This window comes from Hibiscus syriacus, unplaced genomic scaffold (assembly GCF_006381635.1).
Source record: "Hibiscus syriacus cultivar Baekdansim isolate YM2019G1 unplaced genomic scaffold, ASM638163v2 tig00110532_pilon, whole genome shotgun sequence".
In the NCBI taxonomy this organism is placed as follows: Eukaryota; Viridiplantae; Streptophyta; class Magnoliopsida; order Malvales; family Malvaceae; genus Hibiscus; species Hibiscus syriacus.
Window position 1 is genome coordinate 115,370 of NW_024062771.1, and position 72,089 is coordinate 187,458.

Below are 72,089 nucleotides of genomic sequence, written 5' to 3' on the forward strand. Positions count from 1 at the left end.
CTATAGTTTAGGATGTTACAGAATTCCTCCAAAGGAGAGTAAGTGGTATTGAATCGGCGGTAAGAAATCCTATATGTTTTCCAGAAATGATTATGGATTCAAACCTGAAGTAATTGTGTGCACCCTATAAAACATCTTCCACCAGTCTTTCTACAATGACTCAGTGAACGGAAGGTCTCAGCTAAAATTGGTGGAACATGATTTACTCTTTTGGACAGTTGTTCAAATAGTTCCACCACGGTTGCCTCAATATATCCCAAAGTTTTAGGGAAAATAACCAGGCCATAGACACCTAGTGCAAAGAGATCGATTACCTTCCACTCATCAGAGTGATTCTTCATTAACTGCTTGATGTGAGTCCAAGCAATTCCTTCACCTTTTACTTTGTGTTGAATCCAGTCAGTGACCCACTTTTCATCAACCCTGCTACCTTTGCCAGCCCATTTTTGAAAGGATGACTCTTGATATATTTGATGAAGAATCGATCCAATCTAATTTCTTCACAATGTAACAGGGTGATGTGTTCCTCAATGGTGGGCACCATGTCTTATTGGTTGAAGGTAAAGTAGTTGTATCCTAGATTCCAAAACTGCACAAGGGCTCGAATTAAAGGTTCATCGACCATGATGTAGAGCAGGTGTGCGATATCACCGTATCGCTGTCAAAACTTCTATTTCCTGTCACTCTCCCAACTATCCCAAATGTTCTGCAACTCATGGGTATCATTCTGTTTAAGGCTAACAGAAGCATAACCAGCCAGGTCTGACATATAGTTGTCATGCAGACTGTCCCCCTTTTCCTTCCGAGTCTTTTCTAACCATAGCCGAACTTATGCGTTTTTAACCTCTTGAATTATAACCCCTTTATCCATTAATACCAACTTATTTAGGTTTTAACAAACATTTTATGGATCAACACTTCTTTAAATGATGCAAATGGTAAAAATGAAAATAAAAACAAAAAGGAATTAAGTTAGTAAAGTAGAAACATGAATCAAAATAATAATAAAAATAAAATAAATATTCATACCCCACATGATATTTACCCCACATGCTTTTATTCCTACCCGGACATGATTTCTATCCCGCATGTTTTTTTCTTGAACAAATCCCAACCGCGTATATTTCTAATTCGCATGCTTTGAACAAAAAATAAAGCAAGAAATAACTCAAGCAACCTAGATTTTGAAATGAAGTTTCGGGGTGGGCTCTAATTCCTTACAGCATCCCGATTTAGGTTCTAAAAAGGTACCTAAGTTCTCCTTGTTGGTACCCTATTGGGCTTGCCAAACCTCAGCCCTAAGCCCATTACAAGCTCATGTGGACCAAGTTAAACTCGAGAGAATACATTCTCTTATGTTTGTACAGAGAATAAATTCACACGAAGACATAAAATATATGAATCTCGAAGGTTACTTGCTAGGCCTATATGGAGAATAAATTTCCATGAAGACATCGCTTTCACCTCCACTTAAAAATGGTTTGGAGCTCGGGAATAGAGCCTGAGATGAATGATGTTTTTGAAAAAGTTGAAATCATTAAAAAAATATCAATACAACTATTTATTTGAAAAACAATAATAAAAGGTAAATAACAAGGATTGAAAGAATAAATTAATAATTTAAACTTGTAATTTTCACTTAAGAAGACAACCAGAAACTAATTTTGGCCTGACTCACTTACTGTCCCCAGTGGAGTCGCCAAGCTATCATAACCATCCTTTGGGTGGGCCTAGAATCAGGTTTCGACTTGATTTTGATGTTTTAGAGTCCCCATCGATCATTTAAAATTAGGTTGATCGGATACCTTAATTTACCATTTTACCTTATCTATGTTTTACTAGAAAAATATTGGATTTGGTAGTCAATTACTGTCAAGGAATGATTAGCACCATTGTACTACCCTTTCGGTACCAATTAGATTTATGGTTGTCTTAATTGTGAAAATAAAAAGCCAAATTAAAATTTAAAAGTTCTATCTGAATTACTTACCTTTGACAAATTTAAAATTGTCCGAAAAATAAATAAAATAAATATTAGATTGTAAAATAAGATAAATGAATATTAAATAAATAAAAGAAAATTAAAAATATTAAATTAGAAACTATTAAAATTAGGGGTTTAATTGAAATTAGTTGAAAGCTGGAGGGAGAAAAATATAAAAGATATAAATAAGGATTAAATTGAAATAATTCAAAATTCAAGGGTAAATTTACAACAGGTAACCAAAATGAATTACACATCAAAACTCTAGGGTCTGCATAAATAATTAAATTATTTTATAATTATAAGACGGTGTCCCTTATAAATACCCCTAAATCCTTAAAAAATTCATTTTATATCAATTTACCAAAAAAAACTCTCCAAAACACTCTCAACCAAAACCCAACCGGCCTAGCGTCAGTCACTCTCCGATGACCCACTCCACCGCTCGGCCACCACCACCGATGGCCGAAAAACCCAAATTTGACACAAACGATCCTCCCAAAATCGAAGCCCGATTGCCCAAAAGAAGACTAAATTGGCGTAGATCTAAGTCATAAGGTTCAGATTTTTACCTTTTCCGGCGAGCCCTTTTGACTTTCTACAGTTGTTTCCTTCCCGAGCCAAGACCAACGATGCGTTTGTCTTTCTTCTTGCGTGAATGTTTGGCTTTGTTTCGATTTTCGCTTGGTTGTTTTCGATTTTGGCCGATTATTGTTTATTTTCGGTGGGTTTTTGTTGTTCCGATGATAATGCTTTGATTTTCTTTATTGTCATTGTTGTTTTCTTCAGTTTTTTTCTTCTCTATTTTTCTAGGATTTCTTGGCTTCCTCTCTGTTGTCGTTGCTGTGTCCGGCATGGTATTTATATAGCCCCCGATAGGGTTGTTTCTGACTTCAACGGGGTTATTTCCCTCGTCTCTGATTTACTCAGGCTTACCGTCATTCGTGTGGCCGAAATCTCGATCGGTTACTGGCGCGTGTCCTCCACGCGTGATGCTTGTTTCCTATTGTGCGGCGCCCTTTTGCTTATGTGTGAAAATCCTAATTCGATTTTGGTTGGGTCAGGCCCCCTATCTGGGCATGCTTTGTTGGGTCAGGCTAGCATGGCTCGGCTGGACTCCCTTGCTGGACTATTTGAACTTAATTTAGACTTGGACCTGGAAAACTGGAAAAAAAATTAATAATAATACAAATATAATATATATATATATAGAAATGACCATCCAGCTCAGTTGGTAGAGCACAAGGTTCTTAACCTTGAGGTCGTGGGATCGAGTCCCACGGAGGGCATTTCATAATTCGGAGGTCTCTTACGGAAGCTGCTCTCAACCTAGTGTTGGGGGTAGCCTACTATCTTACCTCCCCCTTACCCCATACATATGGGAAAAAAGGACAGCCATTTTATATATATATATATATAATATCATATAATATAATATATAATATACTATACTATACTATATATACATAAAAAAGCAAAAAGGTTTGACGAAAAGGAGTGTCTACACACACAAAAAAGAATTTAGATTTCTCTCCAGATCAGATGCAACAGTCTCTTAAGAAAATTGAAGGAATGAATCCCAAAAATTACATATTGTTATTTTTATATTAAATGTTTCTACTTACTCTCTATTGTTATTTTTTAACATAAATGTTTGAATTATTTTTTATATAACAAAAATGGGATAAGTAAGTGAAAATTAAATTTCTCAAAGAAAAGGAGGAAGCTTAAATATTTTTTTAATAAATTTTCTTTTTCAAAATATATTTTTCTAAAGGGGAGCTTTTGTCAAAAATAAATTTTCAAAGAAATTTTGTTATATCAATAAAGGGAGATTGTTGAACATATATTTTGATATAACAAATATTTGTAAAATTGATTTTGGACTTAATCAAATATTTCAAAACAATTTAAAGTCCAAAATATCTTGAAAAATATGTTTTTTAATTTTTTTTTTATATGTGAAATGCTTTTGAGTTAATTAAAACATGTTTGAAGTCTTTAAAGCTTTTAAAATATGAAAAACACTATTCAGTCACTATTTGACAATATTCATGACAATCTTCATACATGGTACTGTTTAAAGTTTGGAAACTTTTGTAAGAGTTTGGAAATTTTGTCCCCTAAAATTATTTTAACAGCCCAATTTTCTTCAATGGTCATATTTTTAAGTAAGACGAAAAATTAAAGTTTCGAAACTTTCTCCAAAGTTTCGAAGTTGCATGTGTAGGTGGCCTTTATTGCATATTTTTAAAGCTTCCAACGGCTATAACTCATCCCAGCGATCATAAACAGCTAGCAACTCATTACACACAATAAAAGTACTCCAAGGACACTTGAAAAAAGTTACAACACCTATCTAAGCAATAAAGATCAAGAGAAAAACCCTTTTACTCTTTATTTTCCTTTTTCACTTGTACACAAGTGTTTGAGCTTAATTGTTTATCTTTTGCATTCATTCTTGTGAGCTCAATTCTTGTAAACACATACATTTGTGAGGTTTTCTTGTTTACAGTTCTTATCCTTTGTAAAAGGGGAGTGGTTCTAGCTTAGCCTTTGAAAAGCTAGAGAATTGTAAAAGTTACTCTTTAACCTAGAAAAAGAAAGAATAAATTAGTGAATTTGTTAGAAATCCTTAGTATGGAACTAAGATTTTTAAAGGCCAATTCACCTTATCTTGACGGTTTTCGGTTGATCATTTCGAGTCTAATAAAAATCTACTGGCAAATCATTAACCAAGACCCAAAATGCCACCTTGTAAAGATCTGCCACTCCTGGAATTTCCTCTTAGAGAATACGATGAAGGATCAATAGATGGAAATTAAAAGTACCATAGACCTCATTCCAAATCCTTTCCACATCCACCTAGTGATAAAGTCTGAATAGATATAGTTCCTTCCTTCAATTCAGTTATTGAAATACATTCAATGGGATGCCAACATTTTCCATCATTGTCCTCGTTACGTGGAAATTAATATTGCCCAATGTAAGGAATCTTCCCACCAACAACTTTCAAATGATACCAATGGAATAGTATTTGATTGGTCAGAACTTTTATCTCTTTGCCTAATTCCAATCCCACAATTCATTCTAGAGGTCTCTCATTTCTCCAAATCACTACTGCAATCAAAGAACGAAAACCAAAACACAAGTGCAAAATTCAAAATCGAAGTACACAACTAAAAACCCTAATGTCGGGTAAAAAGAAAAACCCTAATGCTGGCAATTCTTTAATATCCAAAAATTCAGATATCTAATTTTTTCAAATCGAATATGGATCATAATTTTAGTGATTCAAATTTTCAAATAACTCGACGACATAATATTTTAAACACTAACTCGACAATATAATGCAAACAAAATCAGCCCATAAAATAAACTTAAACAATTTAAATCAAATTTATCATATCTTAAGGTTAAGAAAAACAATCACAAATATTTTAACAAAAAAGAAATTCACCAACTTTTCAACAAAAAGGGAGATTTTAAAACAATTGAATAGTCAATAATTATTGTGATTTTAATAATAAAACTTAACAAAAACAACATATAATCAAGAGACTATTTTATAATTTTTAATGATCAAAACCTCACAGAGCAATAACTTTTAATAATCAAAGTCTCAACAAAAACAGTTTATAGTTGGGCACCGGGTATTTTACCCTGGTATTAACAATATGACAATCTTATATATTCACATCATGAAAAATAAAATAAAATCATTAAAAGTCATTAAAATAATAAACAAAATTCAATTTCAAATACCAATTTGAGATCAAAATATTTTAAATACCAACATGGAAAATGTGTTCAAGTTCTAATATCAAATCTATATTTAAACTAATTCAATGACAAAAATACATAATGAACGAAATATGGGCGCATCCGCTAACCGGAGGCACAAGGAAGAATCTCAATTTTCATAGAGCATCATCCTCCATTAAGGTGGTTGTGATATGTGGATTCAGTCGGCTCAAAGCTCTAACTATTATTTCCTCTTTCAATAACACAAAATCTGAATAACATGATATTACAATGCCTTTATTTGTTCATCCACCGTAGTGGTAGAGAAACTATTTCTCTCCTCAAATGTCCGAAGGACTGTCAATCTCCTGAACAACACGAAAGGCAAAACAAACGAAACAGGTCTGAGTGTCCAGCCACAATCCTCAAGCAGTTGTTCATTATATGTAAGAATTACCTTATCCTCGAGCACAGCTCCATCGGGAATTCGCAAAGGTTGCCCAGGGTCCACATCAATTATAACTTTCCCCTTAAGAATACAAGCCATCAAAATGAGTTAAACGACAAAGTTCCGGACTCGCAGGTAGTACAAAAACAGTAGACTTAAAAACCACAAAGCAAACCCATTCATTTTTACCCAATCCCATCATTCCGTATATAGGTACGAGGGGGACATGATCTTCCATGGACAATCATAAATACATGAAAATCTAAAAAAATATCGAACATACTCATGCCGTATACAGAAGTCCAAAACTCACAATTGAGTCCGAGTAACAAGAGTATTTCAATACACATAGAAGGTTATCAATACTGGCTGTACTCTTGATTTGTTTCAAATAATCTAGTCAACAATCTATACCAGACATTGCAGATATAAAATATTAATTTCAACCAAAAAGGAAAGAAATTTCGATAGGAATCAAATAGCATAGTTGAAGTTCTTAAAGAAAGTATAGCACTGATGGCATTTTTTTTCATTTTGTGGGAAAAGGAAATTTTGATAACAACATACAGAAACTTCCATTGGACACATTCCCTATTGCACAATTTAGCCATCAACCAATAATTAACAAATTACAGCGATTTGAAAATACTGACAAGCAACACTTGAATGAAACTTCAGTACCGAAAATATGATAGTATCAAGTTTAAATGTAAGCAAGATATGATGCAGGGGTAATAATATGGATACCTTGAGTGTTACATCAGCTCCAAACCAAACATCACCCTCCACCTCCAAGCTATCCAGCTTGACAATGCTAGGAATGGTTTTAAAGCGAGTTTTGAAATCGCTTATCTGATGAGGAAAATAGAGTCTAATAACATATTCAAGAAAATATATGAAGCTACAATAAAGATAATACCTTTGTGAGTCCATAACCCTCACCTTTTTGAATTTAGGTCCTAAAGTAATGTGAGGGTCACTAGGACTGACTCTCTTATCATTTCGAACTAAAATGCCTTCCTTAAATGTGTAAAGGTCTGACTGTAGAACACAAAATTGATGGTTAGAATTATAAGTCAGATGAAATAATAATTTCTTTGGGATGTAGCATAAAATTATAGTTTATAAACAGAAACACCTGGAGAAGAAGTAAGTCTGATGTAGAATTCAATGGAAGGAAATGAGACTGTGGAATGGAAACGCCAACTGATTTTTGAAATAACTGCCTCAATGACAGAAACAACAACAAAAATTCCATTAGTTTCTTTCTTGATGTAAAACCTGTTAAAAAAATATTTCAAGTAAAAAGCACCTTTGAATTAGAAAGGCTATCCAAACCCAGTACACTCGTACCTACAAGTCTTTTAATGGCTTTCAAATTTAGCCACCTGAGAAAAATGAAACCACAATTTAGCCTTTCTGCGTTTATTAGAACAACTTCACGAGGAATAGCAGTTCACTTACAGGTTTCTTGTATCAATGAATTTGAACCCTTTTACAAACTTGTTATGACCATGACAAAACATTATCCGAAAGAAATTACGCAATTGCACTATTGTTCTGTACAATTTGACATAGAAATTTTGGACAAAAAGTGCATATATACATATTTTCATGCCTTTTTCTTCGGTGAATAAGTATTATAAGCAACTTACCTTTTGAGTATTATCTGAAGTAAAATCTTCAAGCTATATCATGATGAAAGCAACAAAGTTAATTAACGATGTTTTGAAATATACATTGATATCAAATGAGTTTATCAGACACCAGCATATTTCATAAGATCACTTGCCTTGAACTTTCCATGGAGTGAACTAGCCATAACATTGATTAAACCAGTTGAGTTGGTAGGCATCACCTGCAAATAGTACACACTTGCAAATAAATTTTAGCCAAAGTAATACAATAAATGGAAACCTTCCTTGCATACCTCTGAACAATATTCAATACTGTTTTGGGCCAAATGGTTCAAGATATCTAAATACCCAATCAGGGGGAACAGCTACAGAATGAAGGTCATTAAACACCAGAAAATTAAGTAACAAAACCAATGCAAGGATACTGGGGTCCACAACACTGCCCACGTTGTCTGGGTTAACCACAAAGGCATACTCCTTACCCTGGAAGCAATGAGATTTACAGTTTGCATCAGGATTCCTCCTGGCATTCGTTTGCATTTTCTTTCTCATGCATATTTTCTCTTATAGATGTGAAACAAAAAGATAAAATTTCCAGATCACAAATACCTGGGAAAGTAATACATCAAGAGTTCCACCATTCACGAGGGAAAGGAATTGAGCGCCATGATTAGAAGATTGCCTTCGCAAAAAAAGAAAATTGAAGCACTGAGAAGAGCTTTCAGCAAATGGATACTTAGATCACAATGTAATCCCGTATACCAAATAATAATAAGCAAAAAGAAAAGGAAACAATTTGGAATTAAGAGAAAGATCAGATCACCACATAAAATTTGGACACATTGCTATTTCACAAGAGACAAAAATCCCTAAGATACTACAAGCTCTATGGTGTTCAACTGAACATCAAACTATGGTTTTTCAGAGAGAAAGAGGATACTGACACTAGATTAGGAATTTTCCTGTTCATCAAAATTAAAGGTACTTAAAATGCTAAATCAGGAAAATACACATCTAAAATAGAACAATCTAAAGGACCAGTATTTCATAAGAACAATGAGGAAAGAAAAAGAAAATATAAAGAATAAATTTTCAGTGTGATAGCTGTGGAGCTACCCTTATTTGCATTCAAATTTATGGCTGAGTTCTAGAGCCTACTATGAACTTTACCAAAACTTGCAGAAGTTTTATCATAGTTTATTCATACCATAAAATCTTATAAACCAAAAAAAAATGAAAAGAAATAATGAAGCTGTGCAAAATTGGGCATACCATTCATCCTCACCACCCTCGCTGAAAATTGATTCATCTTTAGTTTGTTCGCCCTACATAAATCCAATTATTTTATCAAGTGGAAATCACAAATTTATGGACTGTAGAAAAGAATTCAAGAACCAGTTATGCAACAAGAAAATACTAGTTAGGTTCTCAAAACTGTTCAAAAGGATGTATATTTAGAAAGATTCGAAAACAAGTTAAAGGACTGCAAAAGAAGTCCAGAAGCAATAAAACAAGAAAAGTTAAATTCTCAAACCAGTTCAAAAGGATGTATATCGATGTCTGAGCTGGAATACTTCTCCAAAACCTACACATGACGACTTGGCTCAGTACCTTTGCTGAAATACAAGGATATGAATAGAATGTGAGGGAGAAAAAAAATCACCTTTAAGATATCATTGTGCGTTCTCTTTGAGTTCATCAAAAACAGAGGGATGTTGCATCCATACTTGGAATTCAGTGACTACAATTGAAAGTATTAAAGTTGTGAGCTCCAATGATATAGAACAACAATACATACAACAAAAGCCCGTAACCAACCTGAATTTGGTTAACAATTAAGTCAAGATGTGTTGACCCATTTTTAACTTCCATCAAAGACCTGCACAAAGGAAAAAGAAATTGCACAAATTCAACTAAATGCCCAAATATTTCTATGATAAGAATGGCTCATACATAAAAGACTAAAGTTGATTTGAAATAAAAACTGGAAAGGTCTTAAATTGTTCTCAAATATTAAGATCACTAAGGAGATTAGTAGTAAAGAATCATTTATTCATACAGAATAAGCCTGTCTTGTGTGCGAATGCCAAATATAATAACAAAAACGATTTCTCCACAAGGCTGGAAGTACAATATTTTGAAGTAAGCATGCCATCACAATATTACAAGAAGATTTAACCATTTATCTCAACAAGATACACAGTCACATACCACAGAAACTATATTTAATAAGTAGGAGCATGTGTTTAATATATAAATACGGCCTCCTCAAGAAATGCTCTCTTTTCTTGGAAACGAAAATAGCATCAACTTCATAGAGATTAGAATATTGCTTACTTGGGACCATTGAAACCCATATTCTTTCCAGAAGCTTCATCAAACTTCACCACAACAAGCTTATCCAAAAGGTTATCTGCATCAGGACATAAAGAATTCAAACAAATTACACAAGTTATACAAGCTGAACTCCAATGTACAGCTAAAATTTGGTTGTTGTTGTTGCTATATCTGGGATAAAATAAATTCACAATATATAAAGAGAAAACATTACCGTCAGAAAGAGGAGCTAAGTTATCATAAGGAACAACAAGCACTTCATCACTTGCAGTGCCCTCGCTCTCACCAGCGCTCTCTACTTTGTCCCTTTTATCAAATATTATATTTCATGTTAACCAGAAAATTGGAAATAATACCAATATAGAACCAAAGAACAGATGAAACGGTGCAAAAGCAAACCATGAACACTCAAATCATATCAAATAGACAAATTTCAGTAAAAATTCAAAACTGACAGTAGAAAATAAGAAATGAACAAGTCATTCGGCTGACTATTGAGAAGGAACCAATCAGAATAAAAAATGGATATTCTCTCTGTACTAAAATCCTCAACCAAGCTACTTAAGGAACTACATAGTAGTAAGTCAAATTATGTCTCCAACATATTAAGAAACTCATATTCACAACTCCAAATATCTTAAATCATCCATCATGCACATCCTAACTTGAAACAATTACCACCAACAAACTTAGTTGGTCTCTTACTTCCTCTCTAGTTAAATTGATAATATCAGTATCCAAACACACCTTATACCTATGCTTTATATACAAAATTTTGGTTACAGAGTACACAGATCAGAGACAAAACTCGCGCAAGCCCCAAAATACCTCCATATCCATCTCTCAAAAAACAAAGCATTCAAACCTCAACATCCGTCATTCTCATTTCTTTAGAATCCACATTTCAGTAGCAAAACTCTAAAGCACAAAGCATTTCCATCTACTCAGAAAGCCCGGAAAGACAAAATCCAACCAACCACATTCTATCCCAAATAAAGAGTTCCACCTTGTCACAGCATTCAAATTGCTATCTAAGCTCAAAGCTTCCAAATTTCAAACCAAGAAAAACTGAATTAAAAAGAAAGAAGTAAAAACATACTCGCTGGTAGCCTTCGTCCCAATCCCCTTTTCCCTATCTTTCTTCTTCTCCAACATAAGACACTGATCTATTACACACTAAATAAACGAACTGGACAGAATCATTAGCCGGTATCGGATAAGTAACCTTCTTATAATACTCCCAAGGCATACTGGAATCAACCAAGGCAACTATCGGAATCCCCAACCTTTCCGCTTCCAAAAAGACCGAACTTTTCCTCTCGGTATCGAAAATCACAACACAATCAGGCATCTTGGTCGGCGCAAAAACCAGTTTCTTGTTCCTAGACCGAAACTTCTTTGGACTAAAACTGTTGGTCAAAAATCCACGCAGTCTCCAGAGGCTGCTAGCCCTCTCGGGGCTAAAGCTCGAGACTCGGGTCGTCATCTCGTCGATAATGGGTTGGAAAAGTAGGTTGGTGTTGAAGAAGAGGAACGAGGAAGAAGGGTCACGCGAGAGGTAGGAGAGGAAGTTGAGAGCATTGCGGAGACAGATTAGGGTCTTGTCGGAATCGATAATGGCTTGTCTGTTTCGGAAGCCGTAGGTAAATTGTTTGAAATGGTGGGTAGCAACTTGATGGCCGATGTGAGCATTCGTTGTTAAGAGTTTTTGGATCACAGCTGAATGGATTGTCATTTTTATTCAGAATAAAAGTTCGGAGGTGGGAAAAAGCATAAAAGTTCGGAGGTGGGAAGAAGCAAAGGTTTAATGTGTTGATTGAATCAACCCCAAAAGCTTTAACTTTAGCGAAGCATTTCGGGATTTAGGGTTTAAAAAAGGGGGGAGTTTGCAGATTTGAGAAACGCTTATATACGAACAAGATGGTGTTAAACGGAGATACTTGGATCGGTTCGGTTCCAGTTGAACAGACTAGGGTGTTAATGGAATAAGTCAATCGTGAGTTATGACGTGTTTAATTCCTACTTATTAAAAAAATTAATATACTCAATTTGACTCGTTATTTGTTAAGTTCTTTAAAAAAAAATTATTATTCGATTCGTTGCTCACTTGTTGCTCGATAAATTCACTAAAAATTTTACTTTATTTTCATAACTATAAATAAAATCTACATATTCTATATAAAACTTAATATAAACATAAATTAATAAATTCAATCAAAATTATCAAAAGAGTATGAAAGAATTTCAAAATCTGAATTCCAAAATAATAATATACAAATACATTAAAATAATAAATAAAATTTTATTTTTGTGTGAGTAAAATATTAATTAATAATTTAATATTGTTTTTTTGTTTATTAAAAATTAATAGATTAATAATTTATCATCTTTTTTATTATCTATTAGTAAATAAGTAATTTTTAAATGAAATAATTTTTTAAGATAACTACTAAAAATTATATAAAAACTAAAGAGCTGCTCATGGACTTATTGAATCGAGTTGAACTTTGTTTGACTCAATTCATTAAAGTCTCGAGTTGAACTCGAGTTCGAATCGAGTCAATTAGAGTCAAATTTTTAATGAGCTTTGATCGAGTTAAATTCGAGTTGTTCACAAACTGCTCAACTTATTAAGCACCCTTAGAACTAGTCCATTTCATTTTAGGCATAATATCAAAAAGGTCTCTAACTGTACGATTAAATAATCACTTTAGTAATAGTTCTTATGTTTTTATAAGTATTTTAGCAATCAATATTTTACTTTAGAGAAAAAGGTCTTTATGTGGATGGAAGGTATTAGCTAACAAATGATTAATGCTCTAAAATATGAATTTTTTTAACCTAAAATAAAATGTTAATGATAAAAAAATACTTTAAAAAAAGAATAAAGGTCAAAATAGTTATTCAGTCAAATGTTAGAGGATTTTTTATCCTAAAATAAGACGTTAAGAGTCACAATATTCCACAAATCAAAATCAAAATAATCATTTTGATAAACATTAGAAGTTAAATTTAGTATTACGCCATTTTGCTCATCTAATTATAAAAATTTTCAATCTAAGCCTCAAAACTTTCAAAATTTGTTTTTTAAGTCACTGTGTTGTTAATTTGTTGAGGGAGTTAATGACACAATGTTCCTTTTGAGATAAACTTCAGTCCAGCTTCCATGCATCTTGTGCAAATGAAGCCATTATAGATCGATGTTTCACCACTAAATCAAGTTATATAATTTTTAATATTTCTAATCAAACTTATATTTAATTTAAACTATGATTAAAATTGAAAAAATAATTATGATTAATTACCTTTTTTATTTAGTTTAACTAAAATATAAGTTTTGGTAGAAAATTAACATGTTTTTCACTTAGCTTACTGGTTAAGAATGAGGACCTTTGTAATGTATTTTTGGGTTTGATTCTTCTTGGTAATAATTTTTGTATTTTTAAGCTGACGCAGGGTTAAACCAATATTAAGGGTTTAAATTCTGGCGGTTGTGAATGGAATAAATTGGGTTGGGAGGATCGCCCTTGCCTCTACAGTACCCAATCCGAATTAGTCGAGGTTTTAAGTTAAATATTAATTTTGGTGAGATTTTAATGTATATCTTGTCTTAGTAGTTAAGGTTTGGAGTTTTTTGCAAGGGGTCTTTTGTTCCTTTTGTTTAATATGTCATACGAACTATTGATAAGTATAAAAAATGGCATTAAAAAATAACACTCGTATTATCGTTAATTTTTAATTAACTACGATGACTGATGACTAAAATTAAAAAATATAATATTAATGATAATTTTATAAAAAAATATATAGTTCAATTGATAATTTTGTTTTGGTAGCTTGGTTTGTGGGGTTTCCTTCGAGAATGATGAACTCTTGAAAATGCTATTGAGAAGATAAATTTGATTATTAAAAAAAAGTTATTTACCTGATAAGAACTAATAGTAAATGAGTTTTCTTTTTCTTTTCTTTCATGAACCGAGACATTTGATTTAAATCATTCCTTGGTAAACACACAACCAATGTCATTTACATGATAAATGGTTCCCAAAAACCAACACCTTTTGCCGATAAAGCACGACTTTATTACCCCGTCGACAACACTTATTTTGCTTTGTTAGCATGATGAGTCAGCAATAATGTTGCTCACTGCTGCGTGTGCATGGCTAGTTTGCATGGTGTTGTTAGTAAAGTAATTAGCTGCTTCTTGAAGTTGTTAGTGGTAGTTAAGGTTGTTAGCAGCAGTTGTGAAATTTGTTAGGCTTGTATTCGATATTATAAGCTATATATAAACATCAGAAGTCTTGTATTTCATGTACAGCTTAACAATCAATATGCAAGTATTATTCTTTCTTTGTTACATTCTTAACATGGTATAATTCGCTATTGATCTTGGGATCGTGTGTTCTTGCTTCCGCTTGTGATCTGAATACTCTTAAAGTAATGTCTGATCATGGATCTTTCCTTTAGTGTTTCTCGTGGTTTCACCAACAAGAAGGTTAATGTGGTCCTTAATGAAACCAACTTCTTGTTGTGGAAACAATAGATTTAGCTCACGGTTCGGAGTCATTGACTGGAGTGGCTGTTGACTGGTGGTGTTTCTCCTCCACCTATGACGATTATTGATGCCATTGGTGAGACTCAAACGAATGAATCATATGAAGATTTCATTGCGCAAGATAGTGCTCTGGCATCTTGGCTATTGTCAACGGTGAACACATATCTTTTACCACAATTTGTTGGAGCTGAAACAGCTGCTGCGGTCTGGGAGACAATACTCAAGTTCTTTGCAAATAGCTCAACTATGTCAGTTATGAGCTTGCACTATAAACTATAGTCTATAAGGAAGGGGAATGACATTATGCGTGTGTATCTTACGTGCATTAAAGAAGTTTTTAATGCTCTTGCCTCGTGTGGGAGTGTTGTTCCTCCAGTTGAACAAATTGTAAGCATTTTGGTATTCCTCGTGAGTATTAGCCATTCATGGATGTTGTATCAACAATGAAATAAGCCCTCTCTATAGACAACATACATGCAATGTTGATGGATGCTGAGGTACAATGTTCGCGTGTTGTGAGTACTATAAAATATACGCAAATAATGTGCAAGTATACACAATCGCTCAAGTAATATAATGATGAGTGAGTATCGTCTCCACAGGGATTGGGTGAAATCACAAAAGTCTAACCAAAGCAATGCACTAAATTATCTAAGTATAGTTAGTCTTGATATATACAAATGTCACGGCAATGGATATGTGTATGCTGGTGGATGCGGATTGATGGTGTGATGGTGTAGCAAATGGAAATGCAGTGGCAATGATGGATGTTTAATGTTGAGTATGGTGAAATGTCAAGGCAATGAGAAATGGTAAAAACAGTAAATAAAAAGATAAATAAAATAAGAAGAAAATAATCCTCACGTGACAAGCTTCCAATGAAATGAATGGTAAAGGATTGGTCTAAGGTTGCTAAACTTATTTCTCAAGTATATCTAAGCTATCTTGTCTTTACTTACTCGACAGGGCTTTCCTAAGGTGTTCAAAAGAACCTAACAGAATAGGATGCCAAGGCATCTGCTCTCACTCAACGATGTTGGACAACCTACCCTATTGATGAAGACACCCTTTTTAGTCGTTGAAATCCTATCCTAGTCTCTTCCGAGATCTAAGGGATTAAGTTATAATATTCCTAGGCCGGTTCAAAGCCCCTTGAAAATACCATAACCCATTGCTTATGAGGATCTTATCTTGCGTTTCTTCCGAATACTTACAAGTATTTTTAGTTAGGATTCTTCCGAATACCTAACCTTCATCTAAGAGATGGAAATTTCCATGCCTCTTACAAGCCTAGATGGTGAAGCATTCATAAGCAAAGCAAATAAAGAACCAAAATAAACTTAAATATACCATTAAAAATAAAGTTTAAACAACCATTCAACCAACCACCACCAAATAAGTTAGTTCATGGTGGGGTTCGAAATATCCAAACACAAAGTCATGAAAATTCGTTCCAACAACCCACAAATAATATAAAGAAATAGCAGTAAAAAGGGAAGTGAGAAGAAGCCTTCGACGCGCCACCGGAGGTCTCCTCTCGACCACCACGAACCACCTAGCTCGCTAGCTCCTTTCGGCACCTAGCTTGCCACTCCTTGGAGCTTTATCAATGGAGGAATATTCCAAGGAAGAAGAAAGGAAAAAGAGAAAATAAAAATCTGATTTTTCTGCTCTATGCGTGTGCTCACCGTCCTCTCTTCTCTCTCCCATGAGGTGTCATATATAATAAATAAAATATCTAGGGGTAATGATGAGTTTGTTGGGTGCAAAATACCCCTCATACCCCTAGAATCACATTTTGTGCATGAATCTTATCCTCCAAGTGGCAGTGGCCCATTGGCAGCTCTGGTAGGCGGTTACAGCAGTCCTTCATGTGCAGAGACAACTGTCCAGTGCCAGCTGTCCTTATGCAGAAATATCTTTTTGTCTTTTTTCTGCGCCAGAAATGCCAAGGCATTTCATTCTGCTTTAGCAACGTGTGATGCCGCGGCATTACTTCCCAAAGAATCCTTTTTCTTGCTATTCCCTGCACACCATAGACAAACTGCACCTTTCCCTCAAACAACACCATTGAGAAATAAAATAGTACAACCACCACAAATGCAACTATATGCAACTACATGATCCTAAAATGACTAAAATGAGCTTTTAAACAAACAATAACTTAAGTGAAAAAGGCTTTAAAAGTAGCCTTTTTAGGAAGTTAACATACAACTTGACGGATTTGATGAACAGGACAACTTGCCCATGAGTGCAAATTATGCTTGGAGTGATGTTGATCGTGGTTCCTCTAATCGTCAGGATCACAGATCTGGTCATGCATTGTCTTGTGCAATAAATGGTGGCCGAGAGCGAGGTTGAACGCGTGTTCAATGTCAACTTTATGGGAAGATTGGTCACCTGGTTGATCGTTGCTGGCATCGGTTTGATGAAGACTTTACTTGTGTTTCAGTCAATAGTTATCATTCCTCCAAGGATAACTCCACCAGCAGTTACTCCTCGATTGGTTCAACCCCTACTAGTGGTAATCAGGGCTTGTGAGTGTTGCTCTCGTGGGAAAGTGGATTCTCAAGTAAATGTTGCTACTGTAACTTCTGAATGGTGGGTGGTGGACTCGGGTGCCACTCACCATGTCACTCCATATAGGACAAATCTTATAAACCCCTCTGAATTTCATGGTCCAAGTAAACTTACTGTTGGTAATGGCAATTCACTAGACATTCGAATAGTTGGTGATTCAAGTTCACGTACTGCATCTAGAGTGTTGATGTTGCATGATTTATTGCATGTTCCTCATATAACAAAGAACTTGCTTTCGGTCTCGAAGCTTGCTAGGGACAACAACATATTCTTTGAGTTTCATGCCAGTAGTTGTTGTGTACGTGATGAGGTTACTAGATAGGTGATTCTGACTGGTGAGGAATCTGGAGGGCTTTACTCGTTTGTGACAAGTAAGATTGGAAGAGAAGACATGTGTACTGCTGCTGATGTTAGTTTTGTTACTAAAACTGTACCTAATGAGATAGAGGAGTTGTGACATCAAAGACTTGGCCATCCCTTTAGTGAAATATTAAAACAAGTTACTAAAGAACTTGATGTAAAAGTTGCTACAGATGTAAATAAAACATGTATTGCTTGTCATATAGGCAAAAGCCACAAATTACCTTTTGTGCAATCGAATACATCATATGATACTCCATTTCAACTTATCTTTACTGATTTATGGGGACCTCCACATGTTTCCTCGAATGGATTTAGGTTCTATGCTTCTTTTATTGATGCATGTACTCGACATACATGGGTTTATCTCCTAAAAAATAAGTCTCAGGCCATTGAAGCCTTCTTGTTGTTTTAAAGAATGATGTTAACTCAATTTGGTGCTTCCATTAAAGCAATTCAGAGTGACTGGAGTGGTGAGTTTCACAGCCTCTCACCACTACTAATCAAAGCTAGCATTGTTCACAGACTATCATGCCCTCACACATCCGAGCAGAATGGGATTGTTAAAAGGAAGCACATACATCTGGTTGAAATGACACTTGTGTTACTGGCACAAGCATCTTTACCAATGTAGTACTGGTCATATGTTGTTATTGTTGTTGTTCAATTGATTAACAAACTGCCTACTAAGGTTCTGCAGGGGGTCTCTCCTAGTGAGAAGCTGCTGGGGAAGAAACCAAACTATAACGACTTGAAAGGTTTTGGTTGTTAGTGTTTCCCTCACCTACAACCTTTTCAAGCTCATAAGCTTGCATTTCGCTCTCAGCCATGCACATATCTTGGAGTCAGTCCCCAGCATAAAGGATTTCTGTAACATCCTCCATGCCGGGTTAGTGATCAATTTGTAAAGTTTCAGCATTTGGTGATTTAAGTAGAATGATGGAAGAGTTCAATGACTTATTTGAGTTATTTTGAGTAGGATTGAATTATAAAGAAGGAATATTAGAAGGACAAAATGGTCTTTTTATAGCAATATAATTTTAGGGTTAGTATTATATTAAGCACGTGAAAGAGTAGGAAATTAAAACAAACTTCCAGAGTCATCTTCTTCTTTTCTTCTTCTTCATATGTGAGACCCAAGCTAAGGTAAGATTTTCTTGTTAGTGAATTTCTTGATGAATTTATGGTTGATTCATGACCATTAGGCAATAGTTAAGCTTAAAGGAGGTTTAAATTATTTTAAAACCTCAAGAGGAGAAGTATATGAAGAATTAAAGAAAGGAAGTAGAAAAGTGAAATCTTAGATTAGAGTTCATAATAAGAATTGTAAGTGAGATTTGACTTGTCATCAAGTTAATTAAGGGATATGAAGTGTTAGAATTGGAATTAGAACACATTGGAAATTTAGTGTGATTCTTGAATGCCATGTAAATGATGGAATTTTGGGTTTAAAGAAGTGATTATGGAATAGAAATGAGTTTAAATATGTATATGGAAGTTAGGAATATTAAAAGAAGTAAAATATGAAGGTTTAAGCTGAAATGAAGTGATTTTCGAGCTCAAAATAGGATTTCTGGGCTAGGGGAATCGATACCCATTCAAGAGGAATCGATACCCCCTCAAACGACTATGAATTTCCAGAACGCTAGAGGGGAATCGATATCCCCAGGGGGGAATCGATTCCCCCATAATAAAAAAAAGAAAAGAAAGAAGAGAGACTAAAATATCAATTTCTTAAATTGGTAGGCTATTAGCGGTTAATTTCAAGACTTAGGCATCTGATAATCATCTTGAAAATTTTGTTTATGTAGATATTAAACCTAATCGAGTTCCGGAACCATCGACAAGTAGGATCAATCGAGGGAAAAACAAAGAAATCTAGGTGAGTGCATATGCATAGCATGAATATGTATTTTATTCAGTTCTAGACTTGTGATAAGCCTAGATTCAATATTTTGATACATGATCGTAGTTCATATGATGATATATGACATGAAGCCATACCATATGCATTATGGGACATGAATATGAAAGAAAAGTTATATGAGTTATATGATAAGGGTATGGAAATAATATGTCTACGTGATATGAATTAGATAAATTGTGAAAGCCCATGTTATGTAAATGAGAACTATAGGTATAGTTGGCATGCCAAGGGTAGAGGGTCTATGTGGTCCTTCGGGATATATATGTATTCTTTGGAACATGTGTGAGGTCTGGTGAGACACATACTTGATCATTGGCATATGTATATGATTCTTAAGGAATGATATGTGGTCCTTCGGGACATATATGTATTCTTTGGAACATGTGTAAGGTCTGGTGAGACACATACTTGATCCTTGGTATATGTATATGATTCTTAAGGAATGATATGTGGTCCTTCGAGACATATATATATTCTTTGGAACATGTGTGAAGTCTGGTGAGACACATACTTGATCCTTGGCATATGTATATGATTCTTAAGGAATGATATGTGGTCCTTATGGACATTATTATATGGCACTACGGTGCAATTCTACGCGGCACTCCGGTGCAATTCTACGTGGCACTTAGGTGCAATTATATGAGCTATGGTGACAGCATAGTGCACAACCTCACAATACTCACATACCTTAGGTTCTATGTATGGTACCATGGGCTAATGAACTTACTAAGGCGAACTTATGAATGTGAATTTGATAAGTATATGTGTAAGAAACATGGTTTTGGTTATTGCATTGTTTACATACATATTATTACTGCAACCCCTCTCATTTTGGCAATTACTTTATATTTATTGATATTATTATTATATTATTACTTCACTAAGTCAATGACTTAGTGTGTGAGTGTTTCACACGTAGGATCCGATAAGTAGACGATCGAGGTTAAGCAGCTGGACAACATTACTCCTGCAACTATCAGATCAGAAATAACTTAATCAGTAGGTCATTTTGTTATGAAAATGGATGTTGGCATGTAATTAAAGAGTTAAGTTGTGTATGCTCTGAATATTTTGGTAAACTTATATTACCATATGTATATTATTGTATTTTTCGTAATATAAGTTCAAGTATTTTACTATTATTTGTAATGAGTTGTATTTTAAAAGTCAATGTAATATCTCTGACTCGTATCCGGGTTGGGGTGTTACATTTAATGGTATCAGAGCTATGGTTTAGTCGGTTCTAGGCATAAACCAGAGTCTATAGAGTCTTTAAATGGAATACATGCCAACAAATAGTGAGAACTTCTGATCTGGTATAGTATGAGTATGTTGTTTTGCTAATAGAACAATATGTTTATTCTTATTAGATGTCCGGACATAATAGCTCCCGAAGTGAAGCGGGAGAAGATAGGCATGCTGAAAGCAGTAATTCACCTGCCATGGCTAGGCAAGGTAAAGAACATGCATCTCAAGGAGTGCCTGTGCAAGATCAAGATATGTTTTGCAGAACGTTAGACGCTATTCTAACGCGTCTTCAACCTCCTGCTCCACCAACTCAAAGGATGAATGTAGCAAAAGAGTTGAGAGGTTTAGGAGCTCCTGAATTTAAGGGAGAAACCGAAGAAGGTCCAGTTGCGGAAGATCTTTGGTTAAATGATTTAAAAATCATGTTGGATGGTCTCCACTGTTCTGAAGTGGAGAAGTTAGATGGAGCTGTCTCGTTGTTGAGGGGTCAGGCGAGAATATGGTGGACGAACGTCACCATGAGGATGCCAGTGACCAATTGACTTGGTCTTTATTCTTAGATGAATTTAAAAACAAGTACATTGGAGATCAATTTATTCGACAGATGAAACAGGAGTTTTTGAATTTGAAACAGATGAACCGCTTTGTATATGAGTATGAATGTGAGTTCAACAAGTTGAGTAGGTTTGCATCTGAGCTTGTGCCTACTGAAAAAAGAGGCTTGTGAATGGTTTGTGGAGGGTTTACGCCCTAGATTGAAAGAGATGCTGATAGTATTGAATTTGTCCTCGTTCCAAGAAGTGATCAATCGTGCCAAGGCTCTTGAAAGAGCTCAGAATGAGAGATTCAGGGATTTTAGAGTTCAGACATCAAAGAGACGGGTGCTTCTTCTAGCTATGTACCATCAAAAAGGGGAAGAGACTCGGTATTTCGATCACAAGCTAGATCAGAATTAGTTGCATCGTCTGCTAGGGGAGAAAGTCAGGCAAGACCTAGACAAATGCAGTCAGTGGGATCTGGTGTTGGGAGATCTACTCTGAGTCAAGCGAGACAGTGTCAGCACTGTGGGAAAAACCATTCTGGGGCTTGTCGGATGGCTGCTGGGACTTGTTTTTGATGCGGAGATGCCGGACATTTTATCCGGGATTATCCATTGATAGTTGGTGAGCCTACACCATCTGAAATAGTTGGTTCTTCCTCACAAAGAGGACGAGGAAGAGGCAGAGGAAGGAACCCGTCTGAATTCTCTGCTCAACCTGAAGTTTGATCAACTGATGATGACAGGTACTTTTCAGTTGTATGATGATTGGTACTGATTGATCCGGGTTCTAATTATTCTTATATTACAAGTAAGTTAGTAAAGGAATTGAGGATTCCCTTAGAAGCTACGAGTAATGAGATTATAGTAACAACTCCATTAGGCCATAGTGCTCGGGTGAATAAAGTCTGTAAGGGGTGTCCCATAAAGGTTCAGGGAATTGAATTCCCTGCTAATCTGATGGAATTACCCTTTGACGAGTTTGAAGTGATTCTGGGAATGGATTGGTTATTCCGTTACTATGGAGATATTAATTGCAGACTGAAAAAGGTAACCCTGAAAAGTCCAGGAGGAACAGAGATAAGTGTGAGCAGTGAAAAGTTTAATCCCTTAGCAAATGTAATGTCAGTAATGTCAGCTAAGAAGATATTGCTACAGGGATGTCAAGGATTTCTTGCAAATGTGATAGATTTAAGAGCTATAGAGAAATGGCTAGAGGAGATTCCAATAGTTCAAGAATTCCCTGAAGTTTTCCCGGCTGAGTTGCCAGGATTACCTCCAGATAGAGAGGTAGAATTTCAAATTGAAGTAATGTCAGGAACCGCTCCAATTGCAATGGCACCTTATCGGATGGCTCCGAAAGAATTGCAAGAGTTAAATAATCAATTGCAAGAGTTGTTTGGAAAAGGATTTATTCGACCAAGTGTGTCACCTTGGGGAGCTCTGGTGTTATTTGTTAAGAAGAATGATGGATCAATGTGTCTCTGTATTGATTATCGACAGCTTAATAAAGTGACCATCAAGAACAAGTATCCCCTTCCGCGCATTGATGACTTGTTTGATCAACTAAAAGAAGCTTCGGTATTTTCAAAGATCGATCTACGTTCGGGTTATCATCCATTGAAGATTCAGGAGAAAGATATTCCGAAGACGGCTTTCAGAACGAGATATGGTCATTATGAATTCATCGTAATGCCATTCGGAGTAACAAATGCACCAGCTGCTTTCATGGATCTCATGAACAGGATTTTTCAGCCCTATTTGGACCAGTTTGTTGTTGTCTTTATTGATGACATACTGGTTCACTCGAAGTCCATTGAAGAGCACAGCGCACATCTGAGGCTAGTTTTGCAAATTCTCAGGGATAAAAATCTCTATGCGAAATTGTCCAAATGTGAATTTTGGCTAAACGAAGTAATTTTCTTGGGGCATGTAATCTCGACAGTTGGGATTAGAGTAGGCCCTTAGAAGGTTAAAGCTATAATGGACTGGGAAGTTTCAAAGAATGTATCTGAAGTTCAGAGTTTCCTTGGACTTACCAGTTATTATCGAAGATTCGTTAAGAATTTTTCGATGATAGTGCTGCCTTTAACAAAGATGATGAGAAAGAATGTACCGTTTGTTTGGACTTCTGAATGTCAAGAAAGTTTTGAAGCTTTAAAGAGAATTCTGACGGAAACTCCGATATTAGTTCAATCAGAATCTGGCAAGAATTTTGTAGTATACAGTGACGCATCCCATAACGGGTTGGGGTGTGTATTAATGCAAGAAGGGAAGGTGGTAGCGTATGCATCGAGACAGTTGAAACCACATGAAAATAATTACCCCACTCATGATTTAGAAATGGCTGCTGTAGTATTCGCTCTCAGGATTTGGCGTCATTATCTTTATGGGGAGCGTTGTTACTTATATACGGATCATAAGAGCCTGAAGTACCTGATGACTCAAAAAGAGTTGAATTTGAGGCAACGTAGATGGGTAGAGTTCTTAAAAGATTATAATGTGATAATTGACTATCATCCCGGAAAAGCTAACGTGGTAGCAGATGCTTTGAGTAGAAAGACGTTTGCAGCTTTACGAGCTATGGATGCAAGATTATCTTTAACGGGAGACGGTGGTCTTTGTGTAGAGTTAACCCTTAAACCAGCATGGTTGGAACGAATAGGAGAATTGCAAAGTAAAGATGAAATGTGTTTGAAAAGAATTGAACAAGTAAAGAACAAAGAGATTAAAGACTTTGAGATTAAGTCAGATGGAAATCTATATTGTAAAGGAAGAATTGTAATACCCGACAATGACGACTTGAAGAAAGAAATATTAACAGAGGCTCATTGCAGTCCGTTAACGATGCACCCGGGTGGAACCAAGATGTATATGGATTTGAAGGATCAATTTTGGTGGTCAAGGATGAAACGAAGTATCACCGAATTTGTGTCTAAGTGTTTGATATGTCAACAAGTCAAAGCTGAGCATCAAGTTCCGTCAGGATTATTGCAACCGCTTTTCATTCCTCAATGGAAATGGGAAAATGTTACGATGGATTTTGTTTCGGGGTTACCCTTGACTCCGAACAAAAGAGAATCAATCTGGGTTATTGTTGATCGATTAACTAAGTCAGCGTATTTCCTTCCGGTTAGAACGAATTTCTCTATGGAAAAGTATGCAGAGTTGTATATTAGAGAAGTTATTAGATTGCATGGAGTGCCTATTTCCATAGTCTCTGATCGAGACCCTCTATTCACTTTTAGATTCTGGAAATCTTTGCATGGAGCGTTGGGGAATCGTTTAAACTTTAGTATGGCTTTTCATCCTCAGACTGATGGGAAATCAGAGAGAACTATTCAGATATTGGAAGATATGTTGAGAGCATGCGTAATGGAATTCAAAGGATCATGTGAAAAGTATTTACCGCTGGCAGAGTTCGCTTACAATAATAGTTATCAGTCTAGTATAAAGATGGCCCCATATGAAGCATTATATGGAAGAAAAGTCATACTCCATTAAATTGGTATGAACTCAAAGATCGAAGTGTTCTTGGTCCGGATTTAATTCAAGATGTAGAACAAAAAGTTCAAGAAATTCAGCATAACCTCAAAGTGGCCTCTGATCGACAAAAGTCCTATTCTGATCTTAAAAGAAAGGAGATTGAATTTGAAGTTGGGGATAAAGTGTTTTTAAAGGTATCTCCATGGAAGAACGTGTTGAGGTTCGGTCGGAAAGGAAAGTTAAGTCCCCGGTTTATTGGACCATATGAGATTGTAAAAAGAGTGGGACCCATAGCATACCAATTGACTTTACCACCAGAAATGGAAAAGATTCACAATGTATTCCATGTCTCAATGCTTCAGAGATATCGATCGGATCCCTCCCATATCGTAAACCCAGAAGAGATCGAGGTACAACTGGATTTGACTTATGAGGAAGAACCGATTCAAATTTTAGCTCATGAGGTTAAGCAATTGAGGAACAAGACTATTCCATTGGTTGAAGTTTTATGGAAGAATCACAAAGTAGAGGAAGCAATATGGAAGCGTGAGGAGGATATGAGGAATCAGTATCCCCATCTCTTTCCTTATTGAAAATTCGAGGACGAATTTTCTTAAGGGAGGGAGATTTGTAACATCCTCCATGCCGGGTTAGTGATCAATTTGTAAAGTTTCAGCATTTGGTGATTTAAGTAGAATGATGGAAGAGTTCAATGACTTATTTGAGTTATTTTGTGTAGGATTGAATTATAAAGAAGGAAGATTAGAAGGACAAAATGGTATTTTTATAGCAATATAATTTTGGGGTTAGTATTATATTAAGCATGTGGAAGAGTAGGAAATTAAAACAAGCTTCCAGAGTCATCTTCTTCTTTCTTCTTCTTCATACGTGAGACCCAAGCTAAGGTAAGATTTTCTTGTTAGTGAATTTCTTGATGAATTTATGGTTGATTCATGACCATTAGGCAATAGTTAAGCTTAAAGGAAGTTTAAATTGTTTTAAAACCTCAAGAGGAGAAGTATATGAAGAATTAAAGAAAGGAAGTAGAAAAGTGAAATCTTAGATTAGAGTTCATAATAAGAATTGGAAGTGAGATTTGACTTGTCATCAAGTTAATTAAGGGATATGAAGTTTTAGAATTGGAATTAGAACACCTTGAAAATTTAGTGTGATTCTTGAATGCCATGTAAATGATGGAATTTTGGGTTTAAAGAAGTGATTATGGAATAGAAATGAGTTTAAATATGTATATGGAAGTTAGGAATATTAAAAAGTAAAAAATGAAGGTTTAAGCTGAAATGAAGTGATTTTCGAGCTCAAAATAGGATTTCTGGGCTAGGGGAATCGATACCAATTCAAGGGGAATCAATACCCCCTCAAACGAATATGAATTTCCAGAACGCTAGAGGGGAATCGATACCCCCAGGGGAACCGATTCCCCCATAATAAAAAAAAGAGAAAAGAAAGAAGAGAGACTAAACTATCAATTTCTTAAATTAGTAGGCTATTAGAGGTTAATTTCAAGACTTAGGCATCTGATAATCATCTTGAAAATTTTGCTTATGTAGATATTGAGCCTAATCGAGTTCCGGAACCATCGACAAGTAGGATCAATCGAGGGAAAAACAAAGAAATCTAGGTGAGTGCATATGCATAACATGAATATGTATTTTGTTCAGTTCTAGACTTGTGATAAGTCTAGATTCAATTTTGATACATGATCGTAGTTCATATGATGATATATGACATGAATCCATACCATATGCATTATGGGACATGAATATGAAAGAAAAGTTATATGAGTTATATGATAAAGGTATGGAAATAATATGTCTACGTGATATGAATTAGATAAATTGTGAAAGCCCATGTTATGTAAATGAGAACTATAAGTATAGTTGGCATGCCAAGGGTAGAGGGTCTATGTGGTCCTTCGGGACATATATGTATTCTTTGGAACATGTGTGAGGTCTGGTGAGACGCATACTTGATCCTTGGCATATGTATATGATTCTTAAGGAATAATATGTGGTCATTCGGGACATATATGTATTCTTTGGAACATGTGTGAGGTCTGGTGAGACACATACTTGATCCTTGGTATATGTATATGATTCTTAAAAATGTTATGTGGTCCTTCGAGACATATATGTATTCTTTGGAACATGTGTGAAGTCTGGTGAGACATATACTTGATCCTTGGCATATGTATATGATTCTTAAGGAATGATATGTGGTCCTTATGGACATTATTATATGGCACTACGGTGCAATTCTACGCGACACTCCGTTAATTTTACGTGGCACTTAGGTGCAATTATATGAGCTGTGGTGACAGCATAGTGCACAACCTCACAATACTCACATACCTTAGGTTCTCCAAATGGTACCATGGGCTAATGAACTTACTAAGGTGAATTTATGAATGTGAATTTGATAAGTATATGTGTAAGAAACATGGTTTTTGTTATTGCATTGTTTACATACATCTTATTACTGTAACCCCTCTTATTTTGGCAATTACTTTATATTTATTGATATTATTATTATTATATTATTCCTCACTAAGTCGATGACTTAGCGTGTTAGCGTGTGACTGTTTCACACGTAGGATCCGATAAAGTAGACGATGGAGGTTAAGCAGCTGGACAACATTACTCCTGCAACTATCAGATCAGAAGCAACTTAATCAGTAGGTCATTTTGTTATGAAAATGGATGTTGGCATGTAATTAAAGAGTTAAGTTGTGTATGCTCTGAATATTTGGTAAACTTATATTACCATATGTATATTATTATATTTTTCGTAATATAAGTTCAAGTATTTTACTATTATTTGTAATGAGTTGTGTTTTAAAAGTCAATGTAACATCTCTGACTCGTATCTGGGTTGGGATACGGGTTGGGGGTGTTACACTTCTGCTCTGGTATCAATACTTAATGAATGAGTATCAATACGACCTATTTTATGCCAGAATGAAGAATATTATCAATATTGTTCTTACAGTATCGATGTTGTCGCTACTGGGTGCCCTATTTTGGCACGTAAAATCTTATCTTTCTACTCCAAATGCCCCCATTGAGGTCCCCAATTGATGTTCAAGTGTTTTATTTGATATTAGGGTCATAAAGAGTCTATAAGCATACTGAAAACACTCAAACAATACAATCTACCATGATCATACTTCAAGCTCATGCACTTATACAATCTCACCTAATGAACTACATATGGTATAGAATAGTTAAGAGTGAGTTACTTGATGATTGTAAGATGTTAGGGACTTCAAAGGCTCAACCCAAGGTGAGTTTCTCTTTACCCCTTGCTTGAGGACCTTCCCCCACCTCTTTCACTAAACAAGAGAATCAAAGCATTAGCTATTAATATGTTTCTGGGGTTAAGAAGGGTTTTTAAAACACTTCATAAAGCTATAAATCACTGAGATAAATTGAATCTTCCAATCCCACTAAACCCCTATAAAACCCATTTTCTAAAATCATGGCCAAACCTTGTGTTTGGGAACTTAAATTGAAGATTAGGATGGTTAGATTTTGAAACTTACCTTAAAATCCTTAATAAGGCTTGAAAACAATAAAGTCTTGATCTTTGATAAGGTTTTTGTGAATGAGGAAATGAGGGAAAGAAGAGAAGATGAGACAAGTTTGTGAAAAAGGAAAGGACAAACACAAGCGTGGTCTCACCATGTTTTACTTGGTTATCAGCTTTAACTTTGAACTATGGTATAATTTCCTTCTTGGTCCCTTTGATTCTTATTGTAGATTAAAACACCCAATTTTAATCTTTACTAGGCTTTACTCAAGCCCAAATGCCCTTCAATTTGGGTCAAAGCTTCCTACAATATAAAGAATAAACCCAAGGCCCATCTCGGGTTAGCCCAAAACTTCTAACCTAGAATCCGGGCCTTTATAACTATCACCTCCTAATTAAAATGTCATCCTCGAAATTTACCTAGGTAGAAGACTTATGAGTACTGAAGTTGCATATCCTCCTCGGTTTCCCATGTCGCTTCCTCGACGCCATGGTTCCTCCACAGAACCTTCACTAAGGGAATCCTCTTGTTCCTTAATTCCTTCGCCTCCCTTGCTAGGATTATGACTGGCTCCTCTATATATGTCATGTTTGAGCTATCCTCGATTTGTTCTAGTGGTATGACATATGAAGGATCGGAGCGGTACCTTTTGAGCATAGATACATGGAACACGTTATGAATGCACTTTAACTCTGGTGGTAAGGCTAACCTATAAGCCACTAGTCTAACTCTCTCAAGAATCTTATATGGTCTTATGAAGTGTGGAGTTAACTTCCCTTTACGCCTGAAATGGAGTACTTTTTTCTAAGTGAAAACCTTGAAGAACACATTGTCCTCAACTACGAACTCAATGTCTTTACGAAACCAACTACGAACACCTTCTAACACGGCTGATTTTATCCATTCATGGTGGGTTGTTAGCCAAGTTATAAGTCGAGCCAAAGTTGGTTGGTGAAGTCAAACGACTACAGAGTTCAAATGATCAAATGAGATCATGGGTAGAGTAGGTCTGATAAGGTGAGGCCCTAAGTTTTGAGTTACATGATAGAGATGTGTTACACTTCAAGGACCGATTGTGTGTGCCTGTAGATGCTCAGTTTCACGGTAAAATTTTCCATGAGGCGTTTTACATTCTACTCTCAGTACACCCAGGCAATAACAAGATGTATCATGAACTTTGCAGATTGTTCTTTTGGCGGGCCATGAAAAAGAAAGTTTCTAAGTTTGTACCAAGATGCCTAGTATGTCAGCAGGTTAAGGTGAAACACCAATTTCCTTTAGGTTTTCTATAGCTCATTCAAGTCTATTTGAAGCTTTCTTAAGCCGACTCTAAACATCCTGACCTTCTGTTTTGTTTCTCTTATCAAGTCTGGGCCTATGATCTTACCCTTACTGAGTTATGTCCAACAAAATGGAGTCTTACACTTACACCCATACAAGGCCTCATACGGATCCATCTGAATGTTCGACTGAAAGTTGTTGTTGTAGGCAAACTCCACTAATGGCAAGTGGTCCTCCTAACTATCCTATAGATTGATGATAGTGTACCTGAGCATGCCCTCAAGAATCTGGATAACTCGATCTAGCTGGCCATCTTTATGAGGATGGAAAGTTATGCTAAAGTGTAGTTTAGTGCCTAAGGATTTATGGAGGGCTTCTCATAAGTGAGAAGTGAATCGAGGATATTGTCTAATATGATGGAGATTGGTATACAGTGCAATCTAACTATCTCATGGATGTACAACTGAGCTAACCTCTCAAGGTATAATCCATTCTAACTGGAAGTGATTTGACTAGATGGTCTACTATGACCTAAACTGCGTTGTGTCTCTGTCTGGTCATTGGTAATCCGTTCACAAAGTCCATGGTCACCCTATCCTATTTCCATTGAGTAATTTGAATGGGCTTTAGAAAGCCTAAAGAAACCATGTGTTCCACCTTAACCTACTGATGTACTAGGCATCTCGTTACGAACTTAGACACTTCCCTTTCATTCCTGCCAAAAGAACAATATGTGAAGTTCTTGATACATCTTGTTGTTGCCTGGGTGTACTGAGAGTATACTATAATACGCCTCATGAAGAATTTTACCACGCAACTTAGTGTTTATAGGTACAAACAAAAGGCCGTTGAAGTATAAAATGTCTCTATCATGCAACTCAAAATCTGGGGCCTCACCCTATCGGACCTGCTCCACCCACGACCTCAATTGATCATCTGAACTCTATAGTCGTTTGACTTCACCAACCAAATTTGGCTCGACTCACAACTTAGCTAACAACCCACCATGAATGGATAAACTCAGTCGTTCCAGAAGAGCCCGCAACTCTGATATCGACTTTCTACTTAAGGCGTTCGCTATAACATTAGCCTTTCATGGGTGGTATTTAATCACACAATCATAATCCTTAAGCAATTTGACTCATCTACGCTGTCTGAGGTTTAAATCCTTTTAAGTGAGAAGATACTTGAGGCTTTAACGATTGGTGAAGATATGCCACTTCTCACCAAAGAGGTCCTTTAAGGTGAACACAACGACTGTTAGCTCCAAGTCATGGGTAGGACAATCATGCTTATGATATTTAAGCTATCAGGACATGTAAGCTACAACTTTAACCTCCTACATCAATATACGTCCAAGCTTATTCAACAAAACATCCCTAAAAATTGTATAATTCTTACCCGATTCTGTTTGGGTCAGCATTGGGTATGGGTCAAAATGACCTTCAACTGTTCAAAGCTCTACTATCGCTTCTCGTCCCAAACAAAAAGGACTCCTTTCTGAGGCAGTTTGGTTAGCGAACAACTATCATCGAGAAACCCTGGATAAAACGATTATAATACTTGGCTAACCTAGGAAACTGTGCACCTCTGATACATTTTTAGGTGACTCCCACTCCACTATGTCCTGAATTTTATGGGGTTCAACTCTGATATCATCTACTAACATGAAATGTCCTAAAAATGAGACCTCTGATAGTCAAAACTTACACTTTCCGAATTTAGCATGCAATTGTCTCTACCTGAGAGTTTGAAAGAAGATATAGAGATGCTAATCATGCTCCTCTTCTGATTGGGAATACACCAAAATGTCATAAATAAGATGAAATGTCACAGTGAAAAATATTAATTTTATGGTATGATATTTGCAACCAGGGCATGGCTGTTCATCTCTATCCTATGGGGCAATGGAAGAGCTTGGACCCTTTGGAGTTCACAGAAATGAGAGAAAACTTTATAGAAATAGATACTCGTGGAACTATAGTAATATTATAATGTTACGTTTAGTACCTAATTATCACTTTTATTTTGTTTTGATATCCTAATTATTTTTTTAAATCATTTTTAATATTATATTTTGGTTATCAATAGTTAAAAAATTAATAGAACTGTTGACGTGATATTTTTAAAAATTTTCAAGATAATGTGGTATTTTCTTATGATGACTATCACTGTTAATTTTTTAATCGTGGGTGACCAAGATGAAATTAAAACATAATATTATGTATGACTTTGAAACAAATATAGTTGGATGACCAAAACGGAATAAAAGTGATGGTTGAGATGCTAAACGTGTAGTTTACCCGAACATTATTATATTTTAAATGTGGACAAATTTTCATTCTTTGTTATTTTCTTAAAATTGCAGCTGCAAATGTTTTGTTTGTGGAGTCTCCTGCTGGGGTAGGATTCTCATACTCCAACACGACATCGGATTACGACATAAGTGGTGATAGTAGAACAGCTGTTGACAATTATGTCTTCCTGTTAAACTGGTTGGAGAGATTTCCCGGATACAAGAACAGGGAATTCTACATCGCTGGAGAAAGCTACGCGGGGCATTATGTCCCTCAAATTGCTCACACCATTCTCCTACACAACAAGAAAGCTAACAAAACCATTATCAATTTCAAAGGAATCCTAGTATGTCCCTGTCTCCTCCCGATCAATAGTACATATGACATTGTTTAGCCTTTTATTTTATGAAAATGTTGCAGATTGGGAATGCTGTGATCGATGATGAAATGGATACCAAAGGAATGTACGACTATTTAGAGAGCCATGCACCCATTTCAGATGAATCTGCATATGGGATTAAAAAATACTGTAGTTTTTCGTCCGATGACAACTCGGAGATCGGTCGTGAGTGTGAATTAGCCATTGAAGATATAACTAGGGATACTTATTACTTTGATATTTACAATATCTATGCTCCTTTATGCCACAATTCCAGTCTCACGGTCATTCCCAAGAAGCCTTCCGTGAGTTGGACTAAAAACAGTTTCCATTGAATATTTATACAATGTTCATAAGTATGTTAATCTGATTCTTTGATGTTCCATTAACATATGGTGTAGGTGACGAATTTCGATCCTTGCAGCGACGGTTACGTATATGCTTATCTAAACAGAGTCGATGTCCAAGAGGCCATGCATGCGAATGTAACGAAACTCCACCATGATTGGGAACCCTGCAGCGAACTCATCGGCAGATGGGGAGATAGCCCTTCAACCGTCATTCCCATTCTACGAGAGTTAATGGCTAATGGACTCAGAGTGTGGATTTTCAGGTGTGATTTTTGCTAATACTTATCACCATTGTGTTGTTTAGATATGTGATGCATGTCGTTTAATCGGATGTAAATGCAGTGGCGACACAGACGGGAGAGTACCAGTTACTTCAACCAAGTATTCGATTAATAAGATGAAGCTTCCATTAAAACTAAGCGGCATCCGTGGTACCTCGATGGGGAGGTAAAAGTTTCGGGTTATTTGCGATATGAGTCGGTTTTTGGTTGTCATTTTGAAGACTGAGAGATATATTTGTATGGCAGGTTGGAGGTTATACAGAGGTGTACAGGGGGGATTTAACGTTTGCTACCGTAAGAGGGGCGGGGCACCAAGTGCCTAGCTTCCAACCAAAGAGGGCACTTTCATTGATCAAGCACTTTCTTGATGGCACAACTCTCCCGGATACTGCACGTTATGAATGATTTCCTCTACCATGTTTCAAATTTCTTTCATTGTTTTCATCAATTGTTTAGATTAGGTCCCGAGTTTCAGCAAAATTATGTATCATATCATATCTTATATTCTTCTTGAACTCGAGAAATACATATACAATAATGGTCCTAAATTATTCAATGAAATGTGTTTGGTCTTTGGCTTCGTCCATCAAATTGTGCAATCTGATATAGTTGCTCAAGCCACTTTTAATTTAGGCTAAACTTCTTGTATTCTAATGGGTCTTGGAATGTAAGTATTCACGTTTCCTTTACGAACAAAACTATTTGGACCAATACACCGAAACAGAGTATAGTTAACAGGCTTCTCCCACTCATGATAACTTATTAGAACAAAGAAAATGACTTTTTGAGGGCCCCAAACAACTGGTAGCCCAATAGTTCAGAGAGAATTAGGGGTGTTTAAATTTAGGTTTTAATAATCGAACCGACTTTTTTTGGTTAATTAGTTTATTGATTTGAAGTTCGATTGGTTAACCATTAGTGATTTTTTTTTAAATTTCGGTTATTAGTTAATTCGATTCGAAACCGATTAATTAACCGACTTACTGATTAATCAAAATATTAAATATATATATATATATATATAATATTATATATACACTACTTAGTCTTAGGGGTATTCAAACTTCGTTTTTAACCAAATTAATCAAATTAACAAAAAATATTAAATATTTAATATATAAAATATAATTTATAATTTTAATTAATTCAAAATCGACCGAATTAACCAAACTTTATTCGATTACGTTAAAACTTTATGAAAAAGTTTCAATTCAGTTAACGATTAAAAGAAAAAAAGTAAATTAATGAATCTATGAGTTAAGGGTGTTTAAATTTTGGGTTTTATTGAATTAACCAATCGAACTGAAGTTTTTTGGTTATCAATTTTTTAATTTGAAGTTTGATTGTTTAACAATTAATGATTTTTTCAAACTTGGCTTTGCTAATTCGATTTGAAATCTGTTAATTAATCGAATGAACTGATTAATCGAAAATGTTAAATATATAATATATTATATATATTATTTAAATACTACTTAGTCTTAGGAGTATTCAAACTTTGATTTTAACCAAATTAATCGAATTAACCAAAAATATTAAATATTTAATATATAAAATATATTATTTAAAAATTTCAATTAATTCAAAAATTGATCGAATTAACCAAACTTTATTCGATTACGTTAAAAATTTCTGAAAAAAATTTAATTCAGTTAACGATTAAAAGGAAAAATCAATTAATGAATTTTGAGTAGCTCAATTCGATCATTTAATCGAACTGAGCAATTTAACACTTTTGCGATAGCAACAACTAATCGTTGAAAGTTAAAAAAAAGGAGTAAATTACTAATTTGGTAACTGAACTCTACTCTCCCGCTTCACTCATTGTACTTTAAATATTTTCAATTTCCTCGCTGAACTTAATATATTAGGTTTTTTTCGTCACTCAATTGTTTCCTCACTAATGACGTTATAAATAAACTTTTATATAGATGAAAAACGTAGTCGTTTTGATGAAAATTTTGCTTTTCTAAAACAACATCGTTTTAATGTTGTTAACTATTTATTGACACAGAGACAAAAAAAAAACTCAGTGCATTAAGTTTAGTGAGAAATTGAAAAATTTTAAAGTTAAGTGAATAAAAAAGAGAGAGAGAGAAAGTTTAATAATGAAATTAGTAATTTATCCAAAAAAGAAACAGTGATCCAATCAATTTTAACAAGTACATGGCAAACTTCTTAACTACAAAACTGGTAAAATGAAAAAGACATTTAACGCGAGTTTACACCGGCGTAATTGAATGAAATAAAAAAGTACAACACTTAACATATATTTACATTGGTGTAAGTATGTACATTTTCCAATATCTTAGTACTTAACAATAAATACATTAATAAATTGGTGTAAGTAGGTTTTTATATTTTCAACGAAATAAAATAATAAAAATATATATTAATTAATTTATTTATAAATTCTATTAAATATACATATATATATAAAAATTATAAATAATTTACACTATATTAATTTATTTTTTGTAAAAATATAATAAATTAGAACTATAATTATAAATTTTAATTTATTAACGGTTAACTATTTATCAAAATTTGTAACCGTAACTTTAAATGTTAACCATCCTTTTTAGATGTTCAATTAATTTAACTTGTTACATGTGATAGTTATATCAGTTAACAGTTACGATTAACAATTATGAGTATTTTTTAACATCCCCAACGTTCCCTAATGTGCTTAGACCTAGATTCCTCTTTTGGGTCAAGTAGATGAGTCTTTGTGTAACACCTAAAACCCGTATAATTATACCAATACAAATTAAAAATGTCACATGAATTTCTTAAAACATTTCTCAAATCCAAAAGTGATTTACAAATTTATTTTCTTAAAATGGTAATTGATAATATAAAAATATCATCTCAAGTAAAACTATCAAATGATAATTAAAACATATATATATATATATTAAATACGTCTACTCAAAATAATAATACAAGTTCATATTATCCATATTTAAAATAGCATAAAACGATTCAGTTTATCCATTACAATCCAGTTTTCAAAATAATTAAACAGAGCTAATAGGACATTCGTAAGTACATGCCACTAAACTAAGTCAAAAATATATCATAGGATGTCTTACTTATATTGTAGTATATTCCTTGATGCTTGAAGTTGCTCTGTACTCTTTACTTCTAATCTTGGTTTTTACCTATGTGTGAAAATCATCACACGCTAAGTATATACTTAGTGAGGCAATTAAAACAATAAACAGTGCAATACAACTCATGCGTTAACTTCAATGTCATTCTCCAATGCAATAATATCACCTTACCTGCATGTATGATATTTTACCATAATCACATGATAATAATATCATTAATATTATTTATACCAACAACCATATCCCAAATTTAAACCCTGAGGACCCTGCGTATATGAGTAATATATATATATATATATACTCACCGTAGTGTTAAACCTGCACTGAGCTTACGTTCTAGTGCTAATCCGGATATGACACATAAGGTTGTGCCCACCACCTGCACTTAGTGTCCTTACACACTAGTGTTAATATTAAGCTACAACTGCTATACTCTATGGCACACCAACTATACCTTGTCCCTCAACGATTTACTAGGGCATATAGTATAATTTATTCATCCATGGTATTGTATAACCATATAATTAATATTGGGCAGTTCATACCCAAAACAACATCCATGGTAAAATATTATATTTATCCAAGATCAATACAATATAATTTCACACTTCGACATATCAATGTTATGTCGAAGTTATGAGAAATGACATAATATCATGCTGATATAAACAAGGTAGACTTGTCGCAAGTCTTCCTGATGATGTATAAAACATCTATGTACATGATCTATAAACATATATGTACATTGTCATACATGTATTGCACTCACCTCGACACTTTATATATGTAACACCCATCTCCCGTATACTTTTCCGTACACGAGATATAGATGTCACATAACTTTTTAAATAGTTCCTCAATTAAAAACCCTTAAAAAATTTTATTTCCAAATTTCTTAAAACACAACATTTGTTTTATATACCGCAAAATATTAATTATAATCTGTTACGAGGTTCTACTTAAGTAAAATTCATAGCATTTTTCATAATTTAATTACATGCCAATTAAGTTTTTCAAAATAATCCGAATTGACCTATTATTACTGGCGAGTCAACCTTGATTGATGATAGCTTCTGCTACTGTTGCGCACCTTACTCGTCTATTCTCTACCTTCACCTATGCCTGAAATCAACACACGTTAAATATTTACTTAGTGAGACATAATATTGTAAAGAAACATTAATGTAAACATAAGTATATCATGATTATTTGGTTATGAAACAATTAGTATCACCCATAAGGTTTAGATAAGTCCCTATTATCTAAACCATATTTCTTTCATACTATCATCATCAACATTATAAATATGTCCATCATACCTTTCTTTACTTACATTTTCCCATTATTCTTTAGTAATTATTCATTATTTTCATTTATGTCATCCTTTCATGCCTTTAATGCACCGTTATACAATTTATTTATGGCATCCTTTCATGCCTTTAATGCACCGTTATGCATTTTATTTATGGCATCCTTTCATGCCTTTAATGCACCGTTATGCATTTTATTTATGGCATCCTTTCATGCCTTTAATGAACCGTTATGCATTTTATTTATGGCATCCTTTCATGCCTTTAATGCACTGTTATGCATTTTATTTATGTCATCCTTTCATTTCTTTAATGCACCGTTATGCATTTTATTTATGTCACCCTTTCATGCCTTTAATGCACCGTTATGCATATTATTTATGGCATCCTTTCATGCCTTTAATGAACCGTTATTATATTAAATACCATAAACATACATTAAATTGAAACCTTATAATTGAACTCATTTCAAAACTTATTCCTCTCAAATAACACAATTAATGTACTCACCTTATAATCCTCGCTAAAATGTAATGAGATCTGACTACTCAGTAACTTTATCTTTTCCCTTGAACTTGCTAGATTCAGGAGCTTGGTTATAATCTACACAAGCATCCATTAAAGGCACATACAAGCATCCATTAAAGGCGCATACCATACAAAATATTAGTACATTCCCTAACATCTATACTTTAATAATACTCACAAGTACTATTATTTAGATTTCTATAACAAATTTTAGTATATCTTTAAATTCTATGCTCAATAGTATCGGTACCCATATCATGGTATCGATACTTCTATACTATGGTACAGATACTCCCTTTTAGTATCGATACCATTTCGGCATTCTATAAATTAATGGTATCGATTCCTTCCTCTCAGTACCGATTCTTTTGTATTACGGTACCATACTCTATTAAGGTATCGATACCATTTCTGTATTCTGTAAAATCAATGGTATCGATACCTTCCTCATGTTATCGATAGCCACCTAAGTATCGATACTAATTACATCAGTATCGATATTGTTCAACTGATTTCTTCCAATTTAAACCTATAGTATCGGCACTGTTATCCCAGTACCGATACCCCTACCCAGATTTACCATTTTTCAACCTGATTTTACTAATTTTTCCCTTTAAATCTCTTACGTTTTCCTCCAACAATACTATTAAACTCTTTTTTACTTAACTCAACTAACTTTCCTTCATTTAACCTCTTATAACTCTTAAAATGTCCAAAGAACATCTCAACTCAAGAATCTTACTACTCTTTTTAATATGTTTTTAATCATATCAAATGCTTATAATCACTTATTCACTCATTTGACAAGTCAAATATACTAATAAACCTCAATAAAAACTATTATATTAACATATCATTCAAAAACACATATCCCTAAATCTCAAATAAAACTTCCGCCTCTTAGCTTTAATCTTCTTTACCCTTCTTTAGGCTTACTTATCATATAAGGTTACAAAAGCCCACCAAAATCGGAAAGAAAAACTAACTGAATGAAGTTTACCTTGTTTCTATGGAGAATAACACAACCTACAGGAGGACGAAGAAGATGAATAAGTTACTTAGCTAAAATTTTAACTTTCCCCTTTTTCTTAAATCCCTAATCTTTAAAAATATTTTCTTTAATTTCATTTCATTCCAAAAGACCAAAAGACCCTTTCAATTATCCTTTTCTTACCAACTGGCCCTACTCAAATCATTCCTTAAACTTTAACATTTATTAAATTAAACCTTCAATTTTTTAAATTCTTTCAAAATAGTCATTGACCTACCATTTGGGGTATTACAATATATATCAAAAGATGTGCCTCACTATGCTCCACACTAGATCCTTTTATATTCGATTTGCTTCGATCACAAAACTCAATCACAATATGTACAAAATCACAAATTAATATCGATATATATGTTAGTATTGTACTAACATAAACACATCTCCAAAATAAAAATCCATAATATACTTGAAACTTATTTTCTACCAAAATACTTAACGCTTAATAATTCTTTTTAATATTAGCACAAACTTTTCCAATTTACACAAAATGATCATTCACCATTTTATCACTTAAATTTTTAATACCAAATTCCACCATTGAAATTATTACCAACCAAGTACTTTTACTAAGACACAATTACCTTTAAGAAACCCAACTATACAAATATTGCATTTAAATCACCAAACTTTTCAAACTTCCAAAATGGTCATATTTCAAATCTTAACACTCATTTCAATTCCAAAACATTAATTTCCATCATAGTACATTAATTATTAAATAATTTCACAACCATGCACAACTTTTCTAAAATTGCTAAATTAGTCCCTTAACTTTTCAAAAATTACAAAATAGTCCCCAAATTTTTCTAAGGCTGGTAAAATACTGCCTACATCATTTCCAACCCTTACGTAATTTTCCATAATTTGTTTCATGTAAATATACCATGGTCGAATGGTTTAAACCTTTTAAACTAGATTTTCACGATTTTGCTCGATTCAAATATGAAATAAACTTCCAATTAACCTTACAACATCTCTACAATCAAAGCCCTTATCAACTCTCATCAAAACACAAAGTTCTACAATTTCATCTTTTAGCCGAAGATCATAGAATCATTTATAGGAAGTTTGAACATGTTTTAATCATAAATCAAGCTTGAAAATGAATCTACAACCTCAAAAACATCAAGATTCATCATCAATTTCATGACCCCTAGTGTGAAAAAAAACCCGTAAGATTTGGGATCTTTGATATCAATTAAGTTGAGATAGCATAATTGGTACCAAAATATAGCGTTTTTTAATATATCACTTTTCTATTTCACGGCATAACTTGAAATCGAAAGAAAAATGCTAAAAAATGGAAACCAAATTTATCTCTCTTACCTTAGGAGATCACGGCAACTTGGAGAAGATGATAACAAATTGGCATGAATTTTAGATTAATTTCATGCTAATTTGCCTTTAATTTAAACTTTAATGAATATTAAATTCATTTAATTGGTAAAAGACCAATTTACCCGTAATGAAACTTCATATTTACCGTCCAACCGAGACACCTCAACCTTATCATCTTCTTAAAGTCAAAGATGAACAAACAAACTCTTACTTTACCGATTTGCCCTTACATTTTTTTTCCAAAAATTATAATCTTGCCACTTTAATCCAACGATCCAAATTAAACATGGAATTAAATCCTCAAACCCAAAGATTTATATTACTTTCCAACATTTTAAAATGTGGAAATAATATTTTAGGTAGAATTTATAATCCTTCAGATTTTCCTGAAATTTATATTCGATCCGATTTACCGAATCTTTTCTCAAACTTCATCGCTTTATAACTTTTAATAAAAAATCCGTATGCAAATTCTGATTACCATGGAAACATTATTCTTGAAGTAAACTATTTATTTACGGGACCAAATTGTAAATTTTTAAAATAACCATTTTAGTCCTTAAACTTTTCCAAAATTTATACTTCGATCACTTAACTTTCAAAATTTGTATTTTTGTCACTATCCAAAATTTGGGGTATTACAACTCTCTTCCCTTTAAATAAAATTCATACTCAAATTTTAAGACGTACATGATGTGAAGAGGTGTGGATACTGCTTCGTCATGTCATCCTCTCTTTCCCAAGTAATGTCATCGACTTTATGATATAGCCAAAACACGTTAACTAATGGTTATTCTTAACGATTCAAATTTGGTCGGATCCCAAAAGGTCCAATGAATATGGGACTTAATTTTCCTCTGCACCCAAAACACATTTTATTTTTCCAAAGCGATACTTTAAGAAAACTTTATCACCTTCCTGAAATTCAATCTCTTTGCGTTCAAGTCTGCATAAGACTTCTGTCGATCAAATACCATTTTGAGATTTTGAATTATCCTTACTTTATTCTTAGCCTCTTTCAATAAATCCGGGCCAACAAGATTTTGATCTTTTAACTCAAACAAATTTAATGGTGTTCGACATTTTCTTCCATATAAAGCTTCTTACGGAGCCATCTTGATGCTCGATTGATAATTGTTGTTGTAGGCAAATTCTGCTAAAGATAAATACTTTTACCATAATCCCTTGAACTCAATCACACATGCCCTCAACATATCTTCTAATATCCGAATAGTACTCTCTGACTGACCATCCGTATGCGGATGAAAGGTCATACTGAAATTCAATTAAGTACCTAAAGCTTTATGCAAATAATCCAAAATCTTGAAGTGAACCTTAGATTCCTGTCAGAATGATCGTTACTGGCACTCCATGAAACTGATTTATCTCTTTTATATACAACTCTGCATATTTATCTAATGAATAATCCATTCGTACAGGAATGAAATGTGTCGACTTAGATAACCGGTCAACTATCACCCAAATGGAATCCTTTTTATTTGATGTCAAAGGTAACCCTGTAAAAAAATCCATAATGACTCTTTCCCACCTGGAGTCATCGGACTATAATGTGCCTCAGCAAGAATATATTTGTTCAACTTATCATCATGTGGAATACAAATTCTTCCTCGGTAATACAGACATCCATCAGACTTGGCTTCAAAGTCTTTAGTCTCACCTTTTTCCACAAGTGCAATATTTCCAAGCATCTCCCGTCTTTCCTTTGTAGCTCTTTTATCCGATCTAGAAGCATCAAATTTAACTTTAATTCAGCCAACAGTGCACCATTTTCTTTCAACAATAGTCGCACCTCCATAGCTCGCAAAGCTGCAAAAGTTTATCGACTAAATGCATCTGCTACAACATTTTCCTTCCCTGGATGATAATCAATGATCAAATCATAATCCTTTAAAAGTTTTATCCATCTCCTATGTCTCATGTTTAACTCTTTTTTAGTCACAGGTATTTCAGACTCTTATGATCCATGTAAATGTAGCATCGCTCACCAGACAAATAATGACACCAAATATTTAGAACAAAAACCACTGCTGCTATCTCAAGATCATTAGTGGGATAATTTCTCTCACACATCTTTAGTTTTTGAGAAGCATACGCTACCATCTTACCTTCTTGCATAAGTACACAACCCAAACCATTATGAGATGCATCACTATACACCATATACTCTTTGTCCGATTTCAATTGTACCAACACTGGTGCTTCTGTTAAAACCTTCTTTAGAGCTTCAAAACTCTCTGGACTCTTCTCAGTCCAAGTAAATGAAACATCCTTTCTCAAGAGCTTGGTCAACGGAGAAACAAGCATTGAAAAGTTTTTCACAAACCTTAAATAATAACCAACAAGTCCTAAGAAACTTCGAACCTCTGTAACATTATTTAGAGGTTTCCACTCCATTATTGCCTGAACCTTTTTAGGATCAACTCTTATGTCTTCTACTGAAACCACATGACCAAAAAAAATAACTTTTGACAGTCAAACCTCACTCTTTGACAGCTTGGCATATAACTTTTTATCCTTAAGTATCTCTAGCACAGTACAGAGATAAGCATCATGCTCTATTTTTGTCTTCGAGTATACCAAAATATAATCAATAAAAACCACCATGAATTGATCCAAGTAAGGCTGAAATACTCGGTTCATCAATTCCATAAATGTTGCAGGGGCATTTGTCAAACCAAATGGCATTACTACAAACTTATAGTGCCCATACCATGTTCTGAAAGCTGTCTTTGGAATATCTTCCTCTTTAATCTTTAACTAGTGATATCCCGATCGAAGATTAATTTTAGAGAAAATTGATGCTTCTTTAAGCTGATCAAACAACTCATCAATCCTCGAAAGAGGATTCTTGTTCATTTTAGTCACCTTGTTTAACTGTGGATAATATGTGTATAATCGCATTGATCCATCTTTCTTTTTCACGAACAACACTAGTGCACTTCTAGGTGAAACACTCGGTCTAAAGAATCCTTGGTCTAGTAGTTCTTGTCATTGAACCTTTATTCTCTTAACTCAATCGCATCCATTCGATATGAAACCATAGAAACGTGATCAATGCCCTGAAAACCATAATTCTTGAATTTCACCTCTCAATTTGGAGGTAACCCAGATAATGCATCTAAAAAGACATCTGGAAATTCCCGAGTTGTGGAAAAATCATAAAATTTTACTTCAGATACTTGAGTATCTATCACCTTAGATAGAAAAGCTACGCATCTTTCTTACATCATTTTAATCATAACCATTGCTAATATCACATTAGTGATGATTTCACTTTTTCATCAATCATTAAAATTTACAATTTCTCCGTATCTTTCCAAATTAATCGCTTCTTCCAGCCTTCAACCCAACCTTAGTGCAGAGACAACCAACCCTTGCTTAGTATGATCTAAAACTCATTAAATGATAATTGCATATGATTTATCAGGAACATAAGCTCATAAATCTTTATCAGACATTTACTACCTGTCCAACTCAAACTTGCATCATGACCCATAGGTTTTCTGTAATAATATCACTTGATATCAAGTCGAATTGAATATCTCTACTTTGGAATTCCTTCTTTCATTCTTAAGGCAACCTGCATAACTTTTCTAGATCAATATAAATTATTCTTGAGCAGATGAAACATTTCCATCTCAAATGAAAGTCTAAATGTCTACGTCGTTCAATAATAAAACTTGACAATTTGTAGTAATAACTTCATAGTAGTTAATGCTAAAATCATACAATTAAACAAATTTACTCTTTTTCCTATCACTACGAACTTGAAACCTTTCAAGTTCTTGAGAATCAATTTCAATCTCAGCAATAATTCATTGTAGCATGGAATGGGTAGACAATCCATTTTCGCAAATTTATCTTCGTAAGGTAACTCTATCCAGTCCAGAAAACTTAACATCTAGTCTCGTTCAAACTCATAATAATTTGATTCACTAATAACTCCATTTTCTTTAAACTTTTAGCAGACAACTTATTTACCTCTTACTTATTTCCTTTTACTCAAATAAAAAATGCTTTAAACAATTTAATGCTTTACTTAAATATTCCTCAAATATTTAAGCTTAACTGAAGAAACCTCAGAGTCATCACTAGATTCAGTAATCTCCTTTGGATCTTTCCGATTCAACTACTCTTGTAAGTCGTTAAAACTTTTTAATGGATTTCTCAAATGCATAAAATTCGTTAGACGCTGGGGCATTTCTTTCATAAAATGGAGGAAAATACCTAACAACTTCAACTCTTATAAGACATGATGCTAAAGAAATTTCGAATCCTTTTGGACCGGTTTCAATATCAAAATTCTTTTTAACATTCTCAACTTTCTTACATTTTTTCTTAGTTTCTGACATCTGAACACAATCAAAATCATCTTACATTAGTAAAGATTAACTTTACTCACTAATAAGCATCATCACAAATATATACAACTATTATTAAACTTTTGACATCCTAGTGATATGTATACATTCTGGATTTAATATAAACTTATTCCATGTTCAGAAATGGCTAAACTTGTAGCTCTGATACCAATAAATGTAACACCTAAAACCTGTATAATTATACCAATATATATTATAGACATCGCATGAATTTCTTAAAACATTTCCCAAATCCAAAAGTGATATACAAATTTATTTTCTTAAAATGGTAATTGATAATGTAAAAATATTATCTCAAGTGAAACTCTCACATGATAATTAAAACATATATATGTATATTAAATAAATCTACTCAAAATAATAATACTAGTTCATATTATCCACAGTTAAAATTGCATAAAATTATTTAAATTATCCATTACAAACCAATTTTCAAAATAATTAAACAAAGCTAATAGGACATTCGTAAGTACATGCCACTACACTAAGTCAAAATTACATCATAGGATATCTTACTGATATTGTAGTATATTCCTTGATGCTTGAAGTTGTTCTATACTCTTTACTTCTAATCCTAGTTTTTTCCCACGCGTCAAAATCATCACACGCTAAGTATATACTTAGGGAGACAATTAAAACAATAAACAGTGCAACACAACTAATGCATGAAATTTAATGTCATTCTCCAATGCAATAATATCACCTTACTTGCATGACTAATATTTTACCATAATCACATGATAATAATATCATTAATATTATTTATACAAACAACCATGGCCTAAATTTAAACCCTAAGGACTCTGGGTATATGAGTAATATATATATATATACACCGTAATGTTAAACCTGCACTGAGCTTACGCTCTACTGCTAATCCAAATATGACACATAAGGTTGTGGCCACCACATGCACTTAGTGTCCTTACACACTAGTGCTAATATTGACATGCAGCTGCTATACTCTATGGCACACCAACTATACCCTATCCTTCAACGATTTACTTCAGCTTATAATATAATTTATTCATCCATGCTATCGTATAACCATATAATTAACATTGGGTAGTTCATACCCAAAATAACATCCATGGTAAAATTTTATATTTATTTGAGATCAATACAATATAATTTCACACTTTGATATATCAATGTTATGTCGAAGTTATGAGAAATGACATAATATCATGCTGATATAAACAAGGTAGACTTGTCGTAAGTCTTCCTAATGATGTATAAAACATCTATGTACAATGTCATGCATGTATTGCACTCACCTCGACACTTTATATATATCAAAAGATGTGCCTTACTATGCTCCACACTAGATCTTTTTATATTCGATTTGTTTCGATCACAAAACTCAATCACAATCTGTGCAAAATCACAAATTAATATCGACACATATGTTAGTATTTTACTAACATAAACATATCTCCAAAACAAAAATCCATAATATACTTGAAACTTATTTTCTACCAAAATACTTAACACTTAATAGTTCCTTTTAGTATTAACACCAACTTTTCCAATTTACACAAAATGATCATTCACCATTTTATTACTTAAATTTTTAATACCAAATTTCAGCATTGAAATTATTACCAGCCAAGTACTTTTGCAAAGGCACAATTACCTTTAAGCAACCCAACTATACAAATATTACATTCAAATCACCAAACTTTTCAAACTTCCAAAATTGTCATATTTCAAATTTTAACACTCATTTCAATTCCAAAATAATAATTTCTATCATAATACATCAAGTATTAAATAATTTCACAACCATTCATAACTTTTCTAAAATTACCGAATTGGCCCCTAACATTAAAAAATTATTGAATGATCCCTTAATTTTTCTAAGAATGGTAAAATACTTCCTACATCATTTCCAACCCTTACATAATTTTTCCAAAATTTTTCTCATGCAAATATACCTTGGCTGAATACTTTAAACCTTTAAATTTAGATTTTCATGATTTTGCTCGATTTTGATTCGATTCAATCATGAAATCAACTTCCAATCAACCTTACAACATCTCTACAATCAAAGCCCTTATCAAATCTTATCAAAACACAAAGTTCTACAATTTCATCTTTTGGCCGAAAATCATAGAATCTTTCTAGGAAGTTTGAATATGTTTTAATCATAAATCAAGCTTGGAAATGAATCTACAACCTCAAAAACATCAAGTTTCATCATCAATTTCATGAACCCTAGTGTGAACATAATACCTAAGATTTGTGATCTTTGATATCAAGCAAGTTTAGCAAGCATAATTGGTACCGAAAGATAGCGGGTTTTTTTCCGAATAAATCACTTTTCTATTTCACGGCATAACTTGAAATCCAAACAAAATGCTCAAAAATGGAAACTAATTTTTTTTCTCTTACCTTAGGAGCTCACAACAACTTGGAGAAGATGATAACAAACTGGCATGAATTTTAGATTAATTTCATGCTAATTTGCCTTTAATTTAAACTTTAGTGAATATTAAATTCATTTAATTAGAAAAGAACAATTTACCTTGAATGAAACTTAATATTTACCATCCAACCAAGAGACCTCAATCTTATCATCTTATTAAAGTCAAAGATGAACAAAATAATCTCACTTTACCTTTTTGCCCTTGTATTTTTCCAAAAATTATAATCTTGCCACTTTAATCCAACATTCCAAATTAAAAATGGAATCAAATCCTCAAATCCAAATATTTATATTATTTTCCAACATTTTAAAATGTGGAAATAATATTTTCAGGTCTAGTTTATCATCGTTCAAATTTTTTTGAAATTTATATTCGATCCGATTTATCGAATCTTTTCTCAAACTTCATCGCTTTATAACTTTTAATACAAAATCCGTACGTAAATTATGATTCCTACAGAAACGTTGTTCTTGAAGTAAACTATTTATTTATTGGCCAAATTGTAACTTTTTAAACTTACCTTTTTGGTCCCTAAACTTTCAAAGTTTATTCTTTGGTTACATAACTTTCAAAATTTACATTTTGGCCACTATCCAAAATTTGGGGTATTACACTTTGTGTCTTAGACCTCATCCATTATACCATTGTTGAATTTTGTTTTAGCCTAACAGGGCAAAATTAGAAATTATTTGCTTCATTAGGGCACTCTCGTTTTTATTTTGCAATCTACAGAAAATGCTACAGTCATGGGGACACGCGGTCCATTATTTTAATTTATTTAATAACAATTGAGAAATTATTTATAAAATTTTTTTTGAAATTTTTATTAAAAAAATAAAAATAAAAATACTGTGGTGACTAGTTCATATTAATTCAAATAACTAGATTATAGTCATTGGACAACTGGTAACAACAACAGTCAGTTGCTAATCGTTAACACGACATCGTCACCTCGAGGTGATGAGTTCAGTCGGATTTAATTTTAACAAATATATTAATTAAAAAAGGTAAATTAATAATTTTATTACAAAAATAATAAAAGAGTGTTTATAGGCTAATACATACATAATAAAATTTATTTATAATTTTGTAATTCTTGATGATGTTGAGGAGTGGTCGAATGATAACGGCACGGGGAAAATCGAGTACGTCAGGGGCGTCCACCTTGATCGTCTTCGTCTACATTTTAATTTGGTTTTTGAGGAAGAGGTTTATTGAACACACTCTGAGATCCACCTTCGAAAATGTGGTGATGGGATACTTATGGTATTTGACACCATTATTGCTATCACTGAATTGACTTGGCTACCTTGTAGACCATATATGATATGATCCCATTCATCCTCACCCATAAGTTCTGTCGAAGATGCTTAAGTGTTTTGCATTGCATCCCATGAACCTCTAACCCAAATTGGTTGAGTCTCGATTGAAGTATGATGTGGAGGATACATATCAAAACTAGTATGAGGTACAAAATAATAATCTTGAGATACATAAGCAAAAGAAGACAACGACGATGTTTTTTTTCAACTTTGTGAATTTTGCTGTAACACCCTAAAATATTGGCTAGGAGTTTCGGGTTTATTCAATTTGGCTTTAGAATAAATTTCTCATAGTATATTAAGATTTGGACCCAAATAGATTTGATTTGGGCTTGTGATGAGCCCAATAAGTGTTAAAAAGGATGAATTTAATCTTGGACCAAAAGAGGAGGGATTAGGTGAGCAATTACACTATTTTTCAAAGCAAGTGTGAATTCCCATTAATTGGGATGATATCGCCGTTTGATAACTTTATCTTTTTTTTCTCACCATTGCTTATCTTATTACACTCTTCTTCATCATCATTTTTTCTTCTAACTCAAACTCAACGTTGAAACTTTAAGAATCCTAAGCCTCCTTTTAGATTTCCAAGGTAAGAACTTCAATCTTCATCTCTCAAGCTTCCATTCAAGCCCCTATTTGCTAGGTTTGGCTTAGTTTTCCAAAGTTGGGTTTTAGAGGGGTTTATGGAACCTTGTGATTCAGTCCAATTTTGAGAGAGTTTTGGGTATTAAGAATTATTTCTAATGTTCTTTAAGTTTAAAATGAGTTAAAAACTCATTTTCATGACTTTGATTAGTACAAGAGCAAGTGGAGAGATCCAAGGCTAAAGGCAAGGAAAAGCTAGTCCTTGGGTGATTTGGGAACGTGTCTCAGTCACCAGCTTAAGGTAACATGATTCTAACTTGATCATACTACATGTAGATCATTGTATGTACATTTTGGTATGTTTTGCTCATGAAAGCATGCTAGAATAAATACATGGTAAAATTCGTATTTGATGTTTGGAAGCATGAAAATTAGTACCTTTTAACCTCTAAGACACCAAATAAGACTTTTAAAAATGTTTGATAGTCTTATGAGAGTGAAAGGATGAGATTTGTGGGTGTTTTTGTGCCCAAAACAAGGCATTCTGGTCTATCGTTCTCGGTACTAGAAGAACAATACTGATATTGTTCTTTGTGAAAAGGCAAAAACCAAGCCTATTATAAGGGTAGTATCAGTACCCCTTCAAGGAGTATCGATACTCGGGGTCCAATATCGATACTCAGAGAGCCAGTATCGATACTGACACATTTTTGAAAACATCAAAGCCAAATTTGATATCAATACTCACGATAGTATAGTACTTGATATTAACTCGGTTGTGTGGCCCTAGTCATATATCTTGTTTCATGATTGTGATTATAGCAAGAATTCTAGTAGTGCTTTGCTTGAGTTTTAAAATTGCACGAACATCATAATAAGAAGGAAATTGAAATTAATAAGAATGAAAATGGTAGGATGGAAGTTAAGTTGAAGTGGTTTGAAAGTGATGGGAGGGTGATGGTAATTATGATTGAATGAAAGTGAATGATAAGTGGTGTAGGATGTATGATGTTGGCGTAGGCTATAGAAATTTGTGAAAGGAAAATGGATTGTGACCTCTAACTATATAAAGTTAGGAACCAATAATATAAAAGAATGGAAACGAAGTGATAGTAGGTGGAATATGACCCACTAGCTATAGATGAGCTAGGAACCAACGCTATAAGCAAATAGGATGGATGAAGAGTACAAGATTATCTTGAAGCGATAAAGTTCTTAAAAAGAACTAGAATCGAAGCAAACTCTTAAAGGTGTTTTATATAATCAAATTATATGTCTACAATGAAAGAAATGAGGCATATTTATCGTGTTCATAGGCTTAATTTGAAGAGTCATACAAAAGATATGAAAACTCCATCTTTATGGTGATGAATGCTAATGAACGTATTGTGTTCTATCTTCTCCTTAAGTGGCTGGATATTATAGAGTTTTTAGGATGAATTTGGACTTATTTTATACTGACTTTAGTTGCATTTTCATCCAAAAGGAGTTGTCTCTTCCTATTCCATGTTCATGTACAAGCCATTCACCATTCTTGAATAAAGATAGTTTTCATTACATGTCTCTTTGTAGGAATATGTAAAGCCTCCAAAAAAGAGAATAAAAATTGTCTTGAATGCTTATACAATGTGATTTCAGCTTTTACAGCTAAGAAGTTGTTGTCACGTGGATGTCAAGCAATTTTAACAAATATGTTGGATACGAGAACTGCTGAAGTTAAGTTGGAAAATATTTCAACTGTGCGAGAGTATCCGGAAGTATTTCCAGATGAACTACCTAGATTACCCCCAGATAGAGAGGTGGAGTTTGGGATTGATGTATTTCTGGGTACAACACCTATTTTGATGGCTCCTTCGAATGGCCCCAACAGAGTTAAGAGAATTAAAGGCTTAATTGCAAGAGCTACTGGATCGAGGATTTATAAGACTTAGTATTTCACCTTGGGGTGCACCGGTGTTGTTCGTTAAAAAGAAAGATGGATCAATGCGTTTGTGCATAGATTATCGAAAGTTGAACAAGGTGACTATAAAGAACAAGTATCCTCTTCACAGGATTGATGACTTGTTTAATCAACTTAAGGGAGCAACTATTTTCTCTAAGATTGATCTTAGATCGGGATATCACCAGTTAAAGATTAAAGAGGAAGATGTTCCAAAGACAGCTTTCAGAACACGATATGGACACTACGAGTTTATAGTAATGCCGTTTGGGTTGACAAATGCTCCAACAACATTCATGGATTTGATGAATCGAGTATTTCAACCTTATTTAGATCAATTTGTGGTGGTCTTTATTGATGATATTCTGGTATACTCAAAGAAAAAGATAGAACATGATGTTCATCTTCGTACTGTGCTCGAAATACTTAACGATAAAAAGTTATATGCCAAACTGTCAAAGTGTGAGTTTTGGCTATCAGAAGTTTCTTTTCTTGGTCATGTTACCTCGGTAGAAGGCATAAGAGTTGATCCAAATAAAGTTCAAGCAATATTGGAGTGGAAACCTCCAAAGAATGTTACAGAGGTCCGAAGTTTTTTGGGACTTGCTGGTTATTATCAAAGGTTTGTGAAAAACTTTTCGATGATTGCTTCTCCTTTAACCAAGCTTTTGCGAAAGGATGTTTCATTTTATTGGACTGAGAAATGTCAAGAGAGTTTTGAAGATCTAAAGAAGATTTTAACGAAAGCACCAGTGTTGGTACAACCAGAATCGGGCAAAGAGTATGTGGTGTATAGTGATGCATCTCATAATGGGTTGGGTTGTGTGCTTATGCAAGATGGTAAGGTGGTAGCCTATGCTTCTCGAAAATTAAAGACGCACGAGAGGAATTATCCTACTCATGATCTTGAGTTAGCAGTGATAGTGTTTTCTCTAAAGATTTGGCCTCATTATTTGTATGGTGAAAGATTCCACATGTATACGAATCATAAGAGTTTGAAATATTTGTTGACTAAAAAAGAGCTCAATTTGAGACATTGAAGATGGATAGAACTTTTAAAGGACTATGATTTTATCATTGATTATCATCCAAGTAAAGCAAATGTTGTAGTAGATGCACTTAGTCGGAAAACCTTTGCAGCTTTGGGAGCTATGGATATGCGACTATTGTTTAAAGAAAATGGCGCACTGTTGGCTAAATTAAAAATAAAGTCGATGCTTTCAAATCGGATAATAGACCTACAAAAGAAAGATGGCAGATGCTTGGAAAAGATTTCACTAATGGGAAAAGGTGAGACTAAAGACTTTGAAGTCAAATCAGATGGATGTCTGTATTATCGAGGAAGAATCTATATTCCCCATGACGATGAGTTAAAGAAATATATTCTTTCTGAGGCACATTATAGTCTACTGCTATGCATCCAGGTAGAAGCAAAATGTATCATGATGTTAAGAGTCGATTTTGGTGACTGGGTATGAAAAGAGCCATTTCTAAGTTTGTTGCTACATGTCTGACGTGTCAGCGAGTGAAAGCTGAACATCAGGTGCCTTCGGGATTGTTACAATCAATTTCTATTCCAGAATTGAAGTGGGAGAGAGTCACTATGGATTTTGTTACAGGACTACCATTGACATCAAATAAGAAGGATTCCATTTGGGTGATAGTTGACCGGTTAACTAAATCGGCACATTTTAATCTAGTGTGAATGGACTACGCTTTGGACAAATATGAAGAGTTGTATATCACGGAGATAGTTCGGTTACATGGAGTGCCAGTTCAATCATATCTGACAGGGATCCAAGGTTCACTTTAAGATTTTGGAATTCTTTGCATAAAACTTTGGGTACTCGATTGAATTTCAGTACGACATTTCATCCACAGACGGATGGTCAGTCTAAGCGGACTATCCAGACATTGGAGGATATATTGAGGGCATGTGTGATTGAGTTCAAGGGATCATGGGAAAAGTATTTGCCTTTAGCAGAATTTGCTTACAATAATAGTTATCAAACGACCATCAAAATGGCTCCGTATAAAGTTTTATATGGGAGAAAATCCCGAACACCATTAAATTAGTTCGAGTTAAAAAATTGAAACCTTGTTGGTCCTGATTTATTGAAAGAGGTTGAGGATAAAGTAAAAATAATTCAAGATAATCTCAAGGTGGCATTTGATCAACATAAGTCTTTTGCAGACTTGAAACGAAAAGAGATTGAATTTCATGAAGGTGATAAAGTTTTTCTTAAAGTATCGCCTTGGAAAAAGATTTTGCGTTTTGGGTGCAAAGGAAAACTAAGTCCAAGATTTATTGGACCTTATGAGGTATTAAAGCGTGTCGGACCAGTGGCTTATCAGTTAGCATTACCTCCAGAGTTGGACAAAGTACACAATGTTTTCCATGTGTCGATGCTTAGAAAGCATCGATCAGATCCTTCAAATGTTATTGCACCAGAGAAAATTATGATCCAACTAGATTTGACTTATGAAGAAGGACCAGTTCAGATTTTAGCTCGAGAAATTAAAGAACTGCGTAACAAGACGATTCATCTAGTCATAGTACTTTGGCAAAATCATAAAGTTGAGGATGCTACTTTGGAAAGAGAAGAGGACATGAGAAAGCAATTTCCACATCTCTTCATATCATATACTTCTTAAAATTCGAGGACAAATTTTATTTAAGGAGGGGAGAATTATAATACCCCAAAAAGTTAGATAATGATCAAAATGTAAATTTTGAAAGTTTGATGGTCAAAGTAGAAAATTTGGGAAAAATTTAAGGTAATAAGTGTTAATTTTCCCAAAAAAGAATTTTATTCCATAAATGTGATCAAATTATAATTTGGTAAAGTTTGGTGACCAAAGTATAAACTTTAAAAAGTTTAGGGACCAAAATGTAATTTTGAAAAAATTACAAATGGGTCACGAAAATAAGTAAATAAAAATATTATTTTCACATTTTTAAAATGTTGGGAAATAATATTTAATGGTTTAATTTCATGTTCAATTTGGACTGTTTGATTAAAGTGGCTGAATTGTAAATTTTGGAAATTTCAAAGGCAAAAAAGGTAAAGTGGAAAACTAATTTGTTCATCTTTGACTATTAAAAGATGACAAGGATGATATTTATTTGATTTTGAAGATGATAAGGATATGTATCTTGGTTTAATGGTGATTATAAAGTTTTATTAAGGGTAATTTGGTATTTTCCAAGTTAATGATTTAAATAATTTTTTTAAAGGATGATAAGCATGATATCAATCAAACATATCATGCCAAAGTGTTCTTCTCTTCTCCATGGACGTGAGAAAGCTTTCAAGGTAAGAAAAATATTTTATTTTCAATTTTTGAGCTAATTCCTTTGGAATTGGAGTTATGTAGTGAGATAAGAAAGTGATCTAAGCGAAAAACGCTATCATTTGGTACCAATATTGCTTTCTAATCTTGGTGGATTTCAAAGATCCCAAATCTAAGGGTTTATGTTCATGATAGGATTCATGAAATTGATGATAAATCTTAATGATTTACATGTTGTAGATTCATATTCAAGTATGTATGATGATTAGAACATGTTTAATCTTTTTAAAACATGTTCTTTAAGTTTTGGCCATGTATTGTCTGAATAAGAATAATTATGGAAAAATTATATATGTGTTGGAAATGATGAAGGAAGTATTCTACAAGCTTTAGAAAATTTGGTGACTATTTCGTAATAATTGGAAAAGTTGGTGCAAATGTTAAAAGGAATTATTAAGTGTTTAAATACTTGGTAGAAAATGAGTTTCAAGTATATTATGGAATTGTTATGGGATGTGTTTATGTTAGTACAATACTAACATAAGTATTGATATGAATTTGTGATTTAATATAGATTTTGATTGATTTGTGATCGAAGTAAGTCAAATAGAAAAGGGTTTATTGTGGATAATTAGTGAGGATCATATTGTGGACTATATATATAAAGTGTCAAGGTGAGTGCAATACATGCATGAAATTATACATGGATATTTTATACATCATCAGGAAGACTTGTGATAAGTCGACCTTGTTTATATCAACATGATATATGACATTTTTATAACTTTGACATGGCATTGAAATGTCATGGTATGAAATTAAAATGCATTGATTATGAAAAATGTGATATTTTACCATGAATGTTTTTGGGTATGAACTGCCCAATGTTAAATATTGATAGTATACTTTTCCATGGATGAATCAAATAAAATAGACTATATGCCCAAGTAAGTCATTGAGGGACAGTGTATAGTTGGCATGACATAGAGTATAGCAGCTGCAGGTTTATAATAGCACTATAATGTGAAAGGGCACTAAGTGCGGGAAGGTGGATACGACCTAATGTATCATGTCCGGATTAGGACTATAGCGTAAGCTTAGTGTAGGTGGTGGGCATGACCTTATATGTCATATCCTGATTAGCACTATGGCGTAAGCTTAGTGCAGGTTTAACACTACGGTGCAGGTATTTTACTTCAATATCCTGGGTCCTCAGGGTTTTATATTGGGCTATGGGCTATGGTTTTATAGATTATTGGTTAATAAATGGTAAGTATACAAATAAGCTTACGAGTTTATGGAATAAATGGTAAGTATAGGGGAAAGAATTTTTATATTCAGTTATAATATTTTGAATATGGTAAAATATTGGATATATTGGTAACATGATATTGGATATACTATAGCAATGAACAGTAACCATAAAATTTCCATATTGCTTATGGGGTACCGATTCCCCCATATGGGAATCGATTTCCCCACTGTTCATCGCCACTGTACACTATTCATGGTACTATTCATTAAAAAATCTTTTGAATTAAATTTGTTATAATGAAATATAAATTATATGGAATGATATTTTTATAATATCAATTATCATTTTAAAGAAAATAAATTTTAATCACTTTTGAATTGAAAATGGTTTTTGGAATTGGGTTGACATCTATAATATGTATAGGCATATTTATACGGATTACGGGTGTTACAAGTTACTTCCCCTTCCTTCCTAATATCAAGATTTGATCATGGCTGACGATACATTCCCTAGTCATGAGTGCCAGGAGGAGAGTCATAACTTCTTGGTCAGATATTTTTGTGGCGAGTATGCCTCAGACTCTGATCGTGAGGTGCCTACGGACGCTGGTGTCGACGCATTTTTTCGTGATATGACCTCCACCCTTAGACAGATTATCTGAGCTATATCAAATATGTTTGTCATGCCACTTCCCCCACCTGCACCCCTAGCTAAGCATATTGTGGTGCCTTAAGAGTCCCTGATTGAGAGGCCCTATCATTATAGGCCTATTGACTTTTATGGAAATGAAGACGATGACCTTATCTTAATAGATCAGTGGCTTCGAAAAACACTCCGTACTCTTAGTCAGTTATACATCACTCCCGAGGGAAAGTTGGAGTGCGTCACCACCCTTCTGAAAGGTGACATGATTAACTGGTGAGAGACCATAGAGTTGATGATAAAGCTAGAGATGCCTATATGGGATCATTTTTAGATAAAATTTAGAAAGAAATACATCAATGATGCCTACACCGATGATCTATGCTACCAATTTTTGCAGCTGACCCATGGTGATTGGATCATATTTGAGTACAAGAAAGAGTTTCTCTGGCTATGCAAGTACGGTCTAGAGCTCATTTTGATTTAGGCTCAATGTTGTAGGAGGTTCAGGGAGGTAATCCACTTGAACATCCAGACTCATCTGGCAGTCAATCCTCCTCGTATCTTCGTAAAGCTGACCCGATAGACAAAATCTATGGATAGGATTCTAAACAAGAAAGATCAAATGGTGAGTGACTTAGTAGGTTAGAGCAGGATGACTCCAAAGATATCTAGGTCATCACAATCATCGACGAAGCGGCAAGGGCCCCCCTAGAATTTGGGGAGATCACTAGTAATGCCGTCTAGAGGAGCCATTTTTGTCAGCTTTTAGGTCAAGTGCCAACAGATTTGAATGAGCACCATCTCATCCAGTGTGCTCGACTTGTGGGCATAGACACCCTAAAGAGTGTTCCAAAGCAACATGAGGTTGTTTCAGTTATGGGTCCTTAAAGCATTTTGTTAGAGATTGCCCCCGAGCTCCGAGTTCAGCCCCACGTCATCTCAGAGATCTGCATCCTCTGTTTAGTGAAGTTGAGTGTCATTAAGGGGTGATGAAGCTACTTCAAGGCATCATAATAGATGCACCGCCAGATCTGAGACCGTGCATGAGCCCAGGGTAGCGTCGCATCAATATGTTGTCGGAGCCTAAGAGGAATGTGATGTTGTGGATGTGATATCAGGAATATTTAAAAATTTTTGGGTTCCTGTTATTGCATTAGTGGATTCAGATTCCACCCACTCCTATGTATGCTATGACCTTGTGCAAGAAAAAATATCCTAGATGAAGATTTAAAAATAGGGGTCAGAATGTCTAGCCCCCTAGGATTAGATGTTTTCGTTGATAAAGTTCACCATCATTACCCCGTCAAGCTCCAAGGTGAGGTATTCTTAGAGAACTTAATGTAGCTACTATTTCGGGAGTTCGATGTGACCTTAGTCATGGATTGGATTACAGAGCATGACGTAAGTTTAAGGTGTAAGGCGAGACAACTTAAGTTGCGCAAGGATGATGGGACCAATGTAGTGATGGCCGATGGGAGTACACATTGTATTACCAAAGTTATTTTCATAATCTAGGCTTAGAGATTATTGACGCAAGTGTATGAAGCCTTCTTGGAGCATGTTGTGGATACATGAGTTTCTTTTCTATTGCTTGATGACGTCCATACCGTGCAAGAGTTCTTTGATGTGTTTCCGAAGTAACTAACCGGGTTGCCACCTAACTATGAGGTCGAGTTCATCATAGAGGTTATGCCAGGTTTAGCTTCGGTGTTCATTGTACCCTATCACATGGAACCAATAATATTGAAGGATCTTAAAAATCAAATTCAAGAGTTATCAGATAGGGGTTTCATTCGATCGAATGTTTCACCTCGGGGAGCACCGGTTCTTTTTATCAAGAAAAATGATGGATCGATGAGGTTGTTCATCGACTACCGATAACTAAATAAGTTGATGATCAAGAACCAATACCCTCTCCCTTGGATTTATGATTAATTCGATTAACGTAAGGATGTATGTGTGTGTTTTCCTAGAGAGATTTAAGGTTGGGGTATTATCAATTAAAAGTTAAGGATGTCGATATAGCCAAGAAAAACTTAATGACAAGGTATGACTATTACAAGTTTTTTTGTGATGCTATTCGGACTTACCAATGTCCCGACAAAATTCATAGATTTGATGAACCAGGTTTTCCATTCCTACTTGGATTACTTTGTGGTGGTATTCTTTGACAACATTCTTGTGTACTCTTATTCATAGGAAGAGCATGATCAGCACCTCTGTATCCTTTTACAGATACTTCTTGAATGACAATTATATGCCAAGTTTGGGAAGTGTGAGTTCTAGTTGACCGAAGTGGCATTTTTGGGTCTTGTAGTAGCTAATTGAATTTGAGTAGACCCTCAGAAGATTTAGGCTGTGTTAGAGTGAGAACCGCCTAAGAATGTCACCGAGGTGCGTAGTTTCTTAGGCCTTGCTGGGTATTACCATTGTTTCATCAAGGGTTTCTCCATGATTACAACATCATTGACCAAATTACTTCAGAGATGAGTTCCTTTTGTATGGAATGAGAAATGCCAATAGAATTTTGATCAATTGAAAGAAATCCGTACGCAAGCACCTATTCTGATACATCCAGAATATGGTAAAAACTTTATTGTGTTTAGTGATACATATCTAAATGGCTTAAAGTGCATCTTGATGCGAGAAGGAAAGGTTTTGGTGTATATGTCCCGTCATCTCAAGCCTCATAAGCGAAACTATCCTACCCAAGACCTAGAGCTTGTCGTAGTTGTATTTGTGTTAATGATTGTGAGGCATAACTTATTTGAGGATAAGTGTCACGTATTTAGAGATCAAGAGAGCCTTAAGTATCTTCTCATATAGAAGGAGTTAAACTTGAGGCAACGAAGATGAGTATAGATTTTAGAGGACTATGATTGTGTGATCGATTATCATTTAGGCAAAGAGAACATCGTTGTGGATATTTTAAGCAGAAAGGTCGTAGTGGAGTTGAGAGCCTTGCTAACACATCTTAGTTTGATGGATTCGGGTTGTCTATTAGCCGAGTTAAGAGTGGAGCCTGAGTTAGTGGGTAAAGTTAAGAGATTGTGAGGTTCAGACGACCGATTGAAGGCCCGAGTAGAGCAAGTCCTCTGAGGTGAGGCCCCAGGTATTGAGTTACGTGATGGACATGTACTGTACTTTTGAGGATGTTTGTGTGTGCCGATCGACAGACAGCTTCATGACAAGATCCTTCATGAGGTACATTGTAGTCCCCTCCCCATTCATTCGAGTAGCAACAAGTAGTACTAATAGCTCTGACCATTATATTGGTAGTCAGACATGAAGAGAGAAGTATTTGACTTTGTTGCTAAGTGTTTACTGTACCAACAGGTCTAGGTGGAACATCAGGTTCCCTCAAGATTTCTGCAATCAATTTAGATTTTGTAGTATAAATAGGAAAGAGTGAATTTGTAGCTGGTCTATCAATGATGAGATTTTGGCATGCTATAGTGTGGGTTATAGTGGACCAGTTGACCAAATTTGCTTATTTGCTTTTGATTCATATAAACTACAAATTAGAGAGATTAAATCAGCTTTACATTCAAAAAATTATAAGGTTTCATGGAGTTCCTATCTCAATCATATTGGACAGAGATTCATGATTCACTTCTCGATTTTGGGAAGCATTGTATAGAGCTTAGGGGTACTAAACTACATTATAGCACTGCCTTTCATTTTTAGACAGATGAACAATATGTGTGACTTATTCAAATCTTAGAGGATATGCTCAAGTGCAGCGTTTTGAATTATGAGGGCAATTGGTAAGATCATTTTCATTTGGTAAAGTTTGCCTACAACAAAAAATTTAGACAAGTATTCAGATGGCTCCGTACAAAGCCTTGTATGGACGAAAGTGCAGAACTCCATTGTGTTGAGGGTAAGATAGTATGTTTCGACTTGATCCAAGAAACCAAAGAAAAAGTTGAGTTGATTTAGAGTCGTTTGAAAGTGGCTTCTAACAGAAAAAGGTCGTATGTCGATCTGAAGTGCAAGGATATTGAGTTTATAGTGGGAGACAATGTATTTCTCAAGGTCTCCCCATGGAAAAAAGTACTTTAGTTTAGATGCAAGGGTAAGTTAACCTCACGATTCATCGGACCATATGAGGTTTTAGAGAGAGTTGGGCCAGTGTTTTATCGTTTAAAGTTACCTCTAAAACTTGAGTGCATCTAAAATGCATTCAACATCTCTATGCTTTGAAGGTATCAATCAGATATGTCCCACGTCATCCCCCTTTAACAAGTTGAAGTAAGGAAAATTCTGACTTATGAGGTAGAATGGATTCAAATTCTTGCTAGAGACGTTAAGGAGTTACGAAACAAAAGGATACCATTAGTGAAGGTTTTGTGAATGAACCATGGCGTAGAGGAGGTGACATGGGAACCAGAATATGATATGCATCTTCAATATCTGCACCTCTTTTATTTAGGTAAATTTCGAGGATGAATGTTTTTCTTAGGAGGGGAGAGTTGAAACTCCCCGAAATACGAGTTAGAAGTTTTGGGTTTATTCAATTGGGCTTCAGAATAAATTTCCATTAGTTTATTAAGCTTTGGACTTAAATGGATTTGATTTGGGCTTGTGATGAGCCCAATAAGTGTTAAATAGGATGAATTTAATCTTGGACTAAAATATGAGGAAGTAGGTTAGCAATTACCCCATTTTTCAAAAGGCTAAATTCCTTTTAATTGGGATGATATCACTATATGATAACTTCATCTCTTTTTCCTCACCATTGTTTGTCTTCTTCCTCTCTTCTTCTTCATCATCTTCTCTTCCAAGTCAAGCTAAAGGTTGAAACTTCGAGAATTCTAAGAATCCTTTAAGAATTTCAAGGTAAGAACTTCAATCTTCATCTCCCAAGCTTCCATTCAAGGCCTCATTTGTATTGTTTGGCTTAGTTTTCCAAAGGTGGGTTTTAGAGGGGTTTATGGAACCTTGTGATTTAGTATGATTTTGAGAGAGTTTTGGGTTGGAAGAATTATTTCTAGTGTTCTTTTAAGTTTAAAATAAGTTACAACTCATTTTCATGGCTTTGTTGGTGCAAAAGCAAGGGGAGAACTCAAAGGCTAGAGGTAAAGAAAAACTAGTCCTTGGATGATTTGGGAACGTGTCTCAGTCACCTAGCTTAAAGGTAACACGATTCTAACTTGATCATACTACATGTAGATCATTGTTTGTGCATTTTGGTATGTTTTTCTCATGAAAGCATGACAGAGTAAATCCATGGTAAAATTCGTATTTGATGTTTGCAAGCATGAAAGTTAGTATCTTTTAACCTGTAAGACAATAAATAAGACTTTAAAAATGTTTTCTAGTCTTAGGGGAGTGAAAGGATGATATTTGTGGGTGTTTTTGTGCCCAAAATAGGGCATTCTGGCCTGTCGGTCTTGGTAATGGGAAAATAGTACTGATACTATTATTCGTGAAAATGCAAAAACCAATCCTATTATATGGGTAATATCAATAATGTAGAAATCAGAGCAATTCTCTTTAATTTCTTATTCTTTTCAATAGGACAAATTACATATTTATATACAAATCATCTCTCTAAAGTAGGAAACTCTAAGAAAGGAAAGATACTAATCCTAGGAGATATGATCCTTTAAAATAAGGGATTATAGAATATTTACAGAATCACTTAATTAAAGGATATTTACAGAATCATATATTTCTATAATTCCTACACTCCCCCTCAAGCTGGAGAATATACATTGTATAATCCCATCTTGAATAGGAATTTATTGAAAACAGGCTTTGGCAAAGACTTAGTAAGAATGTATGCAACTTGTTCTTCTGAAGGAATGTATGAATGTGTGGCTGTCTTTTTGTTAACTTGATCAGAAATAAAATGTCTATCAATCTCAACATGCTTTGTCCGATCATGTTGAACTGGGTTCTTGGCAATTTGAATAGTAGATTGATTATCACACAAAACTTCAAAGTGATCCTCTTGATCAGTGACAAGTTCTTTTAGTAGTTTAAGTAGCCAAATTCCTTCGCATATTCCCAATGCTAGTGCTCAGAATCCAGCTTCATCACTACTTCTTGAAATAACAGATTGTTTCTTACTTCTCCAAGTTGTAAGGTTTCCCCAAACAAAGGTGCAGTAGCCACTAGTGGATCTCCTTTCAGTAAGGTCTCTGGCCCAACTAGAATTTGTAATTATCTTAACAGTTCTCTCTTGTGTCTTCTTAAACATTAAACCGTGTCCTGGAGTTTTCTTTAAGTACTTGAGAATTCTATTTGTTGCTTCCATATGCTCTTCAGTAGGATTAGTCATGTGTTGACTTATCACATTTACAGGAAATGCTATATCTGGCCTTGTCAAAGATAAATAAATTAGTTTCCCAACTAATATTTGAAATTTCTCTTTGTCTACTAAGGACCCATCTTCTTTGTTAAATTTCAAGCTTGCCTCCATTGGTGTATCATCCGGCTTACAACCAAGAAAACCAGTTTCTTTGAGTAAGTCAAGTACATATTTTCTTTGGTTGATCACAAGTCCTTCTTTTGACCTTGCCACCTCCATTCCTAGGAAATACCTTAGCTTTCCCAAGTCCTTTGTTTCGAATTTCTTATTTAACAACTTCTTCAAATTGCAAATCACTTCTTCATCATCTCTGTAAGAATTATGTCATCCACATACACAATAAGGATAACTTTCTTAATTGTAGAAGTTACCTTGATGAAAAGAGTATGATCGGCGAGGGACTGCTTGTAGCCGTTTTTTAGGATGACTTTAGTGAACCTCTCGAACTAAGCTCTGGGTGATTGTTTTAACCCGTATAGAGATTTGTTGAGCTTGCACACCTTGTTACTTCCTTTAACAAACTTTAAGCCAGGTGGTAACTTCATATAGACTTCTTCTTCTAGCTTGCCATTAAGAAAAGCGTTTTTTACATCAAGTTGGTGTAATTTCCAATAGCAATTTATAGTCAAACTTAGGAGTACTCAAATAGTATTCAGCTTCGCCACAGGTGCAAAAGTTTCTGTGAAATCTATCATATATGTTTGTCTAAAGCCTCTGACCACTAGTTTCGCTTTGTATCATTGGATGCTACCATTGGAGTTATACTTTACAGTAAAGATCCATTTACAACCAACAACCTTTTTTCCTTGAGGAAGGTCCGTAACGGTCCAAGTAGAATTTTTATCTAGTGCACAAATTTCCTCTTCGACAACCCTTCTCCATTTTGAATCCTTTAGAGCTTCAGCTATGCTTGTGGGAACCTGTTCTTTATCCAAGTTTGCTGTAAATGCTTGAAAAGACGACATCAATGAATTATAACCATCAATTTTTTCAATAGGATGCTTGGTGCACTGTCTAACCCCTTTTCTAATAGCAATAGGGAAATCATCTAGAGTAAGGAAGTGGACTTACTGATTTCTTCTTCTATTTCGGTAGCTGGACCCAAATCCAATTCTTGGCAGGCATCAGATTGCAAAATAGCTCAGAAATATGTTTTCTTTTCCTTGTATAGAAACAAAGCTGTTTGATTGGTGTTGTTTGTGAAATATTTTGAATGGGGGTAGGTGTATTTTCAGGAAGGATATTTAAAGTGGGTATGGGTGAAGTAGTGATAGGTACTACCAGTGGATCAATGGGAGTAGTTACAGGTGACAAATCTGTAGGTAAGGACAAAATTGGTGGCAATTCTAAAGGTTGAGAATGAAGAGTAGGAGGAGATATCTGATGTGGTTGAAAATCCTTCTATGTCTCTCCCTGAATTTTAGCCTGAGTGAAATAGGGATCCTTCTCATAAAATGTTATATCCATAGTGGTAAAAAATCATTTTGAAGGAGGATGATAGCATTTATAACCCTTCTTAAGTGAAGAATGCCCAACCAGTACACACTTTAATGATTTAGGATCTAACTTGGACTTATTAGGAGCAATGTTTTGGATAAAAATAGTACAACCAAATATTTTAAGTGAAAGAATGGAGGAGATAGGTTTAAAATGGGGAAAGTATTGCAAAAATATAGATTGAGGTGTTTGAAATTTTAAAATCTTACTAGGCATTCGATTGATTAAATATGTGGCAGTTAATAAGGCTTCCCCCCACAAATATTTTAGAACATTAGTGGTAAATAGAAGAGAACGACTAACTTCAAGGAGGTGTCTATTTTTTCTTTCGGCAATATCGTTTTGTTGTGGGGTGTCAACATAAGAACTGATATGAACTATGCCCTTTTCCTTGAAAAACACACCCAATGACTTAGCAAAAAATTTACTGCCATTATTAGATTTAAAGAGCTGAATTTTAAACCCAAATTGACTGAAAACCATGTTATAAAATTGGGTAAAAACACCAGCAGTTTCAGATTTATCTTTGAGCAACTAAGTCCAAGTTATCCTACTGTGATCATCAATGAAAGTGATAAACCACTTATAATTATCAACATTCTTCACCCGAGAAGAGCCCCAAATATCACTGTGGATCAAAGCAAAAGGGTGAGAAGGCTTATATGTAGAAGGAGAATAAGTTGATTTAGTATGTTTGGCAAGAGAGCAAACTTTGCAAGAAAAAGAATTTGGCCTTTTATGAATGAATAGAGCAGAAAAAACTTTTGCAAGATAGTGAAAACTAGGATCACCTAAACGATAGTGCCATAACATAACATTATCAACTTTTTCTAAAGTGGTGAAAGATTTCGAGATTTCAGTTTTAGTAGAGGCAGGAAGAATGTAGAGACCATTCTGCAAGTTGGCCTTACCAATCATCTTCTTCGAGTTTAGTTCCTGCAAAGTACAATCAATATCATTAAAAATTGCAGAGCAATGCAAGTCGGTGGAAAGTTTACTAACGGAAACAAGATTGCAAGCCATATTTGGTACGAAGAGGACATTTTTAAGTACAATTTGGTCATTGAGAATAACAGTGCCATGTCCTATTTTGCACAAAGAACCATAAGCCGTTTTGACAGCTTTACCAAAGTTTGGAAAAAATTGCAAAACAAATCCTTATTACCAGTCATATGATCCGTAGCACCAGAATCGAGGATCCAATTAGGGGTCGACTGGGAGGAGAAAAAAAACTTTAGCATGAGGTTTACCTTCTGGTTCTTTCATGACCAAATTACCTTTTGATTGAGCAGCAGAACCAAAAAAAATTTCTGGATTCGAAGTGATCTCCGTAGTAGGAGAAGAAGTTGTGGACATCGTCTTGGTTGGAAAGAAACCGTAACCTAAGCTGATACCATGTAGAAATCAGAGTAATTCTATGTAATTTCTTATTCTTTTCAATAGGACAAATTACATATTTATATACAAATCATCTCTCTAAAGTAGGAAACTCTAAGAAAGGAAAGATACTAATCCTAGGAGATATAATCCCTTAAAATAAGGTATTATAGAATATTTATAGAATCCCTTAATTAAAGGATATTTACAAAATCATATATTTCTATAATTCCTACAAATACCCCTTCAAAGAGTATCAATACTAAGAGGGTCAGTATCGATACTGAGGTAATTTTGAAAACATTAAAGCCAAATTTGTTATCAATACTCACGGGAGTATCGATACCTAGGGTAGAGTATCGATACTTCCTATAGGAGTATCGATACCAAGGTATTTTTCAAAACATCGAAACAAATTTTGGTATCAATACTCAGGTGAATATCGATACCAATGGGGTTAACATCGATAGTGCTGGCACAATATCGATACCTAAGGTGATTTTTGGCAAATTTTGATTCAATTGGTTTGGGTGTTTGGGGTTGGGTGTTTGAGTTTGTATAAACTACAAGTACTCAATGCAATTGACAAAAAAAAGTTAGCTCAACTCTCACCTAGAAATGAAGCAAGATATGTTGACATAATATTGACCCTTGTATGATGATTGGGAAACGGCTAGGACACCCGAGTTACTCCAGCATTATGCCGATCGCCCTTTGTTGTGAATATCTGGATATTGTCTATGTGATGTGAATCTGATGCACGTAAATTCTAGGTCGTACCAATATGAATTTTGATGCATGTAAATTCCATAATCATACCTTATGCTCAACTAGGTTCGGAATGTGAGCTTTCGATGCATGTAAATTTAGGTCCTCACCCAAACCTCCCGAGTATACGAGATATACTAAGGGCTATAAGTTTCGATGTACATAAATTTCGATTCTTACCCCGAAGCTATCACATTCTAGATAGACTAGTGTGTTATCCGAGATACAAGTAAATTCCTCCAACCACACCACTAGACCTATCTTATGTTTGATACGTACTTCTGCATGTTTATGACCTACACACCGGCATGTCCATGTAGTGAATGCATGTAGTATTGTATAGTTATTCTCGTGGCACTAAACTTGTGAGCTCAGCGTATAGAATGTAGTTCTATGCATAAGTTAGTAGATGGATCGTCGAGGAGCTTATCACATCAGTATATTCCAGATCAGCCGATGCAGAGTATGTCTTGAATTTGTTTTAGAGGGCATGTATTTTATGTGAACCTTATACTTATTCGAGTTATAGCTCTATTTGATTTTAAACTTATGGAGTGTATTTGTGCGTAGAGACTATTATATTTTGTAAACTTTAACCCGATTTCACTTATGGTATGATGAATCATTTTGATAAGTATAAATTATTTTGAAAAGAAATTTTTTGGTTGACCATTTCGGTGGTTCTGTGTTGCATCATAATCCATGGATCTTCAGGTTAGACTAGATTAGGGTGTTACATTGGCCTTGTGTTGTTCCCATTCTCCCCTCTCTTTCGGTGTCGCTAGATATAGTTTCCTATTTTCTTCGTAATTTTAGAGACAGAGAGAAATATTGAAATCTAGATTGATAGATATAATCTCAAAACACACGAGACCGAACAACCAACGTTGATTCCATTACTCAATGCAGGCACTGTTCTTTCTTGGTCAATTTTTGGTATGTTTCCCACGAGTATCAATCCTATGGAGCGCAACCATTTCAAATATTTCCGTAGAAATATGTTGATGAGACGTAAACTGTCATAACACTCTATCAGTGGCGTGCACCACAACAATTGCAAAGTGTAATAAAGTCGTTACAGTAAACTATAACTCTAACCTATCAAAAAAATCTCGGTGGTTGTAACATGTAGATCTCTTCGTCACAATATGGAAACAAAGAAAACTGTAAATATTAATTATAAAAGTTAGTATATATAAAGTTAAACAATTTAAAAAAAGTAATAAAATAATTAATATAATGCAATTGAATATTTATTGCATGTCGACTGGCGATATCAATCTTTATTCATAACACCCGATAACTTGGTCTCAATTATTTTTGGCACCATCTAAAAATATAAAAATAAAAGACGATTAAATAATAATTGACAATACATTAAAAAATTAGTTTAAAAATGAAATAAAAAAATTACCATGCAGCTAGAGGAAACTCAACTAGGACTGGTGTAATAAACGTAAAAAACAGGAACCGATACTAAGCCCAATATTGTAGTAATAATGTACAACCCGCTACATCGACTTTTTGGCCTCTTTCAATGATTGTCACCTAGCATAGATCCTAGTATAAAAAGGACAAAATCACCAAGTCCAAAATAGTATTACGACACTCAATAAAATTATTCAACATATGCAAATATTGAGTGTGTGCAAAATTATCGAATTTATCTAGTAATAGTATTCCTTCTATCAATTGGAGAAGATACACCGAGCCATAAATATTCCCTCCTCGGTAGAGTCGTTCGTCACTTGAAATTTAGACTCCAACTAAGTGATTCGTATACGAAATCTGCCTACGACCTCGGGTGATGGCATTTTTCCCAAAACTGCATGAATAATAGTGAATGGGTTTTAATCATTCCGCCTCGCAACGATCACACCATTAACCGTGTTGAACCTATTTTGATATAACAAATTTAAGGGAAAATGTTTTTAGTCTAAATTGAATTTATTGAAAAGTTTTAAAAAAAAATTCAAAGTCCATAAAACTTGAATTTAAGCAGAATACAATTTTCAAAGCAAGAAGTACCGATACTATTCTTATAATATCGATACCACATGAACGGTAAGGGAAATATTGATACTCACATGGCAGTACTGATATTTCCCATTGGTTTTAAATGTGTTCAGATTTCAGTATACAAATTTGGTACCAATACTATTGATAACCTCGTAAAAAGGTTGTATTTTTGTGCCTTTTTACTTAGGTTGTTCTTTGTTTTAAAGCCCATGTCATAGAATTTAGAATGCATTTAGGTCATATAGTTGCAGCAAAGTTTGTTGCAACATACATTTATTGAAAACTGGTGTTCCGAAGGGAAAGGTCTTGCTTTTTGTGGTGTTATGCAGGCAATGAAAGCTTAAGAAGAAAACATGGTTGCTAAGGCAAGTTGGAGAAATTGTTGTTGTAGCATTATGGAGATGGAAAGCTAAAAAACTTCCCACAACAAAAGATGGCTAGAAGACCTGGAGAAGAAAAGACAAAATAGCAAAAACATATTTGCTGAGATGTCTGGCTACACGTGACTCACCACTTGTGCTGCAAATTTTGGGACCACCTGCCACAATAACTCCCCTCTTCACGTCAGAATGATGCCAGCTAGGGTAGAAAGGGAATTTTGGGCCCAAAACCCTAGAAATATTCCCTCTATAAATACCTAAGGTGACTTACATTTTAGAGAGACTTTTGGAAAGCTTTGGGAGGTGACCTAAAGAAAGGCGGCTACTCATTTCCATTTGCTTCTTCCTTTTTCATCCTCTTTTCCTGGTATCCTCCATAGCCAAGCTTCAAGGGAGGTAGCATCTAGACCTCGAGAGAGTCTAGTTTTCTAAGGTGGTGCATGGTGGTCGATCTAAGTCACAATAGCAACTCGTTTGGTTGTTTTTCTTATCCTTATACTTTATTTTTATATTTTATTTGGGCTTGTACTAAACTTGAATATTCTTGGATTAACTTAGCTACTCCATGAACTTTCTTATTTGGTTTTGGATTCATGTTGGATGATTTTATTTTGTGTTAATGGATGAATATATGTTTTATGTTTTAAATGTCGTTTTGCTTACTATTTTCATCTTTATGCGATGTAGAATTGTAAGAGCTTTTGAGAGATTGTCATTTGTTGTAGTGTAATATGCTTAGTCTTGTAAGATCTTTTGAGAGATTTCCTTTTTCTAAGTAAAGATACCTAGTATCAAGAGAGATAGGTTAGATCTACATGAGCAAGGGAGATAAATCAGGATGGAGATGTTCTAATCTTCCTTAGAGATAAGGAGAGCGTTTCATTCGACTAAAAGGGATATGATTTAGTCGATAAGTTCACGCTGAGAGGTATTTTCATAGGATTAGTTTATCAGGTTCATTGCTTGAGAGAGTTTATGATCATTATCAGCAAATCCTGTTGGGCAGCATACTCATAGGAGCAGTGATAATCCATAACACATAATAGTACTGCCATAGAAAATCCATGGCATTTGCCTTTATAAAAGCTTGATTGTATGAAGTTGTCAAGTATAATCTCATTTTCCAAGGTTGAACTTATTTTACTACTTTAGCATACATTTACATCTTACTTAATTTTTTGCCTCAGCACACTTTTAATTTTCTAACAACTTTCACATCAATTTCACTCCATTCCTACCACAGTAGTCCATCACCATTTATATATACCATCATCCATAACTATACTTTTACTTGTTCATACCATCGTACATATATACTTAGATTTAGTTAGTTTTAGGTTTAGTTCGTGATAATTTTTATTTGCTATAGCAAGCTTTCAAAATACCTCTAATCCCTGTGGAGACGATACTCACTTACTATTGTATTGCTTACATCAACTGTGTATACTTATACAGATTTGAGTACTACAACACTATATATTTACACACGTTCAAGTTTTTGGCACCGTTGTTTGGGATTGGTAACCGGTTATTTTTTAAAAAGTTAGATATATCAAGAGTTTTGTTTTTAGTTTTACTTATTGTTTTTGTTTTTTTTTTATTTTTTAGGTTTTTCTATTGCATGACCCAAAGAACTGTCAAGGAACCACTTTATCATCTAGATCCGAAAATTGAACATTTATTTTATCAAAGACGATGTACTCAATGTGCTAATCGAGTCATGAACAATCAACCAAACCAAGGTGTTCAGCAAGTTCAAGATCCTGCAGATCTGAATATGGCAACAAATCAAAATGAAGGACTTGTGCCTTCAGTGAGAGCTATTTGAGATCACTTAGCTCCTATTTTGGATGATCTCAACCCAGGCATCATAGAACCTGAGATTTAGGTAGACCACTTCGAGTTTAAACCCGTCATGTTCAACATGTTGAACTCGATTATTCAATTTGGGGGCATGCCTCACAAAGATGCAAGGTAACACATCCATGTTTTCCTGGAAGTTTGTGACTTATCTAGGAAGCAGAAGTGCACAAAGATGTACTAAAGCTAAAATTGTTTCCCTACTCATTGCGTAACCGAGCAAGATCTTGGCTTAGTGGAGTTCTTTCCGGCTCGATGGAGTCCTGGGTTGATTTGTGTAAAACTTTTTTGTTGCGGTATAATTCGCAAAACATGAACATTCAGTTAAGAAATGACATATCAAGTTTTCGTTAATCCGATGACAAATCAATGTATGAGTGTTGGGATTGCTACAAAAGTTTCCTTCGCAAATGCACCAACTATGGATTCCACGACTGAACTCAAGTCGTGATGTTCTATAATAGAGTCAATGCACCCACTCGAATGATGTTAGATACTTCAGCAAATGGTACTTTTCTCGACAAATCACCCGAAGAGGCCTTTGACATACTTGACATTATAGCCAACAATGACTATCAATTTCCCTATTCAAGGCTTGGAACTGGAAGAAAGGCACCTGGGACATTCGAGTTAGATGCTAAGGATTCAATGTTTGCCCAACTTTTTGCAATAACAAATATGTTGAAATATGTACAGCGTTCCAGTGGGGTGAAGGAAGTGAAGATGTTCATTGCTACATGTTTCCTATGTCTTGGCAATCTCCATGAGAGTGAATGCCCAGAAAATTAAGAGTATATCAACTACGTGGGGAATTTCAATCAAAGCAACAATAACCCATTCTCTAACATGTACAACCCAGGATAGGGTCACAACCCTAACTTTTCTTTGGGTAATCAAGGGGAAAACAACAATAATGTAGGTAACTTGAACATGCCACAGCAAAATATTAGTGAACCTATAGGATTTCCGCAACAACATATGTCGTGGTAGAATGTTAACAAGAGTTCAACTTCTACATCAAATTCTAATTCTCTTAAAGCCACTCTTTAGAATTTTATTGCTTCAACAAAGGTTTTATTGCATGAGCGCTCATTGACAATTAAAAGAAAATGTACACTTTTTTAAAACTAAGCAGACTTGTTGCAAAGCCACAACATGTCTTTGAGAGTATTGGAGAATCAAGTGGGACAAATTGCTACAACATTACATGGTCACCCACAAAGAAGTCTCCCTAGTGATACTAAAGTCACTAAACCTCATGGAAAGGAACATTACATGCTAAGGAATGGTACCCAACTTAATTAAGGAGATAAGTTTTAAGGGAAAAAACAAGAAAATCCCTCCCTATCATTGTGCAAGCAGAATTTGAAGGGCAACCAGAACCTGAAGTGAAAAAAGAATCACCTATGGAGAAAAAAAATGATGAGGGTTTAATATGTCACTCTACTGATGGAGGGATAAACAAATATAACAACAAAAGTGGTTCCTCACCAGCGCTAGAAGAAGTCAGACCCCCACCACCCTTCCCTCTAAGACTAAAGAAGCACAATGATAAAATCCAGTTTAAGAAGTTTGTCGATATCCTTGATCAGTTATATATTAATGGCCCGTTTTTGGAGGAAATTGATCAAATGCCTACATATGCCAAATTTCTCAAGGAGATTTTCAC

The 72,089-nt window shown here is 34.4% G+C and overlaps 2 protein-coding genes and 1 pseudogene across 2 annotated transcripts; 1 reads left to right on the top strand and 2 right to left on the bottom strand.

Annotated features, from left to right (window-relative positions):
• Nucleotides 1–5,904: 5,904 nt before the first annotated feature.
• Nucleotides 5,905–11,424, bottom strand: LOC120130252 (UTP--glucose-1-phosphate uridylyltransferase-like). Its single transcript, XM_039147521.1, has 19 exons — nt 11,250–11,424; nt 10,365–10,456; nt 10,151–10,226; nt 9,632–9,692; nt 9,477–9,554; nt 9,348–9,398; nt 9,086–9,138; nt 8,423–8,495; nt 8,239–8,296; nt 8,107–8,153; nt 7,969–8,034; nt 7,832–7,864; nt 7,641–7,678; nt 7,489–7,564; nt 7,315–7,398; nt 7,119–7,217; nt 6,933–7,028; nt 6,186–6,266; nt 5,905–6,096 (listed from the first exon to the last, which is right to left on the bottom strand). The coding sequence occupies exons 1-19, from the start codon at nt 11,303–11,305 to the stop codon at nt 6,070–6,072; spliced, it is 1,245 nt and encodes a 414-aa protein (XP_039003452.1). The 5' UTR covers nt 11,306–11,424; the 3' UTR covers nt 5,905–6,069.
• On the bottom strand, nt 11,320–11,885 carry LOC120130258 (ribosomal protein S2, mitochondrial). The gene is made up of 2 exons (XM_039147523.1): nt 11,402–11,885; nt 11,320–11,339 (listed from the first exon to the last, which is right to left on the bottom strand). The coding sequence occupies exons 1-2, from the start codon at nt 11,883–11,885 to the stop codon at nt 11,320–11,322; spliced, it is 504 nt and encodes a 167-aa protein (XP_039003454.1).
• A 5,158-nt stretch (nt 11,886–17,043) lies between these two features.
• LOC120130259 lies at nt 17,044–33,472 on the top strand (annotated as a pseudogene).
• Nucleotides 33,473–72,089: the final 38,617 nt, after the last annotated feature.

What these genes read in the sequence shown, in the direction of transcription:
- LOC120130258 (XM_039147523.1), bottom strand. Translation starts at nt 11,885, where the DNA reads ATGACAATCCATTCAGCTGTGATCCAAAAACTCTTAACAACGAATGCT. An exon ending in AGTTGCCTTGGTTGATTCCA is followed by an intron (nt 11,340 to 11,401) that starts GTATGCCTTGGG and finishes GATTCTGTCCAG; the next exon opens with TTCGTTTATTTAGTGTGTAA.
- LOC120130252 (XM_039147521.1), bottom strand. Translation starts at nt 11,305, where the DNA reads ATGTTGGAGAAGAAGAAAGATAGGGAAAAGGGGATTGGGACGAAGGCT. An exon ending in TAATTGTTAACCAAATTCAG is followed by an intron (nt 9,555 to 9,631) that starts GTTGGTTACGGG and finishes TTTCAATTGTAG; the next exon opens with TCACTGAATTCCAAGTATGG. An exon ending in TTTGGTTTGGAGCTGATGTA is followed by an intron (nt 6,267 to 6,932) that starts ACACTCAAGGTA and finishes TTGATGGCTTGT; the next exon opens with ATTCTTAAGGGGAAAGTTAT.